At 61.8% G+C, this 66452-nt stretch overlaps 4 protein-coding genes across 9 annotated transcripts; 2 read left to right on the plus strand and 2 right to left on the minus strand.

Annotated features, from left to right (window-relative positions):
* Positions 1-671: 671 nt before the first annotated feature.
* On the minus strand, positions 672-14667 carry NES (nestin). 2 transcript variants are annotated; one of them, XM_068922266.1, is made up of 4 exons: positions 14367-14667; positions 6949-7073; positions 6392-6465; positions 672-5378 (listed from the first exon to the last, which is right to left on the minus strand). In XM_068922266.1, exons 2-4 carry the CDS (start codon positions 6990-6992, stop codon positions 1381-1383), a joined length of 4116 nt encoding a protein of 1371 aa, XP_068778367.1. In that variant the 5' UTR covers positions 6993-7073; positions 14367-14667; the 3' UTR covers positions 672-1380. The 2 variants fall into 2 exon arrangements, with proteins under 2 accessions (XP_068778367.1, XP_068778366.1); XM_068922265.1 differs by lacking the exon at positions 14367-14667 and adding an exon at positions 8373-9317.
* BCAN (brevican) lies at positions 12894-32995 on the plus strand. Of its 5 annotated transcripts, XM_068922303.1 has the most exons (15): positions 12894-12912; positions 13074-13177; positions 20759-20851; positions 20937-21329; positions 22742-22916; positions 23038-23165; positions 23579-23872; positions 25556-25990; positions 26730-27413; positions 29557-29664; positions 29794-29952; positions 31527-31609; positions 32110-32254; positions 32382-32564; positions 32861-32995. In XM_068922303.1, exons 2-15 carry the CDS (start codon positions 13075-13077, stop codon positions 32884-32886), a joined length of 3009 nt encoding a protein of 1002 aa, XP_068778404.1. In that variant the 5' UTR covers positions 12894-12912; position 13074; the 3' UTR covers positions 32887-32995. The 5 variants fall into 5 exon arrangements, with proteins under 5 accessions (XP_068778404.1, XP_068778403.1, XP_068778406.1 ...); XM_068922302.1 differs by lacking the exon at positions 12894-12912 and having other exon boundaries at positions 13036-13177; XM_068922304.1 differs by lacking the exons at positions 12894-12912; positions 13074-13177 and adding an exon at positions 16002-16284.
* A 583-nt stretch (positions 32996-33578) lies between these two features.
* On the minus strand, positions 33579-38700 carry HAPLN2 (hyaluronan and proteoglycan link protein 2). Its single transcript, XM_068922391.1, has 7 exons — positions 38486-38700; positions 36350-36474; positions 35967-36080; positions 35419-35769; positions 35071-35187; positions 34590-34775; positions 33579-34467 (listed from the first exon to the last, which is right to left on the minus strand). The coding sequence occupies exons 1-7, from the start codon at positions 38530-38532 to the stop codon at positions 34184-34186; spliced, it is 1224 nt and encodes a 407-aa protein (XP_068778492.1). The 5' UTR covers positions 38533-38700; the 3' UTR covers positions 33579-34183.
* A 104-nt stretch (positions 38701-38804) lies between these two features.
* RHBG (Rh family B glycoprotein) lies at positions 38805-44989 on the plus strand. Its single transcript, XM_068922384.1, has 10 exons — positions 38805-39139; positions 40481-40667; positions 41069-41219; positions 41355-41502; positions 41706-41872; positions 42170-42307; positions 42594-42727; positions 42968-43089; positions 43657-43730; positions 43945-44989. The coding sequence occupies exons 1-10, from the start codon at positions 38950-38952 to the stop codon at positions 43999-44001; spliced, it is 1368 nt and encodes a 455-aa protein (XP_068778485.1). The 5' UTR covers positions 38805-38949; the 3' UTR covers positions 44002-44989.
* The last annotated feature ends 21463 nt before the right edge of the window (positions 44990-66452 follow it).

The following is a 66452-nucleotide window of genomic DNA, read 5'->3' on the forward strand; positions in this document are numbered from 1 at the left end:
GGCGGCGGGGGGCCAGCCGGGCAGGCGGCCCGGGGTCCGGTGCTGGCTGGGCGCCGCGCAGGAGAGGTGCCCGGGGTGCTGCCGCTGCAGAGCCAGGAGGGATGCTGCGGCTGCTCGGGTGCCCTCGTCCCCCCCCCCCCCCCCAAAACCCCGGCCGAGGCCACCCGTGACTCAGCCCATCTCGCTGCCTGGCATGAAGGAGGCTTTTCTCCCCGCCGCGCCGTGGCTCAGCACATCGGCACAAAGGGGCGATTGACTCGGGCCGCGTTTGTCCGGCGGCCGGCAGCTATTCGAGGGGGGGGGCACCAGCTGGCCCGCCACGTGCGAGCTTATTTTAGGTGGCCGTGATTAAATAAAGCGAGGCTGGGTCTGTCCCGCCCTGGGAAAGGGGGTTTGCAAAGTCTCTCCTTGCAACCCGCCCGGGGGAGACGGGGGGGCGAAGCCGGAGCCGCCGGGCCGGGGAGCAGCGTGCCGCGACGCGGGCGTCCCCGCTGGATACGGCGGCCCCGTTTTGTGCTGTCTCGTTGCCAAAGGCGCAGGCGGGCTGGCGCCCCGTCCTGCCCCGGGCACCCGTTTGCAATGCGCCCCCCGGCTGTGTGGTTTTTTTCCCCCCCCACCCCGTCCCGCCGCCGGCTTACCCGGTGCCTGGGAAATGAGGAAGGAGCAGGCTTGGAGTGGGAAAACGATGCTTTATTAAATTAGTGGCAAGGTAGCAAATGCATCTCGGGTGGTTCGGCGGGAGCGGCGGTGGAAGCGGCGGGTCGGGGCCCGAGCATCCCGCGGGCTGGGAGCGGGGCGCCGGGGGACGAGGGGCTCGCAGCCTCCCCGGCGAGAGGGTCACGCAAACCGGCGGGCGCCCGTTGGGTGAACGGAAAAGGGCGGCGGGGGAAAAACCCGCAGGGAAGGTGGAGACGGAGGGTTTAAAATTAAATACCGCAGCGGGGTCGAGATGCCAGGGCAGCCACGCGGTTTAGGGGGAAAAGCGTGGGCGCGCTGAAGCGTGAAATCCCCGTCGCCCGCGCACGGAGCGGCGCGAAGGGGAGCCCGAGCATCGGCTCCGGCGCGTTGCCGGCAACGGGAGCGGGCTGGCGCGTCCCCTCCTTGCAGCCCCGCGAGCGGCGAACGTCTCCGCCGGGTCCCAGCTCCTCGCTCCCCTTCGCTACCTTCTACCGGGCTGCCGCCCGCCCGTGTGTTTAAAAAAAAAAGGGGGGGGGGGAACAAAACAACAACAAAAAACCACGCAAAAGTGTTAAGAAATCGTTAAACGGAGGAGCGTTACGTGGGCGAATAGGCTAGGTGAGGCGTCCGATTGTCGAGGGGGGCAGCGGGCTACGGGAGAGCGCGGAAGGGGCCGAAAGGCTCCCGCCGAGCCGGGCGCCGTCAGTCGTCCTCCGAGGACCACGATTCCTGCTCGTCTTTGAGCTGGCACCGCGGCGGCTGGCTGGGAACCAGCCGGAGGACCTCGGCTCCCGGCCCGGACGCGCTCTCGGTCCCGACGCCCTTGCCGAGCGGCGGCGTGGGGTTTTTCCCGGCGGCCGTTTCTCCGTATCCCGGCCCTTCCGGGGTCGCGGAGGTGGCCGTCGGCTCCGTTTCCTCGCCCGGGAGCTCCTGGGCGAGCGGGACCTTCCCGAGTCGCTCCTGCTCCGGTTGCGCCTCGCCGACGCCGTTCGGCAGCTCTGCGGGGATTTCGGCCAGGTCCTCCAGGCTGGCCTCGCTGCGCAGCCCGTTCAGCTCCCGGTTCTCGGCTTGGACGGTGCCGGACGTCGCCGGCTCCTCGGCGCTCGGTGCGGCGGCCGCTGGCGTCTCTTGGACCGTGGGCTCCTCCTCGCTGGAGGACGCGGGCGAGGAGTCTCCATCATCTTCTCCCAACTCGCGGGGTGGACGTGTCGGCTCGGTCCCGCCGGGAGCCTGCTGCTCGGCTTCGGCCAGCCTTGCCCCCAACATCAGCTCCTGGTTGAACTCCAGGGCTTGCTCTACTATTTCCAGAATATCCGAGTCTTTCATGACGTGCGCCGGCGTTTTTGCAGCGAGATCAAGCCCGTCTGCGTTGTCTTGGTTCGTCCCTGTGAAACCGTCCTGCCCAGGGTGGCTGCGCCCTTGGTCATCGGCCTCCTGCGAGGAGCCTGGAGGAGGTGGGTCGGCATCCGAGGTCTGCTCCTCCTCGGCCGGGGGAAGGCTCTCGCCGTCCGCCGTTTCTTCTTCTGGAGCCGGCGATGGCTGCTTGCCCGGCGCGCTCTCCTCCGGGGCGGCCTCCCGGGGCGGGCTGAGCTCGGCCGTGCCGGACTCGTCCTCCTGCTCCGGGAAGGGCTCCTCCGTCCCCGGCTGCCCGGGGGAATCACGGCTCAGAAACTCAGCGCCTCTGCTGGCCTCGCTCTCCGGTTCGGCGGCGGCGAATCCCTCCGAACGCCCTCGTCCCTCGCGGGCGCCGGAGTCCGCGTCGGGGCTCTCTGCGCCCTGCTCTGGCCCGTCGGCGATTCCTGCGGAGCGCCCCTCGCCCGGGGCCGAGCCGAGCTCTGCCGCCGGCATGGCTTCCTCTAGCTCGGCAGTGAAATCCCCAGCTTTTGGCATCTCACGTTCTTCTGTGGGCGTTTTTATGCCTTCGTCTGCTTGGCCAGCAAGTGCTTCGAAGTGCCCTTCGTCCTCTGGCGCTGGAGATGTTTCTCTGGGAGCTTTTAGATCATCTTTGTTGGCTTCAGTTGCTTCGACTTTGATTTCTTCGAAGTCCTCTGAGATCTCGGCGTCTTCTGAGCTGGGTGCCTCTTGGTTGGGAGCAGAAACCATGAAATAACCTTCCTCTTCCTCGGCACACTCTGCCGCAGGGGCTGACTCCATCCCTGCCTCCTCCTCCTCTTCGTGGCTTTCTTTTAAGGGAGTTATTGGCCTGTGGCTCCCCTCCAGCTCTCCTTCATCCTCCAGAGCAATTTCGGATGCCGGAGCTGGCTCTGCAGCGTCTTCGCCAGCCCGAGGCGTTGGGCTGCGTGCGATCGCAGCCAGCATCTGCCCTTCGTAGAGGTGCAAAGGCGTGTTATCCGGCAGGGTGTCTTCCAGCTGGATGCTCTTGCTTGTCCCCGGCTCCTGGCCCAGCTCTTCTGTTCTCTGAGCATCCTCCTCCTGGCGCTCATCGCTTTCTGCGTAGTCACCTGGAGCCTGGTGAAAGGCCGCCGAGCCCGTGCTGGCCTTCTCCGGCTCCTCAGGCTCTGAAGGGAGCTCGTCCTCTGCGTCCTCAGCCCTTGCCTGCGCCTCCCACGACGCCTCCGGAGCTGCGGCCGGCTCCTCGCTGCCTCCTGGCCCCGGAGCGTCCCCGGGTGCCTGGGCAAGCTGGTCCTGGTGGCCCTCCTGGGCTTCCCTCACCAGTCCCAGGGCAGGCTCGGCCTCCTGCTCCGTTTCGCTTTGTGGTGTTGGCTCCTGCTGGCTCCTCAAGCTACTCCCGGTGTCGTCTTCGTCGTCTTTTCCTGCTGCTTCTATTTCAGCCGGCAAAATGCCCTCTGTCTCCTCGCTTTCTGGTACCCCTGTGCTTGTGAGGATGTCATCCACCCAGGCTGGCTCTTGGGGTGTGACGTTGGCATCTTCTGTCCCTGGAGATCCCTCTGTGTCCTCCTCCCCTTTCATTTCCCAGTCCTCTGGATGGTCCTTTCGGAAGTTGTCATCGTCTCCGCTGCCCAGGACTTCCTCCCTCGGCAGGGTCTCCAGCTCTTCTTGCTCCAGCGTGTCATCTTCAAAGCCGTTTTCCTGCAGGACCCCAGACTGCTCCAAGGTAACTTCCTCCTGCCTCAGGTCTTCAGGCCCCAACATCTTCCCTTCAGCCTTGAGGTCCTCTCCTTCCAAAGCCTCCTCTCCTGGCTCTCCCATTTCTCCCTCGCCATCTCTTGCTCTGTCTGCGATCTCCTCTCCCGTGGTGTCTTCTTCAGCCCGTGATAAAGCTTCTGCTGAGATGCTCTCTTTGGTGCTTGAGAGCTCATGTTCTGGGCACATCTCCTCCCTCCTTTCTTCCTCTACAGCAGGATCTGTCTCGCACAGAGGCATTTCCTGGTGCCCCAAACTTTCCTGCTCTCTCTCAACAAGATCCTCTTCTAGGTGGCCTTCCCCAGGCAAAACGGGGTGACTTTCCATGGGGCAAGCATGCGTGGCTTGGATTTCCTTCTGTAGGGACTCTTCTTCTCGCACTTCCTTTGCTGCTTCTGAGAAATCGCGCTCTTCGTCCTCCCTGGAAGGGCTCCAGAGTCCCCGTCTCTCCTCATCCTCTGAGAGGTGCAACGCCTCCGTGCTCACGGCCTCCACGTCGTCTTCTCCTTGCTCTGGCTCCTCCAGGCCTCCCCCGGCAGTAGCTGCCTGGCTGGGGTGATCTGTGCTGCCTTCCCAGCGCTCGGCATCGGGCTCAGATGAAGCGAGCATGTCTTCGCCCAGCGGGCTGCCTGCGGCGTCGCGCACGAATTCCGGCTCCCCGCTTTCCTCTGGGCTCAGCAGCGTCTGCATCTCTTCCTCTTTGCTCCCTTCCTCCTCCCAAGATCTCATCGCCTCCTGGGTTTCTGTCTCACTCTGTGCAGCAACGAGAAAATCAGGTGCGCTTTCTTCCTCCTGCTCGCTGGACGGTCCTAGCTCCAGGTGGGACGTTGCTCCATCCTGCTGAGCGGTGCGCTCCATGTCTGGTTCCTCGTGCATGTCTCCTCCAGCCCTCTCTTCTAGGAGGGCTTCAAAATTGGCATCCTCAGTGCCATCGACCTCCTCCATGGGGTGATCGGCTGCCGTCTGGCCGGGGAGCTCGGGCGTGCTCCCTACCCTGTAGCCCTCTGTAGCCCTCTCGGCCCTGAGCATGGGCTCTTCTTTGGGCTGAGCATCGTCTCTCACCTCCTTGAGAGCATCTTCCAACGCTTCAGTGACCAGCTGGTCGGGGTACAGCAACTGTGGGGCAGGTGACTTCCCAGGTGGCTCCTCGCTGAGGTCTTGGGTCTTCTCATCCTTGGCTTCCTCATGAGGGTGCTTGTTCTCGCTCGGCTCCGGTGCCGTGAGGCTCAGGGGCTCAGGCCGCTCTGGGGAGTGGGGACGGGCCGTTGCCTCCGCGCCGGCGGCCGGGAGAGCTCCGCTGGGCGGCACCGGGCTCGGCGCGGAGCGGCCGGCAGCGCCGAGGTCCCTGGCGGCGCCGGCAGCCTTCAGCGCCGGGGACTGGAGGACCGAGTTGATTTTCTGGAACTCCCTGGTGACGGGGCTCTTGCTTTTGGGGGTCAGGGCCTTGAGGGCTTCGCTTTGGGTTTTTGCTAGCTGCATCTTCGCCTCTGCCTTGGGGAAGACGGAGGGACTCGTCCGGTGATCCCAGGAGAGCAGCCGCCTGCTCTCAGGCGTCGCGGGCTGGAGCTTGCTGGCGCTCGCCTCCAGCTTGACGTCTGCAGAGAGCCACGGGAAGAGCCGGGCTCAGGCTGCGCTCTGCCCTCCCGGCTGGAGAGGGGAAGAGCCCAGCACGGCGGGTTCACGCCGGCCTCGCTCAAAGCAGGAATGAGGCAAAGCTGGGAGCTCTGTGCACTGGGGAAGGCACCCCCGGGAGCACCGCGTGGGCCCTGCGGGTGTTTTGGGGGATGTTCACGTGAAGGATGAGCTCGGTGAGAAATGGGGCTCCTTGGAGGAGCCAACCTGGTGCTCAGCAAATGGGCCCGATGCTGCTGAACCCCGTGGGGCTTTTGGGGAGGCTGGAGGGGCCCTGGGGACTGCTGGCTCCCTGTGACACCTCTGTGCATTTTCCTGCCTGCTGGCCCGTGTCCCCTGTTCCTATTTTTAAACAGCCCCTTCATGGAAACTGGGAAATTCCTCCCTGGAGTGCTGCTGAGCTGCAACATCTGGCAAGCTCGAGGAGGATCTGCACCATGCAAAGACGGCGCTCTGCCCGCGGAGCCGGTTTCCCCGGCCGGGTAACACGGAGATGGTGCCCGGGAGCCCGATGGGGGAGCCGGGCAGGAGCCCGGGGAAGCGCTGGCAACCCACCGAGGTGAGGCCAAGGGGAGAAAAGCAGAAGGCAGGAAGAAACGCTCAGGTGGTTTTTAGGGCAGCTTGAGGTCCCCGTGGGGAGCGTGGAGTTGCTCCAGCCCTCCTTGGCCTCCTTGTGCATGGGGGGAATTTATAAAAAAAAAAAAAAAAAAAAAAAAAGGAGGCGAAGAAGCAGATAAGGCTGAGGAGGGGGAGAGGTGGCTCTGGGCTTATCTGCTCTGCCGCGGAGGTGTCTGGAAGGCCATCTCCAGATGGACCCAGGAGTCCCGCGGGCGCTGTTAGCACCTTCCTATCGCGGCAGAGCCGCCGCTGCCAGCAAAACGCTCATGTCTATATTCAGCCCCCGTCCCCTTAACCCTCGCGGCGTCGGCCGCGCCGAGGCGGCCCGAGCCCCGTGCGCTGGCCGCCGCTCTCTTACCTCGCAAGCCGTTGGCCAGCTTGTATTCCCCGGCGGGCATTTGCAGCCGGGTGCTTTCTGCTTCCAGCAGCGTCCTGGAAGGAGAGGAGTGGGCTTACGTGGGCACGGCGGCGGGAGCATCCGTGCAAGAGCTGCCCCTGGGCTAGGTCTCCCTTGCTTTAGGGGTAAACTGAGGCACGGAGGGGCTAGGGATGGTTTTGCACAGCGTCGCTCCGGCAGCCTTGCTTGCAGCCCCGGCCTCGGCGCAGGGTCCGGGGCACCCAGCGGGCTGCGGGGCCGGGGCAGCCCTTTCCCCAGGGAACTGCAGCTCTTTGCAAAGGAGCTTCCCCCCTGGCCGGGGCTCTCGTCCCATCCCCCCGGCCCCGGGATTAGCGTCGGCGCCGGGTGACATCATGCTCTGGCGGGGAGGCCCCTTCGCCGGGGCTGCCCCTATTCTCATGCTAATTGTCCCCCCTAGTCCTCTCCCAGGCTGCCTTTGTCCGAGGCCATCTGGAAGGGCCGGGCTGGGAGAGGGGGCGCCGAGCTGGCCGCGGCGGTGGCCCGGCCGGGGACCTCACCTGTAGGTCGCCACTTCCAAGCTCAGGGACATCTTCAGGTGCATGAGCTGCTGCCTGTCCTCCAGCACCTGGGCGATCTGCACGCGCAGAGCCTGCTTCTCCTGCTCCAGGGCCTCGAGCGCCAGCTGCGGGCAGCAAGCACGGCGGGACGACGAGGTCAGGGCTGCTCTGCCGCCCGCCTGCGTCCCTGCTCGAGCTGGGACGTGGCTGATCCCCCCCCCCTCCACCCCACCAGCAGCGTGAGGGGTCTGGGTGGCTTTCACTGGTGGCTGATCCCTCCCTCCCCTTGGGCGCTCTTCCTCCCCGTCCTCGCCCTCTGGTTGCACGGGAAATAATCGCTCCGTCCCCCTTCCTGCCATGGGAGCCAAAGGACGTGGGTGAGCTGGCCGTGACTTGGCTCCAACAAGCGTCTACTTCCTAATCGGCGGCACCGGGGGAAGGACACGCTTGCCGGGGTCTGTGCAAACCCTGGGAGCGGCTCATGCTTCCCTGGGTCCCCGAGCATCCCAGGGGATGCTGCAGGGTGAGGGGTGCTGGGGGCGCTTGGCCTGGGCACGGGGCCACCGAGGGAAGGCAGCAGCGAGGAGAGCGATGCACGAGGAGAGGAGGGAGCAGGGCGCCAAAAGCGCGTGAGCCGGAGGCGGCCGAACGGAGGAGGAACGAAAAGGCCGGCTGGGCGGCGGGAGCCGGAGCGCGACGCCGGCGTGGGAAAGAGACGCGTTTCGGGCGAGCGGCCGCGACGCCCTTTCGCTCCGCTGGAGCTTTCGGACCTGGAACAAAGAGGGACCCCTTGCCCACGGGGCTGGCGCTCCGCGGTGCCGGTTGCTCCCGTCGGCGGGCCCTGGCCGTTCCCGGCATTTCCAGCCCCTTCTCCGCCGCGGCCCCCCCCGCCCGTAGCCTCCTCCGCTGAATTATTTTTGCAGCTGTCCGGCCGCAGCTGCAGCGAAGTCGGCTGGAGTTTGTCCTTCCTTTAAGCCTCCCCGCCGGCTTGACCCCGGTCCCGGCTCCCAGCAGCTGGGGGAGCGATGGCAAGGGGCTGCCGTTTCCCCTGGGAAAATCCGCCGATGCCGGAGGGGAAAAGCCTCCCGGCCGGTTGAGAAACCGAGTCAGGGCGCAGGGGAGGACCCGCTGGCTCAGAGGGGATCCCCTGCAGCGGTGCCGCCTCGGGTCCCTCTTGTCCCAGGGCCAAGGATGTCACCGAGCTGCTCCTCCTCCCGCCCTCTGCCTCGTCTCCCAGCTGCAACTTATCCCGAGCTGCTGCCGGGCCATCCGGTCCTCCCCAGGGCTCTTCCTCCTGGGATTTGCTCCCTCCTTGGCTTTGCTTCCACCTACCCCGGCGGCGGGTGCCTTCCCCCCTCGGGCTGCGCTGCCTTCCCCGAGACGGGGTGCCGACGCGGCAGCTCTCCCCTCCTGCCTTCACCCACCTGGAACTTCTCGGCCTCCCCTCTCTGCTCCTGCCACTGGCGCGACAGGCTTTCCTCCAGCATGTCCTTCCGCGCTTTGAGCCCCGCCAGGTCCTTCTCCAGGTGCCGCAGCTGCAGCTGGCTCTGCTGGTTGTCTTCCACTGCTTTCCAGAGGTTCTCCTTGGCTTGGCAGAGGGAGCTCTCCAGCTGGGACACCTCTGTCTTGTAGGTCTCCACGGCCCCCTTCCAGATCTCCGAGAGTCTCTTGGAGTAGTCCTCCACCTCCACGGGCTGGAAAGCCACCGACACGCAGCGAAAGCTCTCCAAGCTCTGCGAGAAGCTGGCGATCTCGTGGTCCAGCCCTGCTTTCTCCTCCTCGTGCACCTCCAGCAGGGCTTCCACCTCCTTCTCCAGCTGCAGGGCTCTCTCCTTCAGCCAGATCTGAGCTCTCCTCTCCTCTTCCAGCTCCTTCTTGCTCATGGACAGCTGCTTCTTGGCTTCCTCCCGAGCTGCTTGCTCCTTCTGGCACCTGCTTTTCACGTGCTGGATCTCCTCGTAGAGGTTGTCCCGGGCCAGCTCCGCCGAGCACTTCTCCCTGAAGGCATCGTCCAGTGTGGCCCGCAGGGCTCGTAGCTCCTCTTCGTACTTGGTCCTCCACGAGTCCTCTCCTGGGCTGCCCTTGGCGCTCTGGATCTCGGCTCTCAGCACCTCGTTCTCCTCTTCCAGGAACTTCACACGGGCCAGGTAAGCCTCCAGGCGCTTGTTGAGGTCCCACATCTGGAGGGACTCCTCGCCCAGGGCTCTGGTGCCCACCAAGCCCTCCATGCTCAGCATCGGCGGTGAGTGCCCGGACCGCTGCCCGAAACGCACTGGCGGCCGGCGCGGGGAGGGGAGGGAGAGGAAAGGCAGGCGCGGGAGCGAGTGGCTGGGAGAGGAGCGAAGCGGAGCTATTCATACTCCACGCCGGGTGAGGGGGAGGCCCCTGAGACCCAGGCGGAGGAGGAAGGCGGGGGGTTAACTCTTCCGCGGCCAGCACGCTGGTGGCCCCGCGCGTGCGTCCTGCCCGCTGGGGAGAGGGGACGCGGGAGCTCGCCGCCGGCCCCAGCCCGCGGCGGATGGCTCCGTCCCGACCGGCACGGGGGCAAGCAGCAGCCCCCTCCCCGGAGATGTGGGTCCCACGTGGGCACCCCAGCCGGGGGCTCAGCTCCATTCCCCCCCCCTCCTGCTTTTTGGGGGGTCTGTTTTGCACCGTCCCGACGACTTTGCGCGCTTGAGCCGGGGGGGGGATGCCTTGCCGTGCCTCAGTTTCCCCAGCAAAGCCGCCGTGATTGCCGTGCAGGGAATCGCTGCGGCGACGTGCCGGAGCTGGCGCCGACCCTCGGCACGGCCCTTTCGGGACGTTTCCGAGGGCAGGGTGGCAGCAACCGCCTTGTCCCCCCCCACCAGGGACGGGGGCACCGGGGAGGTCGGCGTCCCCCCCGTCTCCCCGCAGTGCTCCTCCCAGCTGCAAATCTCTCTCTTTCCAGATGTTGCCCCGTCGGAGCCGGGCTCCGGCGGCCGATCGCCGCAGGTTTCGCCGACGGCCCGAAAAAACTCGGCAGGCGCCAGCCCAACGTTTGGTTTTGCTGCCGGCTTTCACCCGCCGGGGGCAGATCTTTCACGGTGGGGTTACGAATCGCTTCGCGGGGGAGCGTTTGGGGAATTTTTTTTTTTTCTTAATTTTCCAGCTGATTTATTTGCAGGGGGAGGGGAGAGGGTTGGGGAGGAGCGGGGATGGTTTCAAAAATCCAACCTTGGGGATTTCTGCGAACAAAAGAGCCGGAAAAAAAAAAAAAACATTCGGATAGAAACTTTTCACCAGCTCTTTCTCTCCCAGTGCGACGGTGGGGTTTTTTTTTCCCCCCCCTCCCAGGAAGGTCCCTGCTCTGTCCTCGTCCTGTGCAACGGAGAAAAGAGCAAAAGTCCCTTCCGGAGCCATCCCGAGGGCTTGGCGCTGCCTCCCGAGAGACGAGCAACAGTCCCCTCTGCTGGCAAAGGCCACCGGCGAGCTGCCACCGAGCCTCTCGGGGCCGCGCACGCCGTCCCCGGCCCCTTTGGGGCGGCCGCCTCGCCGGTTCGGCCGCGCGGGTGCTCCCCGAGGGGATCGGCTTTCCAGCTAAATCTGCGTCCAGACATCCTGTCTGGTTCCCCCAGTTCCCCCCCCCCCCCGGCTCTGCTTTGCCGTTCGCGGCCGGGATTGAAATGCCATTAAGCGATAGGGGCGGAGGGGAGGCTGCGCCGGGTAATCGGTCTCCGGCTTGGAGATGGATCTTCATCTCCTCCTCTTCCTCGTGCTGCCACGCGATGGGCAGGCCGGGCACCGGCCGTCGGCGGTGCAGAGGCCCCGGGAAAGCAGCGAGCCGGGCCAGGAGGTACCTCTGCTCCGCCGAATTACGGGACGCGGTCCCTCTGCCTTTGGGATGGGGACGGAGAGGCGGTGAGCGCGACGGGTCCGGTCTGACCCGGCAGCAGCCGGAGGCCGCGTGCCGGAGCCCGGCTCGCCGCCTCCGGGCTGCCTTTCCCCATCCGTCCGTCCGTCCATCCCTCCCCGCAGAAACCCCGGCTGGGTGCTGCCCTCCGGCGCTTTGCACCGGCCGCTGGCAGGGAGAGCTAAGGCAGCCCTGGGAGCCAGTGCTTGCTAATTAAGGGATGCTAATTGGGGCAGGCTCGCTCCCGCGGCTCCGGGGCTGCCCTGCTTTTCAAGGCTCGTTTTTCGCGTGGGCAACCGGCTTCCCAGGAGCGGCCGAAGGGAGCCGGGGCCTGAGCGTCGGCGTCTGCCGCAAGGAGGCCCTCGATGCACGTCTCTCCTCCCTTTCCTCGCTCCCCCTCTCCTTCCCCTCCGGGGCCTCTTTCGCCGGCCTTTTCTGCAGCTTTTGCCCCGTCGAGCCCGGCGTCCCCTCGCCGGCCGACCTGGCACCATCTGGCTGGCAGATGAGCGACTAGATGGAAAGTCCTCCTGGGGCCGAGGATGTCCGTGTGTCCCTGTGGGATGCTGGTGGGCAGGAGCCCCTCGGGACGGGGATGTGTGGGGTGTGGGGTCAAGAGTGTCCGTGTGTCCCTGCGGGATGCTGGTGGACAGGAGCCCCTCGGGACGGGGATGTGTGGGGTGTGGGGTCAAGAGTGTCCGTGTGTCCCTGCGGGATGCTGGTGGGCAGGAGCCCCTCGGGACGGGGATGTGTGGGGTGTGGGGTGAAGAGTGTCCGTGTGTCCCTGCGGGATGCTGGTGGGCAGGAGCCCCTCAGGACGGGGATGTGTGGGGTGTGGGGTCAAGAGTGTCTGTGTGTCCCTGCGGGATGCTGGTGGGCAGGAGCCCCTCAGGACGGGGATGTGTGGGGTGTGGGGTCAAGAGTGTCCGTGTGTCCCTGCGGGATGCTGGTGGGCAGGAGCCCCTCGGGACGGGGATGTGTGGGGTGTGGGGTCAAGAGTGTCCGTGTGTCCCTGCGGGATGCTGGTGGGCAGGAGCCCCTCGGGACGGGGATGTGTGGGGTGTGGGGGTGAAGAGTGTCCGTGTGTCCCTGCGGGATGCTGGTGGACAGGAGCCCCTCGGGACGGGGATGTGTGGGGTGTGGGGTGAAGAGTGTCTGTGTGTCCCTGCGGGATGCTGGTGGGCAGGAGCCCCTCGGGACGGGGATGTGTGGGGTGTGGGGTCAAGAGTGTCCGTGTGTCCCTGCGGGATGCTGGTGGGCAGGAGCCCCTCGGGACGGGGATGTGTGGGGTGTGGGGTGAAGAGTGTCCGTGTGTCCCTGCGGGATGCTGGTGGACAGGAGCCCCTCGGGACGGGGATGTGTGGGGTGTGGGGTCAAGAGTGTCTGTGTGTCCCTGCGGGATGCTGGTGGGCAGGAGCCCCTCGGGACAGGGATGTGTGGGGTGTGGGGGTCAAGAGTGTCCGTGTGTCCCTGCGGGATGCTGGTGGACAGGAGCCCCTCGGGACGGGGATGTGTGGGGTGTGGGGGTGAAGAGTGTCCGTGTGTCCCTGCGGGATGCTGGTGGACAGGAGCCCCTCGGGACGGGGATGTGTGGGGTGTGGGGGTCAAGAGTGTCCGTGTGTCCCTGCGGGATGCTGGTGGGCAGGAGCCCCTCGGGACGGGGATGTGTGGGGTGTGGGGGTCAAGAGTGTCCGTGTGTCCCTGCGGGATGCTGATGGGCAGGAGCCCCTCGGGACGGGGATGTGTGGGGTGTGGGGGTGAAGAGTGTCCGTGTGTCCCTGCGGGATGCTGGTGGGCAGGAGCCCCTCGGGACGGGGATGTGTGGGGTGTGGGGTCAAGAGTGTCTGTGTGTCCCTGCGGGATGCTGGTGGGCAGGAGCCCCTCGGGACGGGGATGTGTGGGGTGTGGGGTCAAGAGTGTCTGTGTGTCCCTGCGGGATGCTGGTGGGCAGGAGCCCCTCGGGACGGGGATGTGTGGGGTGTGGGGTCAAGAGTGTCCGTGTGTCCCTGCGGGATGCTGGTGGGCAGGAACCCCTCGGGACGGGGATGTGTGGGGTGTGGGGGTGAAGAGTGTCCGTGTGTCCCTGCGGGATGCTGGTGGGCAGGAGCCCCTCGGGACAGGGATGTGTGGGGTGTGGGGTCAAGAGTGTCCGTGTGTCCCTGTGGGATGCTGGTGGGCAGGAGCCCCTCGGGACGGGGATGTGTGGGGTGTGGGGTCAAGAGTCTCCCGGGCTGAGGATGTCTGTGTGTCCCTGCAGGATGCTGAGGATCAGGAGTCTTCCAGGATGGGATGATCTGGGAAGCTGGTGGTCAGGAGTCCCTGGGGCTGAGGATGTCCATGTGTCCCTGTGGGATACTGGAGGTAAGGAGCCCCCTGGGATGGGGATATCTGGGATGCTGGGGGTTGGGAGCCCCCCGGGATGGGGATATCTGGGATGCTGGGGGTCAGGAGTCCCCTGGGCTGGGGATGTCTTGGATGCTGGAGGTTGGGGGTCCCCTGGGCTGGGGATGTTCATGCGTCCCTGCGGGATACTGAAGGTCTGGAGTCTCCCTGGATGGGGATGTCTGCGATGCTGGGCGTCAAGAGTCCCCTGGGATGGGGATGTCTGGGATTGTAGAGGTCAGGAGTCCCTGGGGACGACTGTGTGTCCCTACAGGATGCTGGGGGTGAGGAGCCCCCTGGGACGGGGATGTCCACGCACCCCTTCCTCTCTGTGGCCGCCTGGCCTGGCTTTTCCTGCCTCCTGGTGGGATGCAGGGAGACCAGGAAAGTCTGATTTGAGCTGGAGCACGTGGCATCCCAGGGGCCAGAGCCTGGCTGGCTGCCAGCGAGCTTGGCATGGGGGCATGCAGCGGGCGCTGGTACGTGGCTTCGAGCAGGGCCCGAGCGGGGGGAAGGAGGAGGAGGAGGAGGAGGAAGAACAGCTGGGCCACGGGGCTCCTTTCACCGCACCGTGAAAGGCTGTGACACAGCTGGGCGCCACGGGGCCGCCTGCGGCCGGCGAGACGGGGCGCTGGGAGGCAGTGGAGCCTGCGGCGGCGGGATGCGGGGTCGGGGCAGCCGGCAGCCCGGAGCCGGCTTGGCGGGAGGCTGCGTCCGGGCAGCCCGTCCGAGAGGCAATTTTTCTTCCAAATCGCTGGAAGAGGCTGGTGGAGCGAAGGAAGGGGGGCAGAAGGATCCGATAGCTGAGTCGACATGTGGTTTTCTGTGGGTCTGCGTCCGGGGACGGGAGCAGGGGATTCTCTGATGTCTGATAAGGGTTGTGCGCCTGCTGCCACCTTTCACTGACGCCTCCTCTCCCTCTCTCCCGCTGTTGGCCATGGTGCAAAGCTACCAGTAAGTCCAACAATTATTATGGGAAGGGACTGGCAGAGAGATAGCCCTTCAGAGCGGGATGAGGCATTCGCCTCTGGAAAGCAGGCTAGGGAGCCCCGGCCAGCACTGTGCCGCCAGGCGGGGAACATTTGTTCCCAATTAGGGCTGGTAACGCTCCTTGCTGAGCAAGCAGTTCCAATTTTCCCCATCCCTGAGCGCTTCGCCGCAAACTTACCCAGCGCAGGATGCGATTCGTGGGCCGGGCGGCGAGCGAAGACCTGCGGGTGCTGCTGCTGCAGGACGGGGCCGGCGACGGAGCAGCGTGCGGCGCTTGGGACCGGCCGCGGAGCACCCTGGGCACCCGGGCCTGGGCGATGGGTGCCGGCAGCCGCGTCCGTTGGCCAGAAGGGTGCCGGCTTCATCCCAGCGTCCTTTTTCCCCTCTGCCTGGGAGGGCTCGGGGCGTGCTGTGTGATGGGATGCCGGCGGGGGCAAGGCGGTGGCAGCTCTCGCCGCGGGAAATGGGGCTGGCCAGTCCAGCGGTGCCGCGGGAAAAAGCTCGCCCTGGTGAGAAACGTGGGAATGGGGAGCAGTGCCAGCGGAGCCGGCGACGCGCTAGCCTGGGAAGGGCTCCAGGCTCGGCCGGACACCCATCTCTTTCGGATGGGTTAGGAAAAAGATCTGAATCGCTGCCGCTCCATCGGGGCGAGCATGGCCAGGCGCCGGCTGCTCCATGTCCTGCTGGACAAGGTCACCTTTGGGTGCTGCGTTGCCGCTTCCCCTGCTCCGCGTGGGGATTTTGGGGTTGCGGGAGCAGGCTCGGGAGCTGTTTGTGCCGACCCGGCCCGGCCGAGCGGAGATTTGCAGCCCGAACTGCGGCAGCCTCCGGGGCAGAGCGCTGCGGCGGGCGGCAGCTAACGAGCCCTTTTCCACTGCCCGTAATTATTTCCCGGGGTGACGAATGATTAATTCTGCTCAGGAGCGGCGGCTTTCTGCAAACTCACCCAAGCAATTATCCGGCAGGCTCCGCGCCGGCCTCCCCCCGGGGTAAAGGATGCCGCGTGCGAGAGAAAGTTTGAGCCAGATCTGGTTTAACTCCCCCCCCTCTGCCACCCCAACCCTGATGCTGCAGCCAAGAAACCGAGTTCGGTCCGGAGCACGCGCTGCATTCCCAGAACGCCTGGGCCCTGCGGACGACAAGTATTTCCCATCTCTTTATCCTTTCGGCAGGCTGCATCGCCTCCGTATAACCTCACCAGCACTGGAATTTGGCTTAACCAGCCCGAAACGGAGCCAGCTCTGGGGTGGGGAGCGGCCGCCAGCTGGCACGGCGAGGGGCTCGTGGGCAGGCGCCCCGCTCCGGCCAAGGGAAGGCGGCCTCGGCGCCCCGGCACGCCCCGCGGGATTTGTCTCTGCGAGGCAGGATTTGGGTTTTTTTGGGGGGGGAGGGGGGGTGTCGTGCGTTTCAAGCGCTCCTCTAAAAGCAGGCTGCATCTGAAGGTGCATTCGTTGTTCTGGCCGCAATATGCCCCTCTCCTGCTCGTCTGCAGGTGGGGAAACTGAGGCACGGCGGGGCTGCCTCTCGCCCCGCTGCTCCCTTGGGGGCTGCCGCGAAGCCCCCCCCCCTCCCCGGGACCCCGCAGCCCGTCGGGACGAGCCGCTCCGCGAGCTGCGCTGCGTTGGATTAAATAACGTTGCCGGCTGGAGCATCCTCCTCTCCCCGCTCGGGATATTGTGCTGGCTTTTGCCAGCTGCCAGGAGGGAGGGAAGGGGAGGGACAACGCGCTCGCCAGCACGGTAGTAATTTTTTTTTTTTAATTAGGGGAAGGAAAAAAGTATAAAAGGAGGAGGGGAGGGAAAAAAAAAAAAAAAAAAAGGAGGCGAGGACCCGGACACACACAGAGATCTCCTCTTTTCTCGGTGCCTGCACTTATGCCTGGCGGAGCTCGTTCCCAGCCGTCCTGCCAACCTGCTGCCGAGCGCATCCCGTGCCTGCGCTCTCCCGGCGAAGCTGCGGCTCGGCTCTGCGGCGCCGCTCGGCCGCAGCCCCCCCGGCTCCCCGGCCGGGAAAGTTGCCTCTGCCGGCTGCGACGTCGGTGCCGCCGCTCCGCTCGGCTCCCGCCGCCGCGGCCCCCCCGGGAAGCACGGAGCAAGGTGGGATGCGAGCGGTGCCTCTTTCGGGCTCAGCCCCCGGCTCCTAGGGTTTTTTTTTTTTTTTTTTCCCCCGGGATGTCCGTAGGGTCGGGTCAGGGGGACGATGCTGCCCGGTGTCGGGTGCTGGGTTATTGCTATTAATTTCAATGTCTCCTTTAACCTCTTTCTCTCAGCTGGGGCAGGGAGGGAGGGAATGACATGCACTTTTCCTCCTCGGGGGACCCGGGGAGGACGCCGGAGTTGGCGCTTCGCGGGGATGCCAGCGCCGGGAAGGTTTGTCCTTGGCGCCGGGGACCCCCCCGGCCCGGGAGCCGAGGGCGCTCGCTCCCACGGTTGCAAGTTTAATTTTATTTTTTTTCCCCAACGGCAAACTGGGCTCTGCAGCGCTGGAGGCAGCTGGCCGGGCTCCGGCGGGGGCGGGGGGGGGGGTTCTTCCTAAGTGAGATGGAGAAGAGAATTGAGCCCCCTGCTCGTCCCGTCTCGGGGGAGCCCTCCCTGTCCCCGTCCCGCCGAGCCCCCGGCCGCTCCTGGCCCCACGGAGAGCGCGGTCCGCGTAGCGGTAGCACCAGCAAGGGAAACTGAGGCACGGAGCTGGGCAAGGGCTCGCTCAGGGTTTTCCCCCCCCCCCCCTTCCGGCTGGAGTGTTTCGCCCCGGGATGAAGGCGAGCATCTCGGAGCGCCTCGGAGCCCAGGACCTGTTGCTTTTCCTTCCGGCTGCCGGAGGGGTGGGAAAGTCCCACTTTGCCCCCAGCCCGGTGGATATTTGCAGCTGACTTTTTTGGAGCAGTTTTCGAGCGGGGCGGCGCGGTGCCTCCCTGCGGTTAGGGTGGGGGGGGGGGTCCAGGGCAGCAGGACGCCTGGGTCCTTCCTCCGGGCTTGCGCCCCACGATCCGAGGGCGGTCAGGACACCTGGGGACGCTGTGTGGGGAAATGGGTTTAGACTGGGGGAAACTGGGAGCAGGACTGGTTTTTTTTTCCTTTGGGGTGATGTAGCTGCTGGGGGGGGGGGAGCGATGCACCCGGTTCACGTGCGAAGGGGACGGGGAGGCCCCGCACTGCGGGTGTCGCTGTGAGCCGGGACACCCTGTCTTCTGCCCCATCTCGTGCCTCAGTTTCCCCATCGGTAACTCCCCCCTCCCGCCGGCAAAGCCGGCGTCCCCATCTGGCATCCAGGCCTGCTGCTCCGTTGGGGATCGTTTCACCTTGGTTTTCCTTGCGGGCCGGCGCGACGCTTCGCTCGGCAAGGATGTGCCGCCCGCTGCGTCCCAGCTGCGTCCTCGAGGATGCTGGAGCCGGGATGCCTGGGCTCTTCCAGCCCCCTCGATCCGGGGGGTGGTGGAGGGGGGGGGGGATGCATCCCTACCAGCCGGCCCCAGCCCCGCCAGCGCTGTCGGCGGCCGTGGCCGTGGGCCAGCGGCTCGTCTCCGACGGGAGGGAGGCGGGGGGGTGGGTGGGCGCCCACCCCTCCTGCCCAAGGGCTGCAACAAGGACCCCCTTTCTCCATGCCGGGGCCCCGGAGGGGGACCCCCCCCCCCTTGCTTTCTCCCCACCTGCTTCCGGGCTTTTAAGCCGTGCCAGCTCTCCCTGCCAAGAGGCATCCAGGGGCCGCCGCGCTGCATCCCCCCCCGCCCGGCCCCGTATCCCCCGCGGCCGGATGCACCCGCGTGTGCCGACCCAAGAGCTAACGCTGTAATTCTTCGGAAAAGCAAAGAAAAGGGTGTGGGGGGGCATTACCAGGGCCTGGGGGAGGCGGGTGATGGTGGCGGGGGGAATAGGGGGAGAGAAAAGCCAGGGGAAGGCAGCATCCCTCCTCCGGCAGGAGATGGTCCCTGCTACCGCCGGCAGGCCGGGACCGCGCGGGTTCGCGGCGCGGTGCAAAGCCGCCGGGGCGGGCGGCACGTGGGGATGCTGGCGGCGGCGAGGGGGCACCTTTCCCCGGGAAGGCGGCTCGCCTGCTGCCTGGAGCGGGGCCAGGCGCTGCCGCCGCCGCTGCTGACTCACTCTGCAGCTCGGCGTCCCCTGGAAAACCGCTTCCCCGCTCGGCCTCTTCTCCTGCCCCCCCCCCCCCTTCCCCACCACCGGCTCGCTGCGGGCTGGCAGGGCACCTTGGAGCAACCGGCACGTGGAGGGGGGCTCCCCCCCCTCCTCCGAAAAACCCAGGCTCCTGGGCCGATCCGGGTTCCGGCAGACGGATGAAGTGAAAGATGGTCCCCAAAATAGATGTTCGGCTCCGTTTTTCCGCCTGGTTTCCCGCGGAAATGAGGTTTTAGGTCCCCTCAGCTGCCTCCAGGCGAGGTCTTGGCGATGCTCAAGCGCCCGCAGCTTTTCGTGCTTGGGAAGGGGCGGCCGGCGGGTTGGGGGGGGGGTCTCAGCCCTCTTACGAGCCAGCGGAGAACCTACAGGGGAGCGCGGCGGGCCAGCCGCTCCGCCAGCCCGTGCCCCTTTTCACCGCTTTTGGCCCCGTTTCGCCGGGCTTGCGCCCGCCTTTTCTCTCCCGCGCTGAAAAATGTCCATTTATAGCAAATAACAACAGCAATAACAACCCCCCCCCCCCAAAACTTGCAGAGTGGGAGTCTCCTGCCCCATCGCAGGGCTCCGGGACCTGGTGGGCAGCAAAACCCCCAGCCAGGGTGGGCAGAGCCTGCGTTTCAGCACCCCCCCCCCCCGCCCCGGCGTGCCGTCCGCCAGCTCGGCCCGTCGCCCCTCTCTGTTGTCGCTCCGGGAGCGGGAAGCAAAGGCGCCGTCGACAAAAGGCTGCTTCGCTCCGCCGCGCGCGGCCGGGGCCGGCATGCAGCCCCCGAGCTGGCCCCCAGCCGCAGCGCCCAGTGGGGGCCGTTTTGGGCTCTCTCTGGAGCCCTGAGCCCGAGTTGGGGTGATGCGGGCAGAGCATGGGCAGCCCCTGGCTCAGTGCTCGGGGCTGCACGTCGGTGGGGCTGGGGGCTGGGGGGGGGCTGTACATCGTTGGTGCTTGATGCTGGGGCTGTGCATACTTGGTGCTTGGTGCTGGGGTTGTATGTCCTTGATGCTTGCTGCTGGGGGCTGTGCATCCTTGGTGCTGGGGGCTGTGCATCCTTGGTGCTTGGTGCTGTGCATCCTTGGTGCTGGGGGCTGTGCATCCTTGGTGCTGGGGGCTGTGCATCCTTGGTGCTGGGCCTGTGCATCCTTGGTGCTGGGTGCTGTGCATCCTTGGTGCTGGGGACTGTGCATCCTTGGTGCTGGGGACTGTGCATCCTTGGTGCTGGGTGCTGTGCATCCTTGGTGCTGGGGACTGTGCATCCTTGGTGCTGGGGGCTGTGCATCCTCGGTGCTGGGGGCTGTGCATCCTCGGTGCTGGGTGCTGTGCATCCTTGGTGCTGGGGACTGTGCATCCTTGGTGCTGGGGGCTGTGCATCCTTGGTGCTGGGCCTGTGCATCCTTGGTGCTGGGGGCTGTGCATCCTTGGTGCTGGGCCTGTGCATCCTTGGTGCTGGGTGCTGTGCATCCTCGGTGCTGGGCCTGTGCATCCTCGGTGCTGGGCTTGTGCATCCTTGATGCTTGGTGCTGTGCATCCTTGGTGCTGGGGGCTGTGCATCCTTGGTGCTTGGTGCTGGGGGCTGTGCATCCTTGATGCTTGATGCTTGGTGCTGTGCATCCTCGGTGCTGGGGGCTGTACATCCTTGGTGCTTGATGCTCTTGGTGCTGTGCATCCTTGGTGCTGGGGGCTGTACATCCTTGGTGCTTGATGCTTGGTGCTTGGGGTCGTGCATCCTTGGTGCTTGATGCTAGGGGCTGTGCTGTGCATCCTTGGTGCTGGGGGCTGTAGGTCTGTGGTGCTTGGTGCTGGGGCTGTGCATCCTTGGTGCTGGGGGCTTTGCATCCCTGGTGCTGGGTGCTGTATGCAGCGAGTCCGACCCGTGCGACGCCGTGGGCGCTGCTGAGGCCGCCGCGGTCGGCGCGGTCCCGAGAGCTCCCGGGGCCGCCTGGAGGCTCAGCGTCACCCGGGAACCGCCCGGCGCGTGGTCCTTACCGCTTGCGCCAAGCGGCCTGGCGACATAAAGGCTGTTTTGCTCGGCCCCGCTTTTCCCAGCCCGCGAGCAGGGAACCTCCGGCGTGAGCTGAATGGCAAAGAGGAGCCTGCGCACGCTCCCCCCGCCGCCAGGGCTCGGCGGCCCGAGCGCTCCGCCTTGCTAAACCCCGACTATTTAAAAAAAAAAAACCCTTCTGAGGTTGTTTTTTTTTTTTTTTTTTCTTTTGGAAACTGTGGCGTCTCCCAAAACGCAGCCCGGCGCCAGCATCGTCTCGCCGCCCGCGGTGACTTCCCGTGCCGGGACGGCCAGATGCCCCGTTTTGCTTAAATTCGCACCCAAATCGGCTTCTGGCAGCCCGGTTGCTGTCCTTCCCCGTACGCCCCGTGCGTCGCCGCGCCGGCGGGGGGACAGATATTTGCAAAGCTGCTTTTGGGGTTTTTTCCCCCTCTGCTTCTCCCTCCTTGCAGGGCCCAGGATGGCCTCAGCCCTCCCGCTGCTGCTGCTCTGCGCGTTCGCCCCCGCGGCGGTGCCGGCCGCCTTCGTCCCCGAGGACGGCACAGGTAACGGCGAGCCGGGCTCGGGGACGTCCTCGGGGCTGGCCGGGAAGCGCTGCCGCTCACGGCCCCTTTCCTCGCTCCTGCCCAGACGACCTCAAGGCTCTGCAGGTCTCCATCCCGCGGCGCCCGGCCCTCGACGCCGTGCTGGCGGGCGACGTGACCATCCCCTGTCTCATCACCTACCTCCGGCCGGTACCCACGGCCGGCGCGGCCGGGCGCCGGGCCGTCCTGGGGGCGCCCCGCGTCAAATGGACCTTCGTGGCCGAGGGCAGGGAGCTGGAGATCTTGGTGGCCCGGGGGGACCGGGTGAAGGTGAGCGAGGAGTACCGCCTGCGCGCCTCGCTGCCCATCTTCCACCGGCAGTACACCAACGCCTCCCTGCTGCTCACCGAGCTGCGGCCCAACGACTCGGGCATCTACCGCTGCGACGTGCAGCACGGCATCGAGGACGGCCACGACATCCTGGACCTCAAAGTCAAAGGTAGCCGCGCCGCGGGATTCGGTGCACCCGCTTGCGCCGAATGCGCCGGTGCCTTCGGTGCGGAGCAAACCCCTCTTGCAACGGGGGTGCCAAGGGGCGGCCGCATCCTTTGCAGGTGCAAAGGGGTGGCTGGACCCCGGTGGATGCAAGGGGCGGCTGAACCCTTTGTAGGTGCAAGGGGTGGCTGGACCCTTCATGGGTGCAAAAGGCAGCTGGACCCTTCGTGGGTGCAAGGGGCAGCTGGACCCTTCATGGGTGCAAGGGGTGGCTGGACCCTTCATGGGTGCAAAAGGCAGCTGGACCCTTCGTGGGTGCAAGGGGCAGCTGGACCCTTCATGGGTGCAAGGGGTGGCTGGACCCTTCATGGGTGCAAGGGGCGGCTGGACCCTTCATGGGTGCAAAGGGCAGCTGGACCCTTCATGGGTGCAAGGGGCGGCTGGACCCTTCATGGGTGCAAGGGGTGGCTGGACCCTTCATGGGTGCAAGGGGCGGCTGGACCCTTCATGGGTGCAAAGGGCAGCTGGACCCTTCATGGGTGCAAGGGGCGGCTGGACCCTTCATGGGTGCAAGGGGCAGCTGGACCCTTCATGGGTGCAAAAGAAGGCTGGACCCTTCATGGGTGCAAGGGGCAGCTGGACCCTTCATGGGTGCAAGGGGTGGCTGAACCCTTCATGGGTGCAAAGGGCAGCTGGACTCTTTGCAGGTGCAAAGGGCAGCTGGACCCTTCGTGGGTGCAAGGGGCAGCTGGATCCTTCATGGGTGCAAGGGGTGGCTGGACCCTTCATGGGTGCAAAAGGCAGCTGGACCCTTCGTGGGTGCAAGGGGCAGCTGGACCCTTCATGGGTGCAAGGGGCGGCTGGACCCTTCATGGGTGCAAAGGGCGGCTGGACCCTTCATGGGTGCAAAGGGCAGCTGGACCCTTCATGGGTGCAAGGGGCGGCTGGACCCTTCATGGGTGCAAGGGGCAGCTGGACCCTTCATGGGTGCAAAAGAAGGCTGGACCCTTCATGGGTGCAAGGGGCAGCTGGACCCTTCATGGGTGCAAGGGGTGGCTGAACCCTTCATGGGTGCAAAGGGCAGCTGGACTCTTTGCAGGTGCAAAGGGCAGCTGGACCCTTCATGGGTGCAAAGGGACCCTTCATGGGTGCAAAGGGCAGCTGGACCCCTCATGGGTGCAAGGGGCGGCTGAACCCTTCATGGGTGCAAAGGGCAGCTGGACCCTTCATGGGTGCAAGGGGCAGCTGGACCCTTCATGGGTGCAAAGGAAGGCTGGACCCTTCATGGGTGCAAAAGGATGGCTGAACCCTTCATACATGCAAAGGGGTGGCCAGACCCGGGCAGGTGCAAAGGGGCGGCGGGTGCCGGAGATGCCGCCGAGCCCCCGGCGCAGCCCTCGCGGCTCTCTCCCGCAGGGGTGGTGTTTCACTACCGCGAGGGCTCCACGCGCTACGCCTACACCTTCGCCCAAGCCCGGGAGGCCTGCGCCAGGATCGGCGCCCGCATCGCCACCCCCGAGCAGCTCTACGCCGCCTACCGCGGCGGCTACGAGCAGTGCGACGCCGGCTGGATCGCCGACCAGACCGTCAGGTGGGCTGGACGCGGCCGCGCTGGCTCAACGCCGGGTCGGGAGCTCCCGGTCCGCCCGGGCTCGGCGTTGCCCGGGGCTCTGCCGCCGTCGCCAGTCGGCCGCTACGCTCTCGCCCTCCAGGTACCCCATCCACACGCCGCGCGAGGCCTGTTACGGAGACATGAACGGCTTCCCCGGCGTCAGGAACTACGGGGTGGTGGACGCCGAGGACATGTACGACGTGTACTGCTACGCCCAGGACCTCGCAGGTGACTGCCAGGCTGCGGCGCCTCCAGCCCGCGGGAACCCATCACGCGACGCACGGCCCAGGGCCAAAAAGCCCCTATATGCGGGGAGGGTTTTTTTTTTTTTTTTTGGCAAGGGGGAGCATCTTTGATGGATGGCTCAGGCGATCGCCTGGAGCCCGTGGCGGCTCTGGGAAAGCCGCCCTGGATGGCGGGCGCGCGGCGCTGGCGCCGGCTCGCCCCCGTTTCCCGCCGAGGTTTTTGGCCTCGAGGAGATTTGGGCAGGTCGGTCCCTGCGGGAACCCAGGAGCTGGCAACCGCCGCTCCCAAAAGCCGCTTTGCGGGAGGTATTCCTGCTTCGGTTTTGCGGGGCTGGCGGCGTTGCTGCCGCCCGGGTGCCCCGGCTCTGACGCCGCTCTCCTTCCTCCGTTTGCAAGGAGAGATCTTTTTGGAGACGGCCCCGGACAAATTCACCCTGGAGGAGGCTGAGGTTCGCTGCCGGGCGCTGGGAGCCGAGCTGGCGAGCACGGGCCAGCTGTACGCGGCCTGGAGCGACGGCTTGGACTCCTGCAACCCCGGCTGGCTGGCCGACGGCAGCGTCCGCTACCCCATCGTCACGCCGCGGGAACGCTGCGGCGGGAACCTGCCGGGAGTCAAAACCATCTTCCTCTTCCGGAACCAGACGGGCTTCCCCGACGCCCAGAGCAGATACGACGCGTACTGCTTTCGAGGTAAAGGAGACCGCGCCGCCGCGAAGGGGCACCCGGAGCGCCCCGGCTGCTCGCGGGATGGGGTTGGCGCGAGGTTACGGGGTGCAATCGCTGGGGCGCCCGGGCTCTGCCCCCGGGGTGCAAGGTGCCTGCGAGCTGTCGCGCCGCGTGCAAAGCGCGGTAGTTGAGGGACGTGCCGCGTGGTCCCGGTCCCGCGCGCCAGCCTGTCGCGATCGACGAGGGATGCCCTGCGCGCTCCCAGGGCTGCACGCCGCTATATCGTGGCAGAGTCGGGGTGTTTTGCGCGGTCTCGATGCCGCACGTCAAAATCGGCATGCCTTGCACGACCTCAACATCGCACGCCGGACGTGTCGCGCCAGAGGAGGGAGGGACAAGCTGCCCGGCCTTGGTGCCGCGCGCCGGGATATCGTGCCAGGGGAGGGACGCGCCGCCTGGCCCCAACGCCGCGCACCGACATATCGCGATAGAGCAGGGCTGTCCCGCGCGGTGCCGGCGGTCGGGTCGGGCGGACGACGGTGCCGCCAGCGGCTGCTCCCCGGGGTTGCGCCCTGCAGCCGGCCCCTCGCCTCTCCGCCGGTCCCACCGGGGCTCCTCTCCGGGCATGGCTCCGTCCGGCACGGATCCTGGCTCTCCTCCGGCGCGTGGCTGCCGGCCAGGGGCATTTCCAGTGGGCTCCGCCGGCTTGCAAGAGTTATTTTGAGCAACGGGAACCCATCAATAGCAAAAAGGGCCAATGCAGCAGCGAGCGGTACATAGCACCGCGCGGAGGGGCTCCGAGTGGACTAGGAAAAGCCACCGGCGGGTAGCAGCAGCGGGCCGCCGGGTGACGAGGACGCCTCGCGCCCCGCGGCTCTGCGTCGTGCCAGGGGTTGCGAGGCTTCGCCGTGCCGGGAGGCCGGCAGCGGCGGGACCTCCGCTCGTTTCGCGGCGCGATCCTGCAGGGACCGCGCAACTCTCGGCGCCGTGCCTCAGTTTCCCCGTCTCTCGGCGGGGTGAGCGGACGCATCCCGCTGTCTCTAAACGCCTGGAGTTAGGCAGGGCGGAGCTGTACGCTCTAGGCGCCGAGTCCCGGACCCGGGGATGGATCCCGGGACGGGGCTCGGCGAGCAGCACGCCGCGGTGGGGATGCCGGCGGACGTCGAGGCGCAGGGCTCGGCGGCAGGGGAGGAAGCTGCCCAGGGCGAGGGCAGGGGAGAGCGAAAAAATTAAAAAAAAAGTGCTGCGAGCGTAAAAATCGACACTGCCTGGACGGCTGCCCTAAGCCGCGGGCCTTGGCCGGGCTCTTGCGGAGGCAGTCGGGGCGGGAGCGCTGGGCTCGCTCCGGGGCCAGCCTGCGCGCCTGCGGTAAAGCAGCATCGCTCCGGGCTGCTTTGCAGCAGCCGAGCATCCGGCCCGGAGCGCGGCTTGGTACCGACCCGCCGGGTCCGGGCAGCAGCCCCCTACCCCGAGCTGCACGCTGTCCTCCCGACGCCCCTGGGGAAAGGCAGCTGGCCCCGTGGGAAAGCCCTTTTGTAGAGGGGAGGAAAAGGGGACCGAAGGCCGGTCCCAGCCCGGCGCTATCCCTAGGGAAGGCTGCAGGGCTCCAGCCCACCCCGCCGCCGCGCCGGGGCATCCCGCTCCGCCCCGGCCTCTCGCCGGGGGCCGGGGCAAGGCAGTAATATCCCACTTTCTTTCTGCCCACAGAAGGGACAAACTCTTTCCCTGAGGCTCCAGGAAAAAACCGAGCCAGTGAGCCCGAGGGCCTCCACGGGATTGTTACAGTGGCAGAAAAGCTGGAGGAGCTGCAGCTGCCCAAAGCGCAAGTGGAGATTGAGTCGCGAGGGGCCATTTACGCCGTCCCTTTCTTTGAGGCCGCGGGTGCCGCGGAGCTGGAAAAGCCGAGCCGAGCCCCCGAAGACGCGCCGGGGCCCGTGGCCCGGCGTCCCCCGCTAGATACCTCCGCGTCCTCCGAGCGAGGAGGCGGCCGGCCGGCTGCCGCCCCTTCGCCCGCGGTCCCCGAGGCAGGCGCCCCGCGTAGCTGCGGGGCGAAGCCAGGCAGCTCGTTCCCCGCAGCCGAGGAAGGGGCCAAAGGGACGGTTGGATATTGCCCCGAGGTCGGTGGCGAGCCGTCCCGGACGGGTAGGTGGAGACCGCGCTGCGGCTCAGGGCTGGGGCGCTGCAGGAAGCCCGAAGGGGCGTCGAGAGGCGTCGAGTTTGGCAGGAGGCGTCGGAGGAAATCCCTCCTCGGAGCTGAGCGCTAGGTGTAGGCATGCCCGAAGCCTGTTCCCAAAGCTCCTGAGATGACAGCTTGGAGGTCCAAAGTTTGAAGGACCTCGGTGCTCGTCTCCTTAGCCGGGGGTGGCCCGGCGTGGGGACGGGACGCAGGGGCCGGCGCTGGCTTGGGAAACGCAAAGAGCCCGAGCAGGGTGCCCGGTGGCTGGAGAGAAAAGCGGCAGAGCCCGGAGGTCGGAGCAAGGATCCGAGCCCCTTTCCCTGCACCCGCTTCCCGGCGCGGCACCGCCGGCGCCAGCGGCAGGATGGGGCCGCCGAGCGGCGACCGTCCGTCCGCCCCCCCCCCCGCCCGGGAGGCGCCGGCTCCGAAAGGCCGGTTCGAAGCGGGCGGCCGTCACGCCGCGGCTCGGCGCTGTGTCCGTCTCGCTGGGAAACGCCAGCGGGGTGCATTTTCGGGGGGTCGGCGGCGGGGTCGGGGTGGGGGGGAACATTTCCCGTTGAGATCTGCTGCGAGCGGGGCAAGAGCTGAGCTGCACCGAGGTTTTGCTGGTGCCGGTGCCGTCGCCCTGCGCGGGTGCCTCTGTCTCCTTCGCTCCCCGGCGGCGGGTGCAAACGGCTCACGGCTTTTCTACCTTGCCTGTTGCAGAGGAGGAGCGGGAGCCGGAGGGAGCGCGGGGCTCCTCGGCGGGCGGCGAGCGCGGGCAGCCGGCGGAGGAGAGCGGCAGCCGCCGGGGCGGAGATGACGTGCAGCCCACGGAGCCGGCCGGCCCCGGACAGACCGTGTCCGTGCTGCTCCGGGCGGCGACGGCCGCGGAAGCACCCACCGAACCGCCTCGGCCCGAGCGAGCCGCCGCAGGTGACGGCAGGCAGCGCGCCGAGCTGCTGCCGGCCGCCGCGCCGGCCTCCGCGCTCCCGACTTTTGCAGCTTCTCGAGAGCCGGCGCCGGGGGAGCCCGTCACCCCGCCTCGGGCCTCGGCGAGCAGCCGCGACCCCGCGCCGCGCAGTTCCCCGGGGACGGCCGAGGACGTCGAGCTCTCCGGAGACGTGGCCTCCCCGCTGCCGCCGGCGACCCCGGCGCCGCTGCCGCAGGAGGACGGCGAGGAGGAGTCGGGGGCCCCGTGGCTCCCGGCGGCCACGGGCCGCGGCGGCACCCTCTCCGCCACGGCGGCCACCGAGGCGCCGGGCCGCGGGAAGGACGGGAAAACCGCCGGCGGCAGGCCCTCGACCGGCGAATCGTCGTTGGCGGAGGAAGAGGAGGAGGAGGAAGAGCGACCCGCTCCCTCCGGTGCTACCGCGGAGGGTTTCCTTGCAGCCGTTCCCGGAGAACCAGGTGGGACCCGCAGCGATGGCCTCACCTCCCCCCGTGCCGGCGCCTCCGGAGACGGCTCCGGCTCGCCAGGGACCCCCTCCAGCGAGCCGGTCCCGAGCCCGGCGGCGCCGCGGCCCGGCCGCCCCACGCAGCGGGCCAGCCGCGGGGCCGGCGGTCGCCCGGCGGGCAGCGCCGGTGCCCGGGCCGCCTTGGCTCTCGCCGCAGCTCTTTTGGCGGCTCTTTGGCGCTAGAGAAAGCCACCACCGTTCCTTCGTGCCGGGCTTTCTCCCCCCCCCACGTCGGTCTGTCTTTCTCTTTCCTCCTCTTCCTCTCGTCAGCTGGATAAGGGAAGGTTAAAGGTCCGGAGAAGCACATATTTGTCAAACAAATTGGTCCGAGCTATTGCATGCACTTAAACCTCTTCTACTTCTGTGAAGTGTTTTAATGACTGTTTCCATGAAAAAAAAAAAAAAGCAAACAAAAAAATCAAAAGAAGGCCCCCAAAACCCTGCTCTGACTAACCGTGATACTAATAAAGGGAATTAAAAGCTTTCTAGAACAAGCACCTCGGCTAGCTCTTCCCTCCGTCCTCGCGTCTGCCTCCGCGCGCATCAGCTCCCACTGACGAACTAATCCCCCCCTCCGCCCGCTGTCCCCGGGATCGCAGCCGGGCTCCGGCGCTGCGCTGGCACGGGTTTTGGGATGGGGATGGGAGTATTTGGGGGGGGGGGGAACCAGCTGTTTTGCCCCAGCCATCTCCCTTGGGGAGAGGATGCAGCAGCCTCGCGAGCATCCCGCCGCGCCGCGAGCATCCCGCCGCGCCGCGAGCATCCGCCGGGATGAGCGGAATGGAGATCCAGCTCCATCCCCCTCCCCTCCCCACGGCACCCCGCATCGGGGAGCCCCCCCGAGACGAGGCGTTTCTATCCCTTCCCGAAACACCCTCCAGCCCCGGCGTCAAGCCGGTGCCAGCTCTATTGCAGCTTTGCAGCGTGGCCCCCCACCGTGCTCCTGCCGGGGCCTGGCGGCTCCGTTAGCTGCTTAATTAAAACAAGCCGCGCCGTGATTAGCGCTGCTGCACATCTACCTTGCTAGTCCCCCCCACCCACCGCTGCAAGCCAGCACCCGACGGTCCCCAGCACCCCACGGTCCCCAGCACCCAGCCGGGCTCCCCTTTGCACCGCGGCGGCTCTGCTCCAGGCGGCCGCCCTCCCGCCGAGCGACACCCTCCGAAAGAGCCACAAGCGCCCGGTGTGAGCAGTGGGTGCCCCAAAAAAAAAAGAGCTCGTCCTCCTGCTTCTCCGCGCCACGGCTCGGCGCGGTGCCTTGCAGCCGGATCATCAACGCCGCGCGTCTCGCAAAGGCCGTTAAAGGAAGGGGCGGCGGGGGGGGGGGTGGACGGCGGCACACGCTGCGCCCCGGGCGCCTCCGTCAGCCGAACGGGCTGGTGGCGGCCGGAGAAGGGGCTCTGGCCCGCGCCGCCGCCGAGCGCCGGGGCTGCCGGCTGGGACGGCGCTGGCTGCAGCGCAGCAGGGCTGGGCGACTCGCGCAAGGCTCTTTTTTTTGGCCACGAGACTTGTGGCCGTGGCACGCTGGAGGGATTTTTTTTTTGTTTTTTTGTTTTTTAATGCTTTGCCATCCCCCCTCCAAGCTCCAGATATGCAGTGGGGGGACAGCTGTGTCCTGCACTGGGGGCAGCCCCATTGCAGCCCCCCCACCCCGTCCCCAAAGGGGACGTGCAGCCTCCGCCACGCGCTCTGGGACAGCGCGAAAGCAAGCACCGTCCCTGGACCAAGCCAAGCACCTGGCACAGCAACGAGCCTGCTGATGCACTGGGCAAGAGCAGCCGGCTCGTGTCCCTCCTCACCCGGGAGCCCGGGCTAGCGGGGGGCCAAAGCCCCCGAGCCAGCCAGCTCCAAGCTGAGCTGGCTGCTTCCCATGGACTAAGGGCCGGTGGGGACCACGCCAAGCATGTCACCGTGCACACGAGTCCTTCCTCCCGCCACCTTCGGCTTTGCAACACTTAGTGGCCAAAGCAAGCACCTAGTCAAGCGCTTTGCAATGTTGTCCCCAAGCCGGCCGGAGGTCTCGGGGAGGGGGGGTGCTGGGAAGGCGCCGGGGTTCCCGCGGCCGCCGTCAGGAAAGGTGCGTGTGCCTTTTGCAGGCGATTGCGTCCCCAACCCCTGCCTGAACGGAGGGACCTGCACCGAGGACGGCGACCGCGTCGGCTGCCTGTGTCTGCCCGGCTACGGAGGGAGCACCTGCGAAAGACGTGAGTTCGCACGGCCTCAGCTCGGCGGGGACGGGTGCAGGAGCCCGGGCTGGTTCGGGTGTTGCTTTGCTTGTGGGCTTGGGCTCCTCGATTGTGACCCTTTCCTCTCTCCCCCCTGCCCCTGCTCAGCCCTGCAGACGTGCAGCCCCGGCTGGGACAGCTTCCAGGGAGCCTGCTACAAGCATTTCTCCACCCGGAGGAGCTGGGAGGACGCGGAGACCCAGTGCAGGCATTACGGGGGCCACCTGGCCACCATCCTGACGCCCGAAGAGCAGGACTTCATCAACGGTACGTGCCGCAGCCCCGGCCGCTGCTCCGGCCCCGCCGACCTCGGCCATCGCCCCTCGGCGTTGGGTTTAAAGGTTTGGGGGTTAAAGGTTTAAACCCTTTCCCAGCCAGGCTGGGCTGAAAGTGGCCACACGAGCTCTAGCTCTCCCTCTCCTCTCTGCCCCATGCAGGGTTGTGCGGCGCTTTTGAGTATGCAAACGGGGTGGGAGAGAGGCAGATACAATCCGGAGGAAAAAATCAGAGAAAAGAAATAATAAAGGAACTGCCCGATACGATGAACTGATTGGTAGAACTAGGATTGATTGCACAGACACCAAGCAGGGACCCGCAGGGAGAGGACAAGCAGGGACAGGAGGGACAAAAAGGGACCTGCAGGGAGAGGCAAGACCAGGCAGGGCCAGGCAAGGACAAGCAGGGACGTCCAGAAAGAGAGAGGGACAGGAGAGACAGGTTGGACAGGGAGGGAGCTGCAAGGAGAGGCAGAGACCTGCAGGGACAGGTAGGGACCTGCTGGGACAGAACAGGACCTGCTGGGACAGGCAAGACCAGGCAGAGACCTGCAGGGACAGGCAAGGACCTGCAAGGAGAGGCAGGGACCTGCAGGGACAGGCAGGGACCTGCTGGGACAGGCAGGACCAGGCAGGGACAGGCAGGGACCTGCTGGGACAGAACAAGACCTGCAAGGAGAGGCAGGGATCTGCAGGGACAGAAGGAATCTGCAGGGACAGGCAGGACTGGGCAGGCACTTGCAAGGACAAACAGGGACAGCAGGGACAGGAAGAGACCTTCAGGGAGAGGCAGGACCAGGCAGGGACAGGCAGGGACCTCCAGGAAGATGCAAGGACCTGCAGGGACAGCAGGGACCAGGCAGGAACCTCCAGGAAGATGCAGGGACCTGCAGGAACCAGGCAGGGACCTCCAGGAAGATGCAGGGACCTGCAGGAACCAGGCAGGGACCTCCAGGAAGATGCAGGGACCTGCAGGAACCAGGCAGAGACCTCCAGAAAGATGCAAGGACCTGCAGGGACAGCAGGGACCAGGTAGAGACCTCCAGGAAGATGCAAGGACCTGCAGGGACAGCAGGGACCAAGTAGAGACCTCCAGGAAGCTGCAAGGACCGGCAGGGACAGCAGGGACCTCCAAGAAGATGCAAGGATCTGCAGGGACAGCAGAGACAGGCAGGGACCTCCAGGAAGATGCAGGGACCTGCAGGGACAGCAGGGACCTCCAGGAAGATGCAAGGATAGGCAGGGACAGGCAGGGACCTCCAAGAAGATGCAAGGATCTGCAGGGACAGCAGGGACAGCGGGGCCAGGCAGGGCCAGGCAGGGACAAGCAGGCTCTGCTGCCCTCTCCTGGCGATCCCCGGCCCCGCCGAGCCCGGGGCTGCCGCCGGCCCCGCTCTGCTCCCCCTTTCTGCTCCCCTCGCTTTTTCCTCCTTTGCAAAAACAACACAAAAAAGAGATTTCTCAGCTTCTCGCCCAAAATGCCTCCATCTCCCGACGGCCGAGCCGAAGGCGGCGGTTCGCGGCCACTGGTTCCCCTCTAACCGCAAAACCCTCCGGCCCCCCCAGACCGGTACAGAGAGTATCAGTGGATCGGCCTCAACGACCGGACGATCGAGGGGGATTTCCAGTGGTCCGATGGGAGCCCCTTGGTAAGTCCAAGCCTCCCCCCGCCCCCGGGCCTGCCCTCCCGCTACCGGCTGCAGCCAGCCCTCAGCATCACCTCCGGGAGACGAAACCACCGGCCCCGGGCAGCCGCCTCCTCGTCCTTCTCCATCACTTGGAAAATATTTGCCGCCCGCGGGATGAGTCACCCACCCTGCACCCCTTTATCTCCGCCACGGAGAGGGTGCTGCTGCCCCGGGGCCAGGCTTTGGAGCGCGAGCCAAAGCCGCTGGCCTGGGCACGGGTTTAGAGGCAAAAATCTTGGCCGGGAAACTAAGGGCGGGGGGGGGGCTGAGCATCCCAGCGGCGCTTTAATTTAGTGCCTCGAACCCTGTGGATTTGGCGTCTCCGAGCGCGGGCTGAGATAGGGGCACGGAGATAGCGCCGGAGCTGGCGCCCGTCGCGCGGGGCGCTTGGGGCAGGGGGCCAAAAAGCCGCGTGGCAGGGCGCTTCGGCGCGCCCATCACCCGCTCTGACCCCTTGCAAGCTCTACGAGAACTGGCACCCCGGGCAGCCCGACAGCTATTTCCTCTCCGGGGAGAACTGCGTGGTCATCGTGTGGCACGACGGGGGCCAGTGGAGCGACGTGCCCTGCAACTACCACCTCTCCTACACCTGCAAAATGGGCTTGGGTGAGGCACGGGGAGCAGGGAGACTCCGTTGCGTTGGGATTTAGGGTGCAAATGGAAGGGGGGGGGGGTGAGATCTGGGTTTTGGCGGCTGTTTTGACATCCTCCCCCTTCTGCACCCTTCCCGCAGTGCTGTGCGGCTCGCCGCCGGCCGTGAGCAACGCCCGCGTCTTGGGCAAACCAAAGCAGCGCCACGAGGTCGACTCGGTCGTGCGGTACCAGTGCCGGCGCGGCTTCGCCCAGCGCCACTCGCCCATCGCCCGGTGCCGGGAGGACGGGACGTGGGAGCAGCCCCAGCTGGTCTGCCTCCCCGGTGAGCGCCTGCACCCCTCCGCCGTGCCCGTTTAGGCCGGTTTATTTTTTTTTCCCCCCCTATTTGCACCACCCCGGGGCAGTGGGATGCCGGGATTGCCCAGGAGAAATTTTGAGCTCTTCCATCAGCATCCCACCTAGAGACACGCAGCATACGGGGTAAAGCAGGGGGGGTGGCTGACCTTAACCCCCCCCCCCCAACTTTTCCAGCCTAGGAGATAGTCTGGCTTCACGCATTTTCCCTTGACATGTGTTTTTTTTTTTTTTTTTTGCTTCTTGTGTGTCCCCCCCTCCAAGGCCTGGCTCAACCCCCCGACGACTGAGCAAGTCCCCGCGGGCGGAAGCCACCACCTCCCGGGGCCGTGGCGCGGAGGGGGACGGCACCGGGATGCCAGCGCGGGAAACCAGCAGGGAAATAACCTGCCCCCCCCCCCCCCAAAAAAAAAAAAAAAACTTTCCGTTTGTGCCTTCTCGGCCCTTTTATACCTGTATAAAAAGCATTTCGAATAATGCCGGATTCCCTTCGAAAGAGTCAACAGCCACCCAAAACGGAAAGCCTCACTTTGCCCAAAGGGGTCTGTGGTTCGTGGAGCCGGTCACCGAGTCGAAAATCGAGCTGGGGCCCCCGGGGCGTCACCGTCTCCCGCCTTTGGCCGACGGATCCTTGCCCTGCTCAGCGCCCGGCCCCGGGGCGTGCGGCGGGGGGCTTGGGCTTCCCGGGAGAGCAGGGCAAAGCTGCCGTCCCCCCCCCCCCAAAACCCCAACCCCAAAACCCACCCTCCAGGCGGCTGTTGATATTAAAGCAAATAAACCGATGGCGCGGAGCGGCGGCCTGGTGGTTTGGGGCAGCCGCGATGCGGGCGAAATAACGGGCCGGGACCCGAAACAGAGAGATGCAGCCTCAAATCTCAGCGCCTCCCAGGAGGGGCTCTAACCTTGGGGACCGGTTAGGGCTGGGACGCGGCGCCCGTGGTGGCGGGGGTGGGGGGGGGGATGCTGGCATCTTCCCCAGGTCGTTTTATCCTGCCGGGCTTCGCGCCGCTCCGTGCCAACGTCCGGTGCTTTTTATAGCCGAAATCCCCGCTCCGCAGCGCCAGCGGCGCCGATAAGCGGCTGGCGAGGGCGGCGGGCGCCCGGGCGCAGGGATGCCGCGGCCTCCAGCGCCTCCCCTACCTGCCGCGTAAAGTCCTTGGCAGAGTCCCCCGGGTGGAGGCCAGGCAAGAAGGTGGCTTGGCCGTGGCTTTATTAATCGAGAAGGCGAAACTCCATTAGTCGCGCTCGTTAACACCCAGCTCGCCGTTTGCACCAGCCAGAGCCTTCACAGCCCGCCGGGGAGCGAGGACGGGGCGAAGGAGGCAGCGGGGAGCCCGCGTTGCCCGCTGGCGGGCTGGATCGGACCCTCTCCCCGGCCTGGCAAAGGGTCCGGCTTGTCCCGCGAGCCCCGAAATCCTGCCGAGAGCGGCCGAAGCAGGCGGGGGGGGGTGCAGGGAGCAGCTCCGCGTCGCTGAGCGGGAGGATGCACAAAGCACCCGAAACCAGCCCAAACCCCCCCCCCCAAAAAAAAAGAAAAAATCTCGAGCCGTCCGCTGCGGGCTCAGCCCACCTCGCCTCCCGGCGCTCCTACGTCCCCGCGAAGCAGTACGTGCCGTACGTCCTCAGGTCCTTGTTGGGGAAGCCGAAGCTCCGGACGCCGGGGTCCGGCAGCCCGCCGCAGCGCTCGCGGGGGGTGGCGATGGGGTACCGCACGCTGCCGTCCGCCAGCCAGCCGCCGTCGCAGCGGTCCAGCCGGGAAAACTTCCAGGCGGAGTAGAGCTGCCCCACTTTGGCCAGGGTGGCCCCGTGGTTGCGGCACGCTTGTCCGGCTTCCTTGAAGTTCAGGTGGCCGCGGATGAAGTAGACCTGGCCTGGAGATGGACGGAGGCGGCGTGGGTGAGGAGGCACCACGGAGCAGCCCCCCGGGGACATCCCCAGCCCGATGCAGGGGGTCTCCACCAAGGTAGCGATGGGGGGGATCTCCCCCATCTACCTTTGACGGCAGAGGTGAAGCAGAAGGCATCGAATCGGTCTTTCTGCTTGTCCCGGGCGCCGTAGGTGCGGACCCCCGGGAGCAGGAGGCGGCCCCCGCAGGGCTCGCGCGCGTTGATGATGGGGTAGTGGACGGTGCCGTCGAGGACCCAGCCCGCGTTGCACCAGTCCAGGCCCTCGGTCCAGGCTGCGCGGCAAAAACCAGATGGGGTCAGGGAGGGACGGGGGCTTCAGGCAGCGCCGACACCGGGCTCCGGGGCTCTGCTGCTCGTGGCAGGGAGCTGCGTTTCCCGAAAGAGGCACAAGCAGGAGCCCGGCTGCCTGGCTCCAACTTAGAGCCGAGCCGGGGAAGCAGCTCCAGGGCTCAACCACCTTCCCAGCAGCTTCCCAACCATGCTCCTCCCCGCTCCCTTACCCAGCAAGCCAGGTTTTTGGGGCAGAAGGAGGTTTTTCTGGCCTTGCTGCAGGAAGCGGGGCCCTACCTTTGTAGAGCTGCTGGTAGGTGGCCAGCCGGGAGTCCTGCTGCTCACACGCTCGCTTGGCTTCATGGTAGTTGAACTTGTAGCGCCCGTTGCTGGTCTGGTAGGGGAAGACGACGCCTGGAGGGGACAGGGATGGAGAGTGACGGAGATGCTCTTCCCCAAGGAGGTTTTGGCTAATCACCCCCCGGGACTGGGGTGCTGGGGAGGAGGCTGGTGTCCGGGTGAGGTGGCTCCAGGCTCCCGTTGGGTCCTGGGACGCCACCGGGACGCACCAAGCTCCATCTGGCCTCTCGCCCTGGTCCAGCTCCCAGGGGATAGCAGGGGCGGCGGGAGGGAGGTGAGGCTCACCCTCGAGGTGCAGGGTGAGCGAGACGCTCTCGTCCTCCAGCCCGTTGACCAGCTGGCAGCGGTAGCGCCCCTCGTCCTCCAAGGCCACGTTGGCGATGGTGAGCGAGGCGTCGTAGCGGTGGCTGTGCCGCAGGCTCACCCGGGGGCTCAGCGGCCCGTAGTTCTTGTGCAACAGCCCGTTGGTGATGATGATGACGCTCTCCAGGTAGTTGGCCGGCTCCACCTTGCTCCATTTCACGCGGTAGTTGCGGGGCAGGGCGCGCAGGACGCAGGGCAGGGTGACCGTGGCGCCGCGCTGCGTGTGCACCACGGCGTGCAGGGGCTCCAGCAGGTACTGCAGGCGCGGGGCGGCTGCGGGACAGGCGGATGGGGACAACCCTCCTTGGAGCACCTTGGTGGCCCTCTCACACCCTTCGATCCCACCTCGGCATCCCCAGTGGGTTTCCGGCACCCCTTCAGCCCCCAAGACGCTGTCCTAGCCGGTCCCCTCTGGTGTCACCTCCCTCCTCCAGCCCCGACCCCGGGCGGTTGGGCCCCTTCCTCCCTACCTGGGCTCCCCGTCGGCCGCTGGTAGATGCTCAAGGCTGGGGGGGCCCCCAGGAGCCAGAGGGAGCCCAGCAGGAGAAGCTGGTGCATCCTTAGAGCCGGAGGCAGGAACATGCCTGGGAGCAAGCGAAGGGGTCAGCGGACCTCAGTGCGCGAAGCGGGACGCAAACCTCAAGCAAACGGAGCAAGGAGGTGCTCCAAAATGCTTGGTGTGACCCATCCGGGGGGTGCAAAGCATTGCAAAAACAGGCAGAGTGACAGTCCCCGAACCGGACGCCGAGGTGAAGGGATGCACCTGGCTGAACAACCCCGTTGCAACCCCCTCCCCTGCTTCACCCTACGAAAATGCACCGCCGCCTCCGCCCCGGTCCCCCGTGCCGCTCACCGTCCCCAGCCGCGTCCTTGGGCAAGCCGCCGATCCCATCCAAAGCCACCGGTGCCCGTCCGTCGCGGCCGGCCACGGCGCCCGCGGTGGCTCGGTGCCGCTTTGCGGCTCCGGAAAGGGCAAACCTGCTCCGCGAAGAAGAAGAAGGACGAGGGCACGGCACGAGGCTGCCCTCCCCGCCGGCCAGCGCCGACCGCGGACGTCACCCGTTCCCGGGGCGGGCAGCGTCACGCCAGGCGCGCGGCCCCGCTCCGGCTCCCCGGCCCCTTCGCGTCTCCGTCCATCGTCCGCCCGGGAGCGGCCGGGACCCCTTCGCGCTCCCTCCTTGCCCCGTCGCCGTCTCTTCCCGCTTTCTTTTTTTTTCTTTTTCCCTTTCTTCCCCCCCCCCCAATACCTCCCCGAGGAACGCACGGAGAGGAGGAAGCACAATTTCCCATTGTGAGCGTCTTTCTCTTTATTGTTCTGCTCGGCAAAACACAGCGGGCCCCGCTAACAAGCGTGCCTTTATTCGCCGGCAACAGAGCCGGGGAATTCAGGGAAAATGTCAGCACCGCACAGGGCTCCGGCCCCTCCTCGGACCGGGCACCCGGCCCGGCCCACAGCCTCTGGGATGCAGGGCAAAGATGCCCCCCGGGATTCATGGCCAAACTCACGGGGACGGTGCTGTCTGCAATTAAGGCATCAGTGCAATAATTAATTTTACCCCCCCACACCCCTTACAGCAAGGGGGAGCAGGGTACCCGACCGGCGATGCTGCCCCAACCCTTGGGAGCTCCGCTGGCGTTATCCCGGCTGCGGGAACGGGGCCCGTCCGCTTTTGCAAGCCTGCGAGGCCAAACGCTTCCCCGCCGGCAACTCGGGGCCGCGGGCGAGGATGCTGCCGGGAGCCAAACAAGGCCACACAATGGGGCAGTGTTCGGGCCGCCCTTATCTGCTCCCTCCCCCCCCACCAAGGTCCATCTCCAGGGATGGAGGAGGCTCATCTCGAAGGAAACCCAAGACAAGCGGCCGTCTGTCCGCAGCGGCGGAGGACGCGGCCATCCCGGCTTCGCCCAGAAAACAGACGTCCCCGCCGGGAACGGCCGGCGGCCCCAGCGCGCTGCCCCCTCGACCTGCCCGTCGGTCCGAGCGCTTAGCAAAGCTTAGCTCAGAAACAGCACAGAAACCGTCACAGCAACACGACACCCCAACGAGGGCCACTGCACGCTCCTTTCCCAAATCTCTTGCCCTGCCCAAGGCTTTTTGCGGGTCCTCGGTTGTTTGGAAAGCACCCGCGGACCTGCTCGGCTCTCCGCCCCGCTGTCCCTTTGCTGCTCCTTCGCATGCTGACGGCTGCACGAGGGGGGCCAGGGCCTGGCCTCTGCCCCTGGGGCAGGGATTTAGGTCTATTTTGGGTGCAGGATGCTATTTTTCAGCTCTGGTATCATGAACGAACCGAATTGTTTCTTGCATTTTTTTTCCCCCCCAAACGGAGGCAGTTGCTACACCCACTGGTCTTAACAAAATTACAGCCCAAAGCAGGGCCTTGGTTAGTCCAAATCTGACTCATTCCCCACGCGGCGAGGCTGAGCCCCCCCCCGCCCGTCCTGCTCGCTTCAGCGGAGCGACCTCGGCTCGATTCTGGTTATCTGAGATCATAATTTGGCCCAGCTCTTTGGAAAGAAGTTACCCCAGTCACTTTGCAAACAAGCGCTTTATTTAGCTCGTTCCTCTTCCTCTCCCTTTTTTGGGTTTGGTACCGTCTCTGGGTGCGTAGCAAACACCTCTCGGCAAAAGCAGAAGCGGCCAAAGAAAAGAAAAGCAGAAGGAACAATTGCAGGCCAGCAAGGACGGCCGAGGGGAGAGCCCGGCTTTAGAAACCAGGCTCTGACGCGGCTCCTTGCCCTCGGTTCGCAAGGCTGAGCTTTTCCTCCTCCGCCCGCAGACCCCAGGCACCCTCCAAACGAGGGCTCCCGAGCGGGGACGGGTCCTGCCCTGGGTTGCACCGCAACCTGCTGATTTTTCCCTGCCCGTCGAGGGGGCTTAAGCCCTGCTTTTAAAACGCAGGACAAAACCCGGCACTGAGACGGCCGGAGCTGAGCGGCGAGTAAATCCGACGCGTCCTTGCGGCGCAGCCCGCGGTCTCTCCTGCCTCACCTGTAATCCACCCCGCTCCACCTTGCCCACCGCCGCATGGAAACCATCGCGGGGTCTCCCCGGGTCACGGTCCCCCGCCGCGTCCCCAAATCCCACCCCAAGCGAGCGACTGCACCCGGCTAAACGAGCCCCGAATCCAGCGGTGCCAACCAGCTCCTTGATTTAATCCAGACTGCTTCCCCCGTGCCCTCATCCGTCTAATCTAGCAAAACCGGGCTCCAGCTGCAAACGCTTGCGCTGGGCAGCCGCGTCACGCCACTCCGGAGCGGGCTCTTGCGGCCGCGGCGCAGTGCGGAAGCGCCCGGCGTGGGACGCGTTCGGGGCGAGGGCGGGCAGGAATTTGCAGGTGGAGTTTGCACCGGCCGCCGGCACACCTCTTGGCTCCGGGAAAGGCGCGTCTCCCGGTCTCCTGGCTGTTTTAGGGACTGCTGCGGGGTTTGGTTTCTTCTCAGCCGCCCGGCGACATGTCCACGCACGCTGCTTCCTTGAGGCTCAAGGTCTCCGGGACGTGCTTCTTCCTCCAAATCCTCACCATCATCCTCTTTGCCGTCTTTGTCCGGTATAGCCCGGACACCAGCTTTGGCCTCGCCTCCCCGCAGCAAAACTGCAGCAGCAACGGAAACCCCGACTCCGACTCAAGGTTTCACCACCCATGTGAGTACCACCACCCCGAATGGACGCAGAGACGGGCGCTACCCCTGCGTGGGGCTCACCAAAGCCGCGCGGTTGGGCGCTTGAGCGTCCCACCGAGCGGCGGGTGCCGCACGTGCTGCCAGGCAGGGCTGTCCGTCTGTCCGCTGGACGAACCCAGGCCTGAAGCAGGGACCTCCGGGATGCAGAACATGCGTTTCGCCAGCTGCAGTCACCTGGCGGTTCAGCTGGGATGTCCTCGCATCCCCGGCCGGACGGCGGCTGCTCCTGGCGCTTCTGAGTCTGCAGAGCTTCACGGGGGGGCATCGCTGTGAAACGCACCCTGGCCTGTTTTGGCAGGGGGTGGACAGACCCTGATTTTTCTGCTAGTCATCATGGGTGACTTCACACCCCTCTCCAGCCAGACCCCTGCCCGGGTGGCAAGGGCGATGCAAAGCAGATGGTCCAAAAAGAGCCCAGATTAGGCATTTGTCCCGCTCCGGAGAGGTTGTGCTAGAGGAGGGGAGGCGCCGGGCTGTGAGCAGGCTGGTTCTCCCGGTTTCGCCGGCCCACGTAACCTCACCCTGAGCAAGCAGTGAGTCACGGGGAGGGCAGCTCCTCGCCGGAGGGTGGCCTGCGTCTCCCGCAGCCCCGCTCTCGCCCTGCCCGAGCGCTTCCCCGGCGCCCGGAGCAGCGCCCGGGTGCAGCAGAGCAGCTGGCCGGTCTCTGCGTGGCCAAAGGGACGCTTAGCGCGAGCTGTGTGTTGCCAGACGGTCGCTAGCCTGGGCGATGACCCAGGTTTTCACGCTTCAGGCCCTTTCATCGCGCTAAGCAGGACCTGACGTTTTCAGGCCCGCTGGGAACAGAGAGGACCTCGGGCGCGAGCAAGCGGCGGGTGGCTGACATGTCACCTGCACCTCTGCGCTCACGTCACCGGCGCGGACCGCTCCGCGCCCAAGAGGTTTTGGGGCTGCAAGGCAAACCAAATCCTCGTGCGTCTAGACCGCATGACGCAGATATTTCCAGGGCAAGGCGGGCACGTGGGGTGGCCTGGAGCCATTGCAAAGTGGGGGAAGGTACCCTTCTCTGGAGATCACCGCGGGAGGTGACGCGGGGCCAGATCCACCATGGGTGCAGAGACACATCGGTGGAGCAAGGCTGGCTTCACGTTGGCTGAAGGCTCCAGCCCCCTCCCAAGCCTGTTTGAACCTCTTTAGAGCATGAGGTGTCAGAGCCTGCTCAGTGGGGGACAGGTAGACAGGTCCTCCTGCCTGGTGATGCTCACTGCGGAGCGGGGAGGACGGCCGGGAACGGGGGTCTGCCCTCAGCACCTCCAGCCTCACCTTTCTGCCTCTCCTCTGCCAGGTTTCCGGGATGTCCACCTCCAAACTCTTATAGGCTTTGGCTTCCTGATGGCCTTCCTCAGCCGGTACGGCACGGGGAGCATGGCTGTCAACTTCCTCGTCGCGGCGTTTGCCATCCAGTGGGCCATACTGATCCAGGGTTTCTTCTACTCCTTCCTGAATGGCAAGATTTACATGGAAGCGCAGAGGTAAGGGAGGAGAGACCTACTGCTGCATGGCCCCACCCGTCCAAGGTCCAGGCCATGCACGCTGGTTTCCCCCTCTGTAAAAGCTCACAGCTCTGATTTGGGGAGGGGGATTACTAGAACAAATACGACCAGGCTTCTGAGTTATTTGAATATTGCACTAGCAAGGGCCATACAAGTATTGCCAACATTACAGCCAAGCATTCGGGGTGGCACATTAGCTCCTGACTGCCTCAAGTCAAGCTGTGCCCTTGTCACCAACACTACAAGGCCCAGGCTGCTTGTTCAGCAGGCAGGACTGGTAGGACTGGAGGATACTGGCTGCAGGCTCTGCTCCAGGCCCTTCTCATGCTGGGCCTCTGGCAGCGCTGGGTCCCATCCCATACCTCTCCTCTCCTTCCTAGCATGGTCAATGCTGAATTCTGCGCTGGAGCCATCCTGATCTCAGTTGGAGCTGTTCTGGGCAGGGCAAACCCTCTCCAGATGCTGTTGATGACCCTGCTGGAAGTCATCCTTTTTACTGTCAATGAATACATCCTGCTTGACCTCATGGGGGTAAGTCACTGATCTGCGGCCCACCCGAAAGGAGGTGACCACAAGTCTCTATTTAGCCTTTTTATATCAAGACCTGCCTTGTCTCTAGAGAGAGCTCTTTCCATCTTCCAGCACGGTATTTTCTATACTCTCCAGGTAAGCGACAGCGGGGGCTCCTTGACCGTCCACACCTTTGGTGCTTATTTTGGCTTGATGGTTTCAAGGAACTTGCACCAGCCCCATTCGGACAAGAGGAACCAGCAGCAGGACATGGGGCACTATCCAGATGTCCTTGCTGCAGTTGGTATGGACCTCAGATCCTACAAAACCAGGATCATAGAAACAGTGGCGGAAGAAAGAGTTTTCCCAAATATCCAACCTGAACCTCCCACCTTGCAATCCGTAGCCACTGGGCCTTCTTCCATCGCCTGGCCCAAGTGAGAAGAGTTTCCTTCCCTCGAGAGAACAATCCCAGCTCCAAAACCTGCCTGTTCCCCTTCCCCTCAGGAACCATCTACCTGTGGATCTTCTGGCCTGGTTTCGCCTCGGCCACCACAGTCCGTACCAGCGCTGAGCCCTGGGCAGTGCTGAACTCCTACCTCGCGCTGGCAGCAAGCACCCTGGCCACCTTCGTCATCTCCCCTCTCCTCCATGAGGAAGGCACGCTGCGGATGGTAGGTGGCCTCCTCCACGGGACTGCCAACGCTGGCAGCCACCCCAGGACATGACCCTAGTCCTACATACCGCCCAAACCCTGTCCTATAGGGACTGTGAGCAGATATACATTAGGGGGGGACAAAGGGATGGGACAGACACGTCTCGTAGATAGATTACATGAGGAAACATCCTGCCCATAGGGTTTTCCAGGACTCTTGAGACACAGTCTGGTCTCTGATAAGCCCAAATCCCCCCAGCCCTTGCTGATGTTCTGCATGAGGGCAATTCCCCCAACCCAGTCCCGTCTCCCTCAGACCCAGGTTCAAGATGCCACCTTAGCCGGCGTGGCCATGATGGGCATGGCGGGGGAGATGCTGCTCGCTCCTTTCGGGGCCCTCATCACGGGGTTTCTGGCCGGCCTGATCTCCCCACTCGGCTTCACATTCCTCACGGTGAGTCACCTTGTGACAGCTGAGGACCCCGATCCCAGGTCAAATGAACCTCCTGAGCTGGAGGGAGGCTGCGTTTCCACCCTGCTTGCTCTGCTGCCGAGGAAAACCGGGGCCTTGCAACGCAGCTTCGCTCCCGCCTGCCCGCTAACCACGACCCAGCCGTAGCCAGAGGGCAATTTCTGCGCCCAGCCCTGCAAACCCAAGCCACAACACGGCCTCTCCGTGAAGCCTTCGGGTGCCGTGAGCTGCCTCTCCGAGCCCTGGCTGTTCTCTGCGCTCTCCCCAGCCCGTCCTGTGCTCCAGGCTGAAAATCCAGGACACGTGCGGAGTTCACAACGTCCATGGCATGCCGGGGATCCTGGGTGCCTTGCTGGGGACGCTGCTCACGGCACTGGCCACCGCTGATGCTTACGGCAACAGGTGAGAAGAGCCAGTGTCAGTGTTGCCCAGTGGCCTCATGCACCCAACTGGGGATACCCGGGGCAAGCTGGACTCCACCGGTGTGCCACCAGCCTCACAAGGACCCACTCCGGGGACCTCTGAAATCAGGGATGCTCCATGCAACCCCTGCTCTGGGACCCCACCTATAGCAAACACCCCGTAGATATGAGCAGACCCTCGCGCTCAGCCTTACCCACACGTCCCCGCTCCGGCTTGCAGGATGGAGCTCGTTTTCCCGCACGTAGCTGACGGGAGCCGATCAGCCACCTACCAGGCAGTCTGCCAGCTCTGCGCGCTGCCCGTCACCCTGCTGCTCGTGGTGCTCGGAGGGAGCGTGGCGGGTGAGTTTTGACTTCCGGCGGGCGCGGGAGGACGGGGCGGTGGCAGGAGCGGAGCAGCAGCGAAGGTCCAAGGTGGAGGCGGCAGCCGTACTTTGCAGTCGGCAGCACAAGCGCCCACGTCTCCGAGTGAACAGCAGTGATTAGCCTCCTCGCTGCAGCTCCTCGGGCCGGGAGAATTAACGACGTTCCCAGGCTGGCGCACGGAGCCAGGAACAGACCGAAAGTGCGATTTCCTCACCGCATTCGCAACCTAGAGCTGCCGTGCGGCGCGGGCAGCACCCCGAAGTGCACGGTGCTGTGCAAGCTGCATCCTGCCGTGTGCCGGACTCAGCCCGGTGGGAAAAGCCCAGGAAGGGGCCTGGGCTCCCTGCGAGCCGTCCGCGCCTGGACGGCCGCTAGATGTCAGGGAAAGCCCAGCCGTGAAGAGCCCGGACCCTTTCCCAAGCTCGGGGGCTGCGGTCTGGCACCCAGACCCGAAAGCTGGGAGCGGGGTGCCAGGGGTGGGTAGGGGGCAGCACCCACGAGTTCAGCTGTGAAACGTCCTTACCTGGTTTTTGGCATTCCCAGGAGCCATCCTGAAAATGAAGAGGCTGGGATCTTCCCTGGAAATGCCGAACTGGGAATATGAGATGCACTGGGAGGTAAAAGTTGTGATTTTACCACTAAAACAGCACGGGCTGCAGTCACCCTCCCCTCTCCGGCTGCAGCGTTTCAGCTCCGGGGTGGCCAAGGTGGGGGGAAAACAGCTTCATTAAAGCCCCTCCAGGTCCCACCAGGCCGGACCCCTATGTCCCCCCACCGTAAGCGAGGTGCCGCTCCGAGCGGAGCAGGATTCACGTCTCCGCCTTGGCGCAGGTGGCCGGCGAGCGACGGGCGAGCAGAGAGGAGCCGGGCGGCAGCACCTCGGTCTAGCGGCCCCGACCCTCCGGCGAGGTCCTGCTTCGGCCAGGCTCGACCCTCTCGCCGGCGAGCTTTCGGCGTTGCTGGCTTCCCAGCTGCCCTCTCCGGAGACAGCCGGCCCCGTCCCAAAGACCGAGGGGGAAGCGGGGTTCCCGCGGGCCTTTCTGGGACCGGCCTGCCGTGAAGAGATGCTGCAGCGACGTGGGTGCTGGCACCCAGCCGCCGCTCTCCGAGACCTGCGGGGAGAGAGGAGACCTAAGGAAGGGGTTTCTTCCCTTTAGGGTGGCTCAGTCGGGGAAAGGATATCCTAGGCTCAAAAAAAAAAAGAAAAAAAGAAAAAAATAGAGCAACCAAAAACTTTCTGTGCGCGCTTTTGAACAAAACAATTTAAAACATTTATAATTTCAGGAATTGCCAGGGAATTTACACCCAAGCTGCCTGACTTTGCTGGCTTAGTTTTCTTCAAGCCCCCAGGAACCCACCACCCTAAACAACTCTCCGCGGCCCCGTTTGGGCCATTTTTGGGGAGTTTTGGTGTCGCTGCTGTTAAATCCTCTCGCCTCCAGGATGTTTTTTTTTTTCCCCCTCCGGAGCTTTGGCCACCAGAGGGTGCGACAGCACAGAGCAGCCTGCGCCTGGGAAGCGGCCAGGGTGACACTGGTGTCCCCAAGGACAGGGGATGTCCCCTGCCTTCCCCTTGCCGACCCGGCATGGCCGGGACCCGTCCGCTAGACGGCGTCCCTCCACGTCCAGCGAAAACCTCCCGAAATGGGGAAACGGCCCCCAAAACGGCGGGGACTCACCTCCTGCCACCCCGCGCGGGGTGAGCCGGGGCCGGCGCGGGACGGCCCCGTCGTACGCAGGGAGCTAGGGACGAGCTTTAGGACGAGACCTGGGTAGGAGAAGGGGCCCCGCTCCCATCCCAAGTGGCCAGATTCAGTGTTATTTTCTCGCGATGGTTGCTGTTGTCAAGGCACGCAAATGGTTTTAAATAATTGTGTCAAAGATGCAATAAAAGTTTGCTTTTGGGTTGAGCAAATTGCTTCGTTTTTAGATGGGGCTCTTAAATCAAATTAGAGAAAATCTTCAATCTTGAAGCCTGGTGAAATCAATCTGTTTGCTCACTGCTTTGGTGCCACTGAGGTTCGAAGAAGTGCCCAGAAACGGGGACACGTGGCTCTGTTCCCGCTCGGGGGCAGGTTTCTCCCATCCCCGCTCTGTGCCTCAGTTTCCCCGCCTGCCTCGGCGAGACGCCGGGAGCCCACGGCGAGCTCAGGCCTGGCCCAGCTCCGCCCGGTCGTAAAATTGCGGACGGAAAGCTGGAGCGCAGCAAAACCCTCGGCCAAGTGCCTGGCCTGACCCCGAGCACAGCCGAGCACCTCCGCAGGCCACCGCAGCTTGCGGGCGCTGGCGCAACTCGTTTCACCCGAAGGATCGCGAACGCAGGAGGGTCTCCGGACGCTGCCGCCCGGGGGAGAGATGGAGGTTCAGCTGTGGTCAGGGGACGCCAACAGCGGTGACGAACCCGGTCTCGTTAGGGAGCATCTCAGGAACGGCGACCCTCAGGGCGCCTACCCCAGCGCGCGAGCGAGTTTGCAGCTCCGGGACACCAGAGAGCAGCAGGGCCAAGCACCAGGCTGATCCCAAAGGCAGCCAGGGGCTGGACCCCCGCGGCTTGGGGATGCTGCAAAGCCTCCAGCCCCACATCCTCACATGCAGTTCCCAGCCCTTTTCTCTTTCCTAGCAGCCCCTTTTCCCCTCTTCGCCATCTCCTCGCCACACGTTTCAAAAGCAACCACCTGCGACGGGAAGAAAAGCCCCCCCTCCAGTGAGCTTATTGCGAGACCCCAGACGTTCGGGTCCGGGGCGAAACGGCCCTCCCTCCTTCTCCTCCTCCTCCCCTCGCCCGTCCCCTCCGAAGGGGGACGCCAGGTTTCGTCATCGGCTGAGCGGAGCCCAGCGCCCTCCCTGCCGGCTCGTCCCCTTTACCAAGCTCTCGCTTGTTTAAGCGCGGCGGCTCGCGGGGACCTCGGCCGTGCACCGGCCCCGGGGAGGTTTGGAAGGCGAGAGCCTGAAAGGTTTAGTCAGCGGACAAATTGCTTCTCTGTAGGGGCCGTTTTCTTCCCGAGTTGAACATAATGACGGCAGTTTGGCGAACAGATGGCGCGGCTAAGCGGATAATCCCGGCGGGGAGAGGCGACGGCGGGCTCTGCCCGCCGCTCCGGGGACCTGTCCCGGGACAGGCGGGTGGCCGGTGTGTGTGGGGGAACTCGCGAGACATCCCGTCTTCACCCGTTTTGCTCCCAGCGGCAAAGCCAGGGCGGTTTGGGTGTCGGGTGCCTTTTCGTGCCTCGGTTTCCCAGCCCGAAGGCACGGTGGCAGGACGGGCGGTTTGCTCGTCTCGTTCCCCGCGCAGAGGCAAAAGGCGGTCAAGGAAAGTCAGTTTTACCCTCCTCCTCCTATTTTCTCCCCCAGCTGCAAAAAGGGCCCCCAAAACACTTGGCCAGCCTGCGCGGTTTGGGCTCGCGTGCGTCAGGCCCGGGGGGGCGACGCCGGGAACCCGCCTGCCCGATTTCGCTGACGCCGCGTGCTAAAAACGATCCTCTGTCGTGCCACCTCCTCCTCCCGAAAAGAGGGTTTATCTAAAACAGAGCAGCAGGAAAGCCCCAGAGCTCAACCAGCCGCCAAGCGACCTGCCTACATCTCTTGTTGCCGCAGGAGGTCAATCGGCTGCTCAAAGGCGGTTTTGCAAGGGAAAGCAATGCAAAAAGTTTCCCTCTTACACCAAGATGCGCCCAAACGTCCATTGGAATTAGAGCAGGACGCGTCCAGCCCTCCGTGCATCCTTGCGCATCCGCCACCCCCCATCCGGCACAGCTGATGCCAGCTAATCATCTTTCCCACCTTCCTCAGGGTGTGAATCATTATCCTAAGGACACCTGGAAAGCTCCTTGCCAGATGAGGCGGGCCCACGCGCCTAACGATAGGCGCCATATGGGCGAGGGCGAGCGCGGGACCCGGGCGTCCCCGCGCCGAACAAAGAGGAGCGCCGCCGGCTGCGAAGCAAAGAGCCTGGGCGGCGCGGGTGCAAGAGGAGCAGTCGCTGCTCCTGCTATTAAATACCTTAATTCCCCCTTGCATCGGGGTCTGCCCGTGCTGGATGTATCTTGCTGCTGGGGCTGCAGCCCATAAGCAGCACAAATTATATGAGGGCAAACCTTTCCCGGCTTGTAGGAGCCGTCCGGGTTGCACGGGGCGCCCGCCGCACGGGTCCGCGTGCACCGCGCGCCTCCTTGCCTTTCCCGTCGTTTCTCCCATATAGCCCTTTGGAAAACAACCGTCTTCTTCCCCGACCCTGAATTTTGGGGAGCAGAGCTCAGCGCCTTTGCCAAACCACCCCCTCCCTCGGCAAAAGCACCCATCGGCTTTGGCCCACTGCAATTGCCAAGCTGTTTTCAAGCCCCCAAGTAATTGCAAGAAGCATAATGAGCTGCTGGGCACCGTTTTAGTAATTAAAATTGTTGGCACTGCGGCCAGGTGGCTTTGTTACTGTCAGCACCCGTTTCGGGGGAGAACGGGCACCACCAGGCCAGGCAGCACCTCAAAGGGAAGCGCTTCCCTCCGGCCGAACAATCGGCTCGTTCTTTGCCGGGTTAAAAAAAATAATAATAAAATTAAAAAGCGGGGGGGGGGAAAAGGCCCCAGTGAAACTGGGAGTCAAGTTTATTTACAAACAGAATATGAAGCGAAGAGCTGGGAACAAAGGTGTTATGTAAGGGACAGTCACTAAGGGGCTCTTTACCCACACTAATTGCCACTTGCTCCTCGATACCCATTTACGGTGCAGCTGAACCAGCCCCCGCCGGCTCAAGCACCGCTCATCCGCGGCGTCGCTCAGCCCAGTTAATGGGCGGAAGGAGCGGCCACCGCCGTCCCGCCACCCGAAACGCCTGCGAAGCCTCGCTTGCACCCGGGGCCGGTGGACGTGCCGGCGGGAGCGTCCGGATCCTTCACGGGTGGGAGAGATGCTGCTCTCCGCGGGGTCGTTTTGCAGATAGGAGACCTAAGCCCAGGAGGGAGAGAGGAAATTCCCACGGCGCCGGGCAGCGTTACGGCTGCGCAAAGCTCCGCGTCTGCTGCTCGGGGAACGCACCTTGACCAAAAGGATGTCTAATCTCAGCGTGAATCTACCTACAGCTGGTGAAGGCATTGCTTCTCCCAGGGCTTCGTCCCATGTCCTCGCCTTAGTCCGGCAGTGTGTTTTTATTTCTCATTAGAAACATCCTGGCTTTAAGTTCCAACAAATTAATTCTGGCTCTGGCTTTCCTCCGTGAGGCTAAAGAGCCCTTTAGCTCCAGGCCTTTTATCCCCACTACTTGCCCCTTTCTGCACAAGTGCTGCTTAGGAGTCGAGTCTGGGCTTCCCAAAACCCGGGACAAAAGCGAGGCCTCCCAGGTCAGCTTTGCTGAATAGCCCGAGGCAGGAAAGAGCTGGAGCAAAAGGAAGAGCTGGTTTCACTTGTCCTCGAGTCTGTGACCGGCGCGCGTTGGCAGTTCTCACCCCAAAACAGCGCCAAGCTGACCCGGGAAACCGGACTCTATTCTGCTGGAAGAAGAAAACGGCCCCCCGCCTCGGGATAAATCGTGCTCGAGCGACGACGGGAAGCCGCTAGCAAACACAGGGCCGCAGCGCTGCAAGAACGACAGCTAACGGCTGTGAAAGGAGAGAGGGGTCTGGAGAGGATGAACGAATTTGGTGCTTGCAGCGACGTCTGCAAGTTCTCCGGATGGAAAGTGCAGTCTAACGCCAGAGACTGAATAGGAAGGATCAATATTAAAAAAAAAAAAAAAAAAGGAGGAAAAAATATTCTGCTGCGAGCTCGCACTTCCCTTCTGTGGCAGGCGCGGGGGGGCTGCGGGACGTCCCTCCCGCCATGTCCCCAGCACCATGGTGGCCCTTCCCCGCCGGCATCCCCGGCACTGCTCCGGCTCCGTACAGCACCTAGCGCCATCGGAGGCCAGGGCTGGTCCCGCACCGCGCGCCGGCCGGGTCCGAGCATCCCTCCCAACCCCGGAGACGGCCACTGTGTCTCGCAGTCCTTTATCCAGCTCCTTCCTTCCCGTTCCCCCCAACCCGCCCCCACGCGACGCCAGCCCTTCCTGCGCAGCTCCTCCGCGCGTCCCAGGCCGCCGAGGCCTCGTCGGGACAGGTAGCGCCTCTCCGGCCGAACAACAGTGGGAGAGGGAGGAGGAGGAGGAGGAGGAGGAGGAGGAGGAGGAGGAAAACGCCTGCAGGAGCCCAGAGGTCAATTTTATTGACAAACGGCCTCTCGAAGGGAGCCCGCGGGAACAATGCGGCCCCGGCGGCGGGTCAAGCGGGGCTGTGTAAAGCGAGGGGCCGGCGGCCTCGGGAAAGCCCTCCAGGCGAGTGGCCTTTAGCACGCTGTTTGCATAACCCCTGACCCCTCCCTCGGGGGCTTTAATTGAAATCCCGGCTCGGTGACAAATTGGCATGACCAGCGGGCCCGAGGGCGGACGTCGAGCTGGGAAGCTCGGCTCCCTGCGCCGGCAGGCACCCGGCCGGCCGCAGCGAGGCTCCCCCCTTCCCATCCTCGCAGCAAGGATGAAGGCTGGGGTTAAAAACCCACAGCCGGGGCTAGGGAGGCACCTGAAAACATGTTAAACGAACCCAATTTAGGTCAGCAGCTGAACTGGCAGCAAAGGTGCTGGAGATCTGCCGATGGATGCAACAGGAGCTGGACTGAACCTCAACATCTGGATCTGCATCCAGCTGCCGCCCCCCCCAGGCTATCCAGGGTTATGCCACCTTGCACAGCCCTGCCGGGCTGCTGAGCCCCCTGAAAGCTCGGCTCGCTGAGGCTTCCTCCCGCGGGGATGCACGGCCCGTTCGCACGCCGTGGCCCTTCACCCATCTTCTATGCCGAAGGTGCTTTTCGGAGCCAACGCTAGAAACGAGCTTCGGAAAAAAACACATAGCTAAAGCCTCAAAGGAGCTGCCACAGCTGCAGGCAGGGGCGATCGGGAATGCGACATCGCGCCAAACAGGCCTGAAATTGTCCCGTTTCCAAAGCTCCTGGGAGAGAGATGGGAAACGGCAGACACGGCCCTCTTGCAATAGTGGAAATCTCATTTGCTACAGGAACCAGATAAAAAACAAAGAGGAAAAAGCCCCGAACCAGCCACCTCAAAATCCCCCTCCCTTTTACTGAGCATTACAACTCTCACGGCCGCTCCGAGCGGTACACAAGCGATGCAGAGTTGCGAGACATGAAGGTACTACCCTACCTGAGATGGGCATCGAGGTGGGTATTACTGCTCGCTAAAAAGACTCGGCAGAGCTACAGCACAATCCTCCAAAGCGCTAGTACTTGGTCTTAGCTTTTTCTGCTGTCCCAGAATGCTATCATCACCAGCTGTTGAGATTAGACTGCAGAGTTTCCCTGCCCATAGGTAGATACTGAATATTTTCCCTTGACTGCTTCACCTAAGATAAATCCCAGGTGCTCTTTGAAGGGCACGAAGCAACATTGGGCCCCTACTCACGATGCCAAAAGGCAGAGCCGGCTGTACACGCCTTCGCATATCCTGAAACACTTAACCGCAGGTGCCATGTCTGTCATCTGTCACCAATTAATACTTTTCTGTGCTTTCGTTACTATTAAATGTGCATCCATCCAGTTCATAAACCAGACACCCTGACAACACGGACAGGGCCAGTAATAAGCAGGGTTCGTTTTCCGGAGGTGTAGCCATGGGAGAGGACGTGGTTTGCAAGAGGAACCCCTTGCCCACTGCATTAGGCGATCTCCGATTGATTCGCGAGCAAGAACCTGGTTGCCAGGTGGGAGAGGGAGAAACCACAGCACGAGGTGGGACACAGCTTGCCCCCAAACGATGCCATTAAACCAGGGGCACCAGCAGGAACCACATCGCCCAGGGCCGGATGCTTTCGCCCTCCTGTCGCTCTGCAAACAGGCTGCAAGAGACTGACCTTCACTTTGCTTAACCCCCTTCCCTCCCAGTCCCACGCCTCCCTGCGAATAAATCTGGGATTATTCCATTCCGCCCCCAATTTCTCTCTCTGCCTCATGGGACAATCGGGTCCTTACGCTCTGCTGGCCGTTACCTAGCCACCATCCCCGCTACCCTGTGGGTCACTGTTTCCCCAAAAAACCCTTCGGTTTCCACCAGTTGAGGTTCTTAGAGGTTTCTTGCATGCAACCCTTTGAGGTTATTTCATGCAAGGCTTGAAAAGGCTCCTGCTTCCTCTGGGGGGCATTATCATGATAACTGCTTTTAATTCAGCGCAGCTCCAGGCTCCCAGCTGGATCCTCAGTCACGCCAAGTCCCCCCGACACCCTTCGGCTGGCACGGAGAGGCCAAAGGAGCGCCTGGGTCCCAGGATCACGGGGAACCAGCCCAGCCCCATTTCCCAGTCCCCATCCTCATATATATTCCCTTGCCGTCGCCCCGCGCCTTTTCTCTGCGTGTTCCCCTTTGGCGAGAGCTGCCCTCCTCTTCGACGCTCCCACCGGGCGCTTCCCCCCTCCTCGCCGTCCGCCTCTGTCCTCAGCATTCCCCCTTTTCTCTTCTCGCGCTCTATAAACAAAGCGCCTCAGTGTCTGCAGGAAGAAAAGTTGCATTATGCAAATGGGAAAACGCAAACAGGAGATTTCTCACTCCGAGAACCCCCATTCCGGGCCTGCACCTCGGTTTCCATGGCATGCCCAAAGCCTGCTGGAGCCTGGTTTGCATACGGATGAGAGAGGAGATGAAATCAGCACGAAAGCCCATCGCTGACAGAACGCCATTGTTTAGCCTGTCTGATTTGGAGGCTAATGAAACGCCATTAAAAAGGGGGGGGGGGGGAAGAAGCAGAGTGGTGGTGGGGGGAAAGCAGCTTTCATCCTGGCTTTGGTCAGCAACAGGGAGGGGGGTTTAAACATGACGATGGAAGATTGTCTACGCGATGGGGCTCGGGGTGAAGGTATGCTGGCACCGTGGAAAGAAATTCCCAGGATGCATCGCCCCGGCGAGCCGGAGAGACACGGACGGGAGATGGTGCTGCGAGCAGAGCGTGGCGTTCGGAGGGGCTGCGACAGAGCCCGTGCAACCAGCCCCGCTCCTCTCGGGAAGGGGCAGCAGCATCCAGCATAAAAACACCCCAGCGCAGCGCTGCTCAGCATCCAGCCTGACCCGCAGCCTTGGGGAGAGCACCGGCCCGCTCAAGGGAAAGGAGAGCCACCGGCCGGAGTGCACAGGCTGAGATTGGGCTCTCCCGGTCACTGGCTTTCAGGGTGAAATGAATTAAACTGCTTCGAAGCCAAAGGCTGGAGTATGAAGACGGTCAGGGAAGAAGCGCAGTGCAACAGCGCTCTTCCACCCTCTGAGCTGTGCCAGTAGCAGAGTTACAAGCTGTGTGCATCCCAGATAGAGGCTAATGCAATACATAGAGTTATACCAACATACAAAGTGGAAACATATGCAGGTGCCCCAGCCCAGCAGCCTCTCCAAGATGCTTCCAACAGCTCCAGGCTCAGGAGGCACCGGAGCCTCTGGAAACACCTGGAGGATGCAGGATGGAGCAGGAGGCAAGCAGCAAGCCCTGTTGTCAGTCCCCAGTCCCGTGCTTGGGCCGCACAGCCCCTCTAGCCATGCCCTCCTTCCCCAATGCACCGCATCGCCAGAACAGGGTGATCGGCCTCAAAAGGGCTGATTTGCTTTCCCAGCCCTTTGAAACACTGGAGAGCAAAGCCTGTTCCCTCCGGGCACTCAGAAACCTGGCACCCTTTCCACTTCGCTTCCCCCTGCCCCTCCGCCCAGAGGCTCCTGCTGAGATTTTGCTGTCAACAGAGTTTTGTTCCCTTTCTAGGGTGACGCAGGAGGGACACAAGGACCTTGAAGCAGCAGCAGCTTCTTTGACACCGCTATTCTCTTTATTCAGCCGGGGGGGTCGAAAGCTCACAAAAATGGAGTTTACTGTATTTCCTCCTCAGGGGGAAAACATTGCATCTCAGTCCTAATTAATTTACTTAATTAACATTATCTTCATTGGGTCTATAAGCAAAAGACTCTTCTGTACTGGCTGGGACAGAGGAAAAAGAATAAAATACAGTCAGGGTTGGGATGCCGGGACATAAAAGGGACACTGGAGAAGGAACTACGCCGCTCAGATCGTTTCCACCAAGAAAGCAGCCATGGGGGCATCGCCTTTGCCTTGATGGGCCTGGGTATTACTGCACCTTAGGGGTGCGCTGAGGACTAGGGTGCAGGGCACATCTGCAGGGAATTAATTGCCCTGCCCAAGGGAAGGGTCTTTGCACCACCGGGATGGGCAGAAGCACGTCTGCAGATGCCTGGTTGGATGAAGCACGTAGCAGGATGGAGGCTGAGGGAGAGATGCTGTGAACAGGGGGGGATCCAGAAAGATAACATCTATGTAGCAGGGCTACAACTCAGCCCCAGGGCTGGCTCCTCCACTGCAGTTTTATCAGCAAGCTCTTGTTGAGGGTGTGCCAGTTAATACCTGCCAAGGAGCCTGCCCCGTGTTTAGACCCTAATTTTTCCCAGAGGTTTGCCCAGGTTCTGGGCAATCACTGCTCAGCAAGCCACAAGGTCCTGCGAACAAGCTGCCTTCGCTGCTCTCTCCCAGCAAACCCCTGCTCTGCTATTTTGTCCTTTTCCCTGCCAGATGCCAGCTCTCTTCAACCTCTTTTTTCTCCCCTCGCTTTGCTTTGCTGCATAGTTCCGGAAATCAGAAACAAAAGGAGAGGAAAGAAAATAGGCTGGATCGGGGCGGGGGGGGGGGATGGAGAAGGGGGAGTTTCCCTTCCATTAAGCTTTTTGCAGCTCTCCCTGCCTCCCAATATGAGGCACAATGTGGCATCTCACATGACAAGAGCTGGCACCCACGTGTGCGGCCACGTGATGACGTGCCCAGCTATGCCAGGCTGCAGGATGGAGAGGAAATGGGAAAAGCATTTGGAATTGGGTTCCCGACCCAATTCTTTCAGGTGGAGGAACCTAAGGATGCAGAAGAGAAGCTGATCTCCACCCTGGACCCACAGAGCATTCCCAAAGTGCTGTGTGCATTCCCAAAATGCCCATGCTTGGGAAAAGCATTCCCAGGCCGCGTGCTCACAAGCCTTTCCTTTGTTTTAAGTTTGTGCAGCTTGTGCTGCTTCCAGGGCAGGAGGATGTGGACTCTGTTGGTATCAGGTCCTCTCCAGACCACATACTGGCAGCCAGAAATTCCTAAGCATGGTGAACCGCACGATCTGAGCCTGCACATTGCTGCCTCCACATCTTTCCATCCTTTCCCCTTCGACCTGTGCGGTTAGCATGGGCCTAGGTGTCCAGATCAGAATCATTTGATTTATTAAACAAAAGTGCCCATAAAGGGAAATCCCTCACCCCAGGCATCATAACCTTTAGCCAAAACTGCCACCAATCATCCTGTCATTTGTTTTCCTTAACAAAATCAACTTTGAGGTGTTCATTTCCTCTTGGAAATGCCAGCTCCAAGTGAGGTGCATTTCCCCCGCCGCTGATTTATGACAGCACTCAGTTTTAATGACACAGAAAGCAATTCTCATCCCCTGAGCACTGTCAGGTTTCTCAGAGTTGGGGAAGGGACCTTGGTCCTGCACTTTGAGTGCCCTGATGGATGAGGAGAAGAAAGAGGGATGGTCTCATCATTGCAGGCATCACCCCCTCATTTGCTTTATCCTGAGGGAGGCAAAGCAGAGCTTCCCAGGCAGAAACTGTGCCACCACAGCAGTGAAACCTGCCCGAGCCGCAAGGCAGGGTCTGGCTGGCTCCAGCTACTAGTAGGAGCCACAAAGTGCAGGTCTGAGCAACAATGAGAGCACAGAAAAAGGGCCGGCCAGACAGTCTGCCAGGAAGGGACGCGTGGAGATGGCCACCAAGGCTAATGCAACCACCCAGCAGCAGCCAGACCCTCCTCTGCCCCGAGGAGCCCACGAAGGGCTCTGCTGCTCTGGCACTTGTTTTGCATGTGCATGCATCCCAGATTGCCCAGTTTGAGCTTCCCTGCTGCAAATTTGTGGCTACTTTAACCCAGTGTAGGGAGAGCATAGGGTCTGCACCATTCGGTCCCCAAAGCAAGGCCCCAGATACAGAGTGTCCAGCCACTTCCCTGGGGATGAGATGCCACGGAGCAGCTCAGCTCCACAGAGCTGAGTGTTAAGAACCACGAGGACAAATACCAACCCTGCAATGCAATCCACTGAAAGCAGAAATTTCTACAGCTCAGCTGAAACCCAAGTCATGTCCCAGAAGACAGACCTCAGACATCTTCACCTCCCTGTGGGCCAGGCAAAGGGGAGATGTTCCCACAGTCAGAAACCTGCTACAAGCTTTGTCCACCCCATTTCCAGCTGCTGCTAGACTTGCAGTAATTCCCAATGACCTCATTTTCACTTAATTTTGCAAATCATTTTTGGGTTGTTGTTTTTCATTTTACTCTATTTTTAATTTGTTGTTGTTTCCCTCTGAGCTGGAGTTTGTCATTTAATCAACTTAGACCCAGATAGCCTGGAGGGTGTTTGGGGAAGGGGGGGTAGGGGGAGAGAATGAAAACGCTAATGTCACATCACCTCCCTAAAATGAGTTTTAATTGTAATCCTTTAATCCCTCTCAGATGGCCCTCTCTGCACTGATGTTTTTCATAATTATTCCTTGCCATTTTCCCATCGGTCTAAGGAGTGTCTTCAAGAGGGAGGGGGTGGAGAAAAGGCCCTTTTATAAAATAATAATAATGGGCCAAATTAAGACACAAAGAGGGAAATAACAAGGGGGCAAGGGCTGCAGAGACAGAATGGGGATTATTAATGCCTCCCCCCTCCGAAATTTCAGTGATGGTGCTCTCAGCCACCCCAATCAGTGGGCAATTGAGGCTTGTTTGCTTGAGTGGCTGCACCCTCCTACAATGACCCACATTTAGCCAAGTGGCTGCATTGACAGAGTACCAGGTGCGCAGGATTGTAAAACCGCCTCGAGGCAGCCATTCGCCAGCCTGCTCCACTCAGCCCCAGGTCTGCTTGTCCATACAGGGCCAGCCACCTCCAGGACATCACGGATCAGGCACACGGACAACATGGCCCACAGGAATATCCCCTCCCACCCCGCAGAGCTTTAGCACAGGAAGGCTTTGAAGGGCTGCAGCCCACCACCAAAAGTACATGGACTTAGATTCACTGAGCTCTCCTCACTTTTCCATACCCAACAGCACTAATGCACTTCCACCATCTGGCTGTCTCCTTCCCCTGCGCTTTCCCCATATGAACCCAAAAATCCTGTCCCTCCGGGTAGTACCTCTCTGCAAAGGTGAGCCAGACTGGCAGGCCCAAGAGAAGACAAGAGAGCAAAGTGACTTACTAAATGAAAAGCTCACCCCCAGACCTCAAAACAGTTTCCCATCCACAATCACTCACTGATTTACTTAGCTCTGAGCAGCCTCAGACTTCACCCCAGACCCCAGGGCACTCGCTGCCATGCATCACCAGGCACATTGCAATGGCGTCTTGCAGCCCCAGCACAACCTTTGCACCCATGGTGCCAGCACTGGGCAGTCCCAGCAGGCAAAACCTGCTGCAGGGACCATGCAAGCCCCATAAAAGTTCAGTGAAGTCTTCTGACTGGCTTGGAAAGCCATTGGGAGCCAAACGCCCTGGTTAATCTGGCACTGGGGGGCTCAGATCTCTAAAGATTTAGGGGTGTTAAATCATGGGGGTTAAGCCTGACCCCACTTTGAAAGGATGCGGATCCAGCAAGCACAAGCAGAGACTGAGCTGCCATGAAAGTCTGGTTCCCGAGTTCAGGCTGCAGATCCAGCATCAACTCCAGGGAGGCTCTAGCCAAGCAGCCCAGCAAAAGGGGAGCATTTACAGACCACTGCACTTGTACAAGAGGTTTTGCCGATTTAGGTCCAGGCCTGATGGGGGTGAATCCACCCCAACATCTCTTTCACTCACTCCCCAGCCAAAAAGCTGCTAATCATTGCATTACTTCAATGAGTCTGACCCACGAGGCTCCCATGCCTCCTCCTGGCCGGCCCTCTCCCCATTTTGGCTGCTCACTGCAACAACCTGCGGTCTGTGCTACGGTGCAGGGATTAAATTGACAGTGCACGTCGGCCGCCTGGCCCTCGGGGACAGCGGGTCGCAGCCACCACGACCTCAAAGGGCAAGTGATTCTTGCAGGAACAAAAGGGCCCCTGTGCGCTGACAGGCAGGAGTTTGTGTGCAATTAACTCCAGGCAAACCAAACAGCCCGAGCTCGCGAGCGCAGCATTTAAGAGCATCGCTGGGGTTTATAGACTCCCAGCTCCGAGGGAAGCAGGGCTGGTGGGAGAGAAAGCACCGAAGCAGCGGGAGCTGCAAAACGAGAGGGGAAGAAGGCATAAGAGAGTCCAAGACGCACGTCAGGGAAGGGGAGGGGGGCAAAAATAGGATTAGAGCAAGGGTATCAGCTGACAAATTGTGTCAGACACCAGGAGCAGTTGGGGAGGAAAGCAGCAAAGAAAAGGATCCCTTTAATTATCAGCGGTTGGGCACCAGAGGAAGAACTGCAAAGGGGCTAGAGAGGAGCGGTGGAAAGGCTGGACATCAGGTTTCCACCCGCAGCCTTGCCTTGGGATTGGAAACAGGGAAAGCAGACAAAATAAGATGCTCGAGCCCCAGGTTTTGCTCCACGCCAAGGGCTGGTCGGGGTCCTGAGCAGGTGGCGCTGGGGTCCGAGGGGCTGTGTTGCCTCCCACCTCTGCAAAAACGCAAGCTGGCATCCAGCCAGGTGACAGGGGAGCATCCTGCCTGAAGGACTAGTTTTTCCTCCCAAATGATAGGGAAGGGGAAAAAAATTAAATCTGCCCCCCAGAGTTTCTCGAGAAATCCAGTGTAGCAGCAGCAGAGCATTTGGGTTGGATTCAGGTCAAAATGCAATGATGCAATCACGTGCAGAACATTTCTTACACAGTGGTTTCCCAAGAGGCACAACACAAGTCTAACCGAAATGAAACAGTCAAAACAAAGGTGTCCTACAGTCTCAGAACGAAGCATTTCTATGCTGTCGGTGCTCAACAAAAGCATGAGAATAATGTATTAATTTGGGGGGGGGGTTGTCAGCATGGAAACACTCCTATGAAACTGCATTTCAAGCAGAAATGCAGCAAATCCCTTTTCCTCCCACCCTCCTGACCATCTTAACCACAAGCACTCGGGCAGCGGGACTCATCCTTCCCCGCCGCTCGGTGCCGGGTTTCGGACAAAGCCGCCCAACAGCCCCCGCTTGCCATTTTTAATCCCCAGCCCTCCGGTCTGCGCTGCGAAAAAACGCGAGAGCATCCCCACTTCTCCAACAAGCCGCTTCCAACTTCCACAAGCGGACATCCCCGAGCGAGACAGAGGGAAAGCTGGAGGAGGGCGAAACGGAGCTCGCTTCGCTTTGAACCGATGTCATTTTGTTTTTTTAAGCCCCTTCCCCAGGTTTTCGGGAAGGGGAGCGACTCCCATCGGGAAACGTGGCTCCGGGTCGCGGCCACCTCTTCCCAAGCGACACCTCTCGCTCGCCCCCCGCCAGGAGCCTCAGCAGGAGGCCGAGGCCGGCTCCGACCCCCCCTTTCCCCCCTCGTTTATTCTCTTTTGGGCGCGCGCCCCGAGCCCGGCGCCGAGGCGTGGGAAGCAGACCCACAGCTGCCGGGCCACCCCCAAACCCGCTGCCGGCCCCGCGCAGCGGAGGCTTCGGGGAAGAACCAGGGGCCGATAAAAAAAAGGAGGGATGGTAAAGAAAAGGAGGGGAGGGAAAAGAAAACAGCCCCCTTCAAAATGAAGAGGAGGAGGAGGAGAAAGCAAAAGGGGGGGGTGTAAAAATCGTTAGCACTAATTATCAGGCAAGGGGACAAACGATTAATTTGCAAGTCAATTAGTCTCAGATAGGTTCACGTTTCCTGTTCTCAGCCACTGAGGGGGAAAGAAAGAGGGAGACACAACCGCGGCCTTAATCCGCCTTAGAGGAGCGGCCATGGCAGGGCTGCCTGTCTGTGCCAAGGCGGAGGGAGGCGGGGGCCGCCGCTACAGCTGGCACCGCCACCGCTAGGAGGAGGAGGGGAGGCAGCCGTTACGTGCCCATCATTGTGCCCATGGCCCAGCCGCCCTTGGCAGTGTGCCAGCGCCTGCCCCCCGCACCACAGGGCCCCGCCATTTGGGAGCCCCCTGCCGCCATTTTGTCAGTGGGCACCCAGGGTAGTGGGGGGGAGTCTGCAGGCGCTGCCACGGGTTTCTCCGCCTGCGGAGGCAGAGGCCCAGCCGTCCCCCCCGCCATCCCGCCCTCGGCCAGGCCCACGGGTGCCATGGCGGCCTGTGGGCACCGTCGCGGCCTGCGGGCGCCATCAGGGCCTGGCCACAGCGGTTGCTAGGCAACTGCGCAGCCTGGCAGGGCCCATGGCGGACCAGGCCCTCAGGGCCGCGCCGCGGGGATGGCAGCAGGGAACACGTCCTACCTCAGCTGGGACCACGCTGCCAGCTCCCCGCCAGCCCCCAAAACCCACAGGTTTAGCCCCAAACCATGCGCTCAGGGCCAGGCATCCACAGCCACCACCAACTCATGGCGGAGAGCACGCAGCGCCTGCTCCGCCCGTGGGGCACTCGTGGCCGCAACGTGTCGGGGCCGGATAAAAGCCACCTGATTGACACGGAAAAGGGAGCGGGCGAAAGGCCGAGCAGGGTGACACGATGCAGGGACGCCCGCACCAGGGTGGGGGGGCGGCAAGGGCTGCTGGTGCCCCCAGCCTTTGCCCAAAGCCTGCAGCAGCTTTTAGCCCCCTCTGCCACACCGCAGGGAGAAACGGGGAGAGCAGCCCGAGAGGCAGATAAAATCCCTCCAGATCAGCAAGCCGCGGGCTGCACCCCGAAAGCCACCGCTTTGCCTTGCCGGCACACAAGAGCACCAGTCAGTGCCAAAAGGCCCTTCGGCATGCTAGGCACAGGCAATGGGGGGGGGGGGAAACGACAAAAAACCCAACATTTTCTTCTCTAGGCAGCTAATTCCACCTGGAGCACCCTGAAACCGCAGGGAAGGACCCAACCGAATCCCCAGGAATGCTGGATTTTTTCCCCAAGCGCTCGCTCAGACCCCGTTTCCCCCCACCACGCTCCGTGTGTTAGCTAGAAACAAAAGCGTTTGCAATTTCCCCCCGTTCAGCTGCAGAGCAGCAATTGCTTTGGTGCGGGAACTGCACTAGTCTGGAACGCTTCTGGAAGAGAAACAGCTTCTTTTTACCCCTCCTCGTTCAAAAAAAAAGGAAAGAAAACTCACTGTGGTTGCTCTTCTTCCGCTTTAATCATATTCCACCGATTTCCATAACTGATCAGCTCAGGGATTGTTTTCCAACCAAAACTCATTTTGAACATGATGGAGCCAAGTTTAGAAAGTCTCAACCAGCTGCACACCTGGGATTTTATATTTCTATGTATGCGTGCTATAATGCCTGTATAAGCACACTTGATGCAATTTAAGGGTTTTTTCTTTCCAAATTTTGCACAAGAAAAATAGGAGCACTAAGATATTTAATGTACAACCAAGAATTAGTTCAATCCCCTAGGAATAATAGGTGACATCCTGGGACATTGCAACACAACAGAGATGAATTGGTTCCCACCAGCTCAGGATCCTGTAAAAGCCTCGCTAAGGTTTTATTTTTAATGTGGGCATTTTCAATTTTAAAGTACAAAATTTTAAGAATAATTCCTAATAAAATGCCGACATTTGTGTTTCCAGACATTTACCTAACATTGTTTCTTATATAAAGGAACATTCCTTCTAGTGGCAGTACTAATATAGCTAAAATCTTTTTAAAAAAAACTTCTGGGAGCAAATGATCATTGTGATATATGCCTCAAGTAGAAAAGTATTTTTTCATTCCCTAAATTGAGAAACAAGGTGAGAGAATTACATGACACAGAATTGTGTCTTGTTACACAGAATTTAGTAACTGGCTTAAACGAGATCCTGCTTGACCCGACAAATCCCGGGTAACAAGAAAGCTTTGTCTGAAAGTGTGGCAGTCGAGATTTCACACTTCCTTCCACACAGAGCTGACACCAGACCCAGAAACACACAATATCACCCCAAATTTTCCCCTGTGCGTTTTAAAGAGAGAATTTAACTTCAACGATTTTTAGAAGAAAAAAGATGAATCCCGTTAATTTAAAAAACTTTTCGCCGATTTATTGGGCAGGAGAAATGACGGGAGACACGGCAGAAAAAGAAGCCGAAGTTTGGCAAGGAAGAAAAGGGGAGAAGTGCAGGGTATTTGGGACTTTCCCACGCCTTCACCTGCGGGCAGGACCGCTCGCTTCGGCTCAGCCGTCGGAGGAGGCTGGAGCAGGGAGGAAAACGGTCCGAGACGGAAAAGGGGAGAGAGAGAAAACACTCAATACATTAAAAAATTGCCAAAATCGGAGAGAGGAACAGCGAAAATACCCAGACAGGACGGAGCAAGAAGCAACCGCAGGGAAACGCCCGTGTGATCCGGGCTCCGCATTTTTCCCCCGAGCCGCTCCGGGGGGAAAGGGGGAGAAACCATTTCGGGGGAGTCTCTCCCCTCAAATGACCCTTTTCTGCAGGTTTTAACCCGGGTTAAAGCACCTCAGCGCCTGCAAGTTCAGCTGCCGGCAGAGCCCTGTTTGCAAACGAATATTTGCCCCGGGCTCGCCTGTTGCGAGCCGGGTGCGGGGAACCTCCCGTCGCATCCTCGGAGGCTGCTCCGAAAAAGAGGGAAAGCAATTAACTTCGTGCCTTTTGTTATTTCCATTTGTTTGTTACTCCCGTTTACCTCGCTCCTAATCTGGGGTTACTCTGATCAACTGCGCATCAACTTAATTTAATTTAAAAAAGCTTATTTTATAATCTGATTTGGGAGGGGGAAATCGCCGTTTATGATTTCCCCCCCTCCCCGCCTGCTGGATGCAGTCATTATTCTTGCATTTTCTAATGAAACATAAGATTACAAATTAATTGAATTGCTTCCCCCCCGCCTCAATCTGTCATCTTTGCTAAATTTGGGGCTAATCATAAATAAATCGCAAATATCCAAAGCAAGCGTGGTGTTTTGGTGCATTTTGCATCGTGTTTCCTCAGGAAGGGGGCTAGTTTGGGACATCTCCTTGCAGGAAGCAGCACAATCCCTGCATCATGGGTCCTGTCAGGGTTTTTTTATGAAAACGTGAAAATATTGATTTTAGCCGATTACATGGCCCCACAGAAAAGACTGCAAAAGGCACCACAGTAGGAGCAACAGCAGCTTGGGGAAACGTCCCCAAATCCACGAGACCCCCAGAGGTGGCTCTGTGCCACGAGCAAACCCTGTGCGGATGCAGGAGCGTCCTGCAGGAGCGAGCACAGCACTCAGCCCTTTTTGCACCATGTCAATCCATCACCCACAGATACTGCATCCAAATTGCAGCCCCGAGATACTTTGACACTTGCAAGCTTCAAAAAAACCCCGAGTTTCAAAAACAAAAATGCATATTTCTTTTTAATGCGCAGGCAGTTTGTCAGTTTGGTAAGCTATAGCGGTACAGAAGTACTGTAAATCCTGAAAAATAAATGATTTCTGTGGTTTAAGCTTTCTACTTTATCCTCTAGTTTCATTATTTTTAATGATTTTTTTGCATACCTAAATACACTTCCTATATTTATAGCCATAGATATATTTTAATTTACAGCACAGCTCTGTTAGAAAGTACTGCAACTTTTTTTAAAGCTTTCAGATTTGTCCTTTTTCCCCCCCCATGCTGTCATACTCAGTCACTACTTTATCATTTTTATCATAATCACAGCTTAAACTAGCACATTTTATATCTGACAATCTAGAAAATAGTGAAAAGCTATCCTCTGCAATATAAAAACATCATTGGAGATAATACGATTGTGTTTGCTTCATGCATGTATGTACATGCATTTTCATACATACTCATGCATGGACCAATAGCATTATTCTAGCACTTTATTTCTGTCTCAGGCTCATGGCATTTGCCAAGAGTGGACAGTTTTTCCTCTTGAACTCAGCTTTAACCAAAGCCTTAGCAAGCAGGGTGTTCCAGTATGGAAAATATCTTCACAAATACATTGTGGTTAATATTTATTCCTCCTGCTTCTCCAAGAGCCACAAACAAGCAGCAGGACTCTCCAGTTTGCAACCTGCTGGTGCAGAGTGAAAACAGGTTTGTCCCGAGGAAGCTATGGACAGCAAGAGGTGGCCGTGCAGAGAGACACCATCCTGCCAGCAGCAGGTCCCACCCCAGCCTCCTAGCAGTGCTCTGTAAGCACAGGAAACCTCAGGAACATCGAGGTCATTTTTACATCCGCAGATGGACTGAACAGCCACGAATTGCCCAGCCAGGCACATTTATAATGCAGGCGGGTGCCTCATCTGCAGGCACAGGCAGCTGCTTGCATCAATAAAGGGAAGAGGCAGTGCAGCATCCTGTCCCTGTGGGTCTTAGTGTCCCCAGAAGCTTTGTCACCTGGATGGGGCTGAGCTGCTTTGTATCAGCCATTGCTCTGGCTCACAAATATTTGGGCAGGCAGATTAACGGCACACAGGCCTGACACTTGAGGTGAACCCATCTGTGTCTCCAGGGCAAAGCTAACCTGGTAGCCCTTATTCATGGCTTGTTCCTCGGACATTTCTTCCCCCCTTAAAGCCCCCATCCACTACCAGCTGGCGTGACACTGCTTCAGCCCACTGAGTCAGGGAGCCCTGGCAAGCTCTGAAAGACATCTCCACCCCACTGCCCTTGCCCAACCCTTCTGGAGAAGCCAGGTCAGAGACAGGAGCACAGACCCAGCACCAAGCCCCGTTGCCAGAGCAAAAAGCCCCAGTGAAGAGCTGGTGCAAAGATGCTGGGCTGGACTAGGGCTGAGACATCCTATTTTTGGCCAGTTAAGGCTGGAAGGGCCAACACCACTCACAACACCCTTTCCCACACCCTCAGCAGCATTTTGCACAACTCTGGAGCACCAGGAGATGCATTGCAACCCACAGCAGCTCCACCAGCCCATCAATGCCAGCATGCAGCTGCCTGCAGCCACTTGGGGTTTGGACACAGATGTGCTTCTCTCACCTGCTGATCAGCAAGGACAGACTTGCCAGGTCATCTCACAGATATTGCAAAAATATCTGCTTTAAGCACATGCAGTGCCCAACACCATTGCTGCCAACAATTCCTCCCTGGGGCCCTTTGCTCCCTCCTGGCTCCTTCCAACCCCAAACACAGTGCTCAGAGCTGATGCATTTCAACTTGGGGGTTAGAAGTACCCAGGAAGGATCCCAGCCCTAACAGCAGCCAGGCACCAGATTCAGACACAGCCCCACTAGTGCTGAGTGCAGAGCAAATCCCTCACCCAGGACCCCAGGGTAACAGCAGCAGAGGAGTGGAAAAAGAATTAAAATAATTAGAATAAGGGTTGCACTGTAACTGAAAAGCCAGCAAGTGCCATTCAGGGAAGCACCAGAAAGGATATATCTCCAGAATTTCTAGAAAGTTATATTATATATAGATTTTAATATTTTTACAAAAGCTCAAAACTTTCCTAACCTAAATAAAACCTAAGTGGCTTTTGAAGCCAAACATTGCTCTTAGCTGAGAGCAGCCAGGCTCGGAGGGGGAGAGGTGGACTGTGCACCTTCCCCCCCCCCGACCCCTTCTTCAAAGCAGGCACCAAAATGAAATACAGTTGCTTCCACATTTTGCCCAAAAAAAGCAGTCACCAAAAATCAAATCCAAGTTTGCAGACTGCCTGGCTCCATCTGAACCTGCTTTTTTCCTGTGGGAAAAGCTGCAGTGCAAGGAAGCACTGGTGGTAAATGACAGCTCCCCTCGATTGCTTCTGCAGCAGGACCCAGTGCTGGGCTCTGCACAAACCCAGAGCAAGACAGCATATCTCTGCCTGCTACATTTAATGAAGAAAGTGTCAAGACAACATCTATTACCACCTTTGAAACCACAATAACAGCCCAACAACACGTTATTGTTCTCTTATAAAGCAGATAGGGCTATTTCCCTGCTTTCGCTTGTTTTATGCATGCCATACATCATTCTTTCCTAATCCTCCATTAGAAAGAAAATAAAAATGTTATCATTTGGAAGATGATAAAGTCATACATACGTATCCTTTAATTATATATAAACAATTTCCGATAACATTGTCTAGGCTGTTCATTTCTGCCCAATCCTGATCACTTTTATTCAACCTTTATCTAAGGGATCACCTTCCCTTGCAGGGATAGGCCTGATCCTTCCTTCAATTGCTGCAAGTAGCACCAACAAAAACCAGATTTTTGGTGCTTACGCATTTAAACAGCCAACCAGACCCTCTCCACCCCCCAGCAGCGTAAAGAGGTGTCTCAGTGAATGCAACTGATTTTTGCAGTTGGTAGCAACCTGCAGGAGCAAGTCAGCACCGAAACCTCAGCTGGCTAACACTGACCAAAGCCAGATCTACCATAATTTACACCAAACACCTCAAACCAGCACGTTTAACCTGATATTCTATTGCAATTGGGATTGGTTTAAGTCTAGTCTTCATGGGCTTTTTTCCCCCCCTCCCCTTCAGCACTCCAATTCCAGCAGTAGTTATGGGATTTAGCACACAAGGGCTAAGATCACTAATCCTATTAAACTTCTGCAAACATACGAGGTTAGAGCCATGGAGAGGGGGACACTCAGAGCAGCAACGACCCCAAATCCCTGGGAAACACCATGCAAATGCATTAAGCTCACAGGAGCCCATCAACACTGGTATCTGCCCCGGATGGGGCTCATCACAGGCCCCTGGGGGTCAGAACAACATGGGATGGAAGAGGAAGGATACCCCAAAAAACCCAGGGTCAGCCTATTTCAGCCCCCCTTTGGCAGCATCCCCTTCCCTCAAGGGTCGGGGCACACGGGAACCTGGCCCCACCAGCATCACTGTCCCCCCAAGACCCTTCGGCACAGCAGCTTTTACTCAAATCCAAGGGAAAAACCCCCAAAAACCTGCCAGGGAGACAACCACAACCCTGAAACCACTGCTAAACTATTTTTCACCCCCCTAAAAACTGCATTTCCCTGTGCCAGCAGAAAGCTCTGGCAGGCGCCCCGGGGAAGGAGGGCAGCGACTGCCAGGCAGCTCCAACACAGCAACGTTTCTCAGGGGTTCGGTGCGGGGAGCAGCTCACTGCCATTTAATTCATCTTCCTTTAAATCAGATAGCTACAATTAACAAAGAGCTATAGTCCAAGGCTATACATAGATACATGTAAGTCTATCATCCAAGCTGATCCAAGCAGGGACAGTGCAGAGGCTGAGCCGCGGGAAGCCAATGGGGCATTATTTACTGTTTTGTCTAAGGATATATCCAACTGAGGCTTTGCAGGAGGCA

The sequence above is a fragment of the Struthio camelus genome, chromosome 30, assembly GCF_040807025.1.
Source record: "Struthio camelus isolate bStrCam1 chromosome 30, bStrCam1.hap1, whole genome shotgun sequence".
NCBI lineage: Eukaryota > Metazoa > Chordata > Aves > Struthioniformes > Struthionidae > Struthio > Struthio camelus.

Coding starts and splice junctions, on each gene's coding strand:
- NES (XM_068922265.1), bottom strand. CDS start 9,185: ATGCTGAGCATGGAGGGCTTGGTGGGCACCAGAGCCCTGGGCGAGGAG. Junction 6,466..6,948: donor TTGGAAGTGGCGACCTACAG/GTGAGGTCCCCG, acceptor CTCTCCTTCCAG/GACGCTGCTGGAAGCAGAAA. Junction 5,379..6,391: donor GCTGGCCAACGGCTTGCGAG/GTAAGAGAGCGG, acceptor GGCTCTCTGCAG/ACGTCAAGCTGGAGGCGAGC.
- BCAN (XM_068922302.1), top strand. CDS start 13,054: ATGTCTGTGTGTCCCTGCAGGATGCTGAGGATCAGGAGTCTTCCAGGA. Junction 20,852..20,936: donor CGTCCCCGAGGACGGCACAG/GTAACGGCGAGC, acceptor GCTCCTGCCCAG/ACGACCTCAAGGCTCTGCAG. Junction 23,873..25,555: donor CGACGCGTACTGCTTTCGAG/GTAAAGGAGACC, acceptor TTCTGCCCACAG/AAGGGACAAACTCTTTCCCT.
- HAPLN2 (XM_068922391.1), bottom strand. CDS start 38,532: ATGGTTTCCATGCGGCGGTGGGCAAGGTGGAGCGGGGTGGATTACAG. Junction 35,770..35,966: donor GCGGCCGACGGGGAGCCCAG/GTAGGGAGGAAG, acceptor CCTGTCCCGCAG/CCGCCCCGCGCCTGCAGTAC. Junction 34,468..34,589: donor CTTCACCTCTGCCGTCAAAG/GTAGATGGGGGA, acceptor GTCCATCTCCAG/GCCAGGTCTACTTCATCCGC.
- RHBG (XM_068922384.1), top strand. CDS start 38,950: ATGTCCACGCACGCTGCTTCCTTGAGGCTCAAGGTCTCCGGGACGTGC. Junction 43,090..43,656: donor GCTCGGAGGGAGCGTGGCGG/GTGAGTTTTGAC, acceptor TGGCATTCCCAG/GAGCCATCCTGAAAATGAAG. Junction 43,731..43,944: donor AATATGAGATGCACTGGGAG/GTAAAAGTTGTG, acceptor GCCTTGGCGCAG/GTGGCCGGCGAGCGACGGGC.